General features: G+C 38.6%; 5 protein-coding genes across 10 annotated transcripts; 4 read left to right on the top strand and 1 right to left on the bottom strand.

Annotated features, from left to right (window-relative positions):
• The first annotated feature begins 3,758 nt into the window (after positions 1–3,758).
• Positions 3,759–7,127, top strand: LOC104421666. Of its 2 annotated transcripts, none has more exons than XM_018867750.2 (6): positions 3,759–3,946; positions 4,040–4,563; positions 4,649–5,011; positions 5,107–5,481; positions 5,658–5,875; positions 6,036–7,127. In XM_018867750.2, the coding sequence occupies exons 1-6, from the start codon at positions 3,801–3,803 to the stop codon at positions 6,279–6,281; spliced, it is 1,872 nt and encodes a 623-aa protein (XP_018723295.2). In that variant the 5' UTR covers positions 3,759–3,800; the 3' UTR covers positions 6,282–7,127. The 2 variants fall into 2 exon arrangements, with proteins under 2 accessions (XP_018723295.2, XP_010032004.2); XM_010033702.3 differs by having other exon boundaries at positions 3,761–3,946; positions 4,652–5,011.
• A 454-nt stretch (positions 7,128–7,581) lies between these two features.
• LOC104421653 (kinesin-like protein KIN-14P) lies at positions 7,582–12,508 on the bottom strand. Its single transcript, XM_018867749.2, has 19 exons — positions 12,447–12,508; positions 12,284–12,346; positions 12,039–12,166; positions 11,857–11,940; positions 11,679–11,756; positions 11,509–11,601; positions 11,381–11,410; positions 10,792–11,283; positions 10,627–10,708; positions 10,443–10,538; positions 10,176–10,355; positions 9,881–9,987; positions 9,616–9,794; positions 9,331–9,495; positions 8,979–9,232; positions 8,689–8,852; positions 8,196–8,539; positions 7,930–8,003; positions 7,582–7,849 (listed from the first exon to the last, which is right to left on the bottom strand). Exons 1-19 carry the CDS (start codon positions 12,463–12,465, stop codon positions 7,779–7,781), a joined length of 2,703 nt encoding a protein of 900 aa, XP_018723294.2. The 5' UTR covers positions 12,466–12,508; the 3' UTR covers positions 7,582–7,778.
• Positions 12,509–33,871: 21,363 nt separating this feature from the next.
• On the top strand, positions 33,872–37,101 carry LOC104421639 (zinc finger protein CONSTANS-LIKE 6). Of its 2 annotated transcripts, XM_039305997.1 has the most exons (3): positions 33,872–35,286; positions 35,837–36,070; positions 36,497–37,101. In XM_039305997.1, exons 1-2 carry the CDS (start codon positions 34,132–34,134, stop codon positions 36,065–36,067), a joined length of 1,386 nt encoding a protein of 461 aa, XP_039161931.1. In that variant the 5' UTR covers positions 33,872–34,131; the 3' UTR covers positions 36,068–36,070; positions 36,497–37,101. The 2 variants fall into 2 exon arrangements, with proteins under 2 accessions (XP_039161931.1, XP_010031966.2); XM_010033664.3 differs by lacking the exon at positions 36,497–37,101 and having other exon boundaries at positions 33,880–35,286; positions 35,837–36,460.
• A 16,236-nt stretch (positions 37,102–53,337) lies between these two features.
• On the top strand, positions 53,338–54,264 carry LOC104434405. The gene is made up of 2 exons (XM_010047342.2): positions 53,338–53,913; positions 53,962–54,264. The coding sequence occupies exons 1-2, from the start codon at positions 53,338–53,340 to the stop codon at positions 54,262–54,264; spliced, it is 879 nt and encodes a 292-aa protein (XP_010045644.2).
• A 4,692-nt stretch (positions 54,265–58,956) lies between these two features.
• LOC104421622 (ethylene-responsive transcription factor CRF1) lies at positions 58,957–61,624 on the top strand. 4 transcript variants are annotated; one of them, XM_010033636.3, is made up of 3 exons: positions 58,986–59,212; positions 59,449–59,678; positions 60,075–61,624. In XM_010033636.3, exon 3 carries the CDS (start codon positions 60,280–60,282, stop codon positions 61,240–61,242), a length of 963 nt encoding a protein of 320 aa, XP_010031938.2. In that variant the 5' UTR covers positions 58,986–59,212; positions 59,449–59,678; positions 60,075–60,279; the 3' UTR covers positions 61,243–61,624. The 4 variants fall into 4 exon arrangements, with proteins under 4 accessions (XP_018723293.2, XP_010031938.2, XP_018723292.2 ...); XM_018867748.2 differs by lacking the exon at positions 59,449–59,678 and having other exon boundaries at positions 58,957–59,212; positions 60,270–61,624; XM_018867747.2 differs by having other exon boundaries at positions 58,986–59,678; positions 60,236–61,624.
• Positions 61,625–71,405: the final 9,781 nt, after the last annotated feature.

The raw sequence follows: 71,405 nt of genomic DNA, 5'->3' as shown, positions 1-71,405 counted from the left end.
GGAGAGTATTCGTGCTATATAGGGCAAGGGTCACGAGCCCCTCACCTGGATTTGGGTGAGGGCCCAATGCTCTCACTTGGATCTTGGCAACGGCACAAAGGCCCTCATCTATGGCTAACGAGGGTTGGTTTACAACCTCGCCAGCTCAATGTTGTAATATATATATTTTAAAGTTCAGAAAAATATTAAAAAATTATAAAATATGTCCGTGTTAATATTAGTCGTGCTGTACAAAATGATCGACGTCTATATCAACAATTTCCTACCAATAGGTGAGAGTTGTGATCCTCTCCTAGATCTAGGCATGGGCATATCCCTTTCCTTTTTGGGGCAACTCTCAATCTTAGGCCGGGCCAGAATTATCTCCATCCTGCAATGTATTTTGACCCAGTGGGCTCAAACTTAGGTTAAATTTATGTATTGTCTTCATATTCCCATCTTTCATGTATCCACGGCCGCGACCACCAATACATTCCAGAGGGAAGAAACGGAAAACATCATCTGTGTCGTCTTGTCCCACGTCGAAGTCCCACTCCTCTTTGTGCAGCTCACAACATAGCATAATCCTAGGATTAGTCGAAATCCATGGTAAAAATCTTGACCAACATTGTCTGTTAATAGATTATATGGTCGGAAAAAATGGGGAAAAGTGTTAAAAAAAGTCCTGAATCTTTTGTATTTGTGCCGATTTAGTCCAAAAACCTTTTTTTGGTACTAATTTAATCATAAACATTTTTACTTAGTGTCGATTTGGTCTTTTCCGACCAATTTTGGCTGGATTTTGCTGATTGGATGCCAGCCAACTGACGTAGTCTAGTTGGTGGACAACTTTAATAATATTTTAATATTTTAGAATTTTTTTATTTTTATTTTTATTTTTATTTTGCTCTTTCTTTTTTACTTCCCCTCCTTCAACCGGTCGAGGCGACAGCTAGCGAGGTCACCTCATTGGACCTCACCGGCCACCTCGCTAATGGCCATAAGGGCAGCCTCGCCTCGCTGGCCACCTCGCCGGTGGCTGCGAGGGCGGCCTCGTGCTGGGTGGCGAGGCTCCCCTTGCCAAATTTGGCGAGGGTCGAGCCTCACCATGGCCGGCAAGGCTCGACCTTGCCAAATCCGGCAAGGGCGAGCCTTGCCGGCACCGCCTAGGTTGCAATTCGGTGAGGTCAAGCCTCGCCGACCATGGGCGAGGCTCGCTCTCGCCGCCCTCGCGACCACTGGCGAGGTGGCCGGCAAGGTTCGGCAAGGTTGACCTCGCCGGCCATCGCCTCTGGCCGGTCGCCGAGGTCAACCTCACTGATCGTCTCCTCTAGCCAGTCGCCAAGGTCCAACAACTAGCTAAAGGAGGGGAAGGAAAAATGAAAAGAAAAATAAAAAATATTAAAATATTATTAAAAGTTGTTCACGTCAGCCCTGATCAGGCCACGTCAGCCGGCTAGCGTCCAATTAGCAAAATCTAGCCAAAATTGGCTGGAAATGACTGAATCGACATTAAGTAAAAATGTTTAGAACTAAATTGACACAAATATAAAAGGTTTAGGACCTTTTTTAACACTTTTCCCGAAAAAACGCGTGTGATGTGAATATCACTATTCTTATTTCTTTCTCTCATGTACCTACTCATTATTTCTTGTTATTTTTTCATTTCCAAATGTTAAAGAATCTAATCGACGTCTTCATGAGACTAGACTGTTAAGGTGCACATTTAAGGGTGTCAGTGGAAAACGAGACCAGCATCGATTAAATATATAAGAGATGCGGAGTTGCTCAAAATCAATAAGATAAGCTTCTACCCCAGCTCAATAAACTGTAATGGATTAAACCCGATTATTCTATTTTCAACACATGAACTAGTACATATATCGTTCTGTGTAGTGTTTACCTTACTTTTGGCTAGAAAAGAATTCAAAGTATGCTTATAAATTAACATCATTGCAAAAGAAAACGTCCCATGTTCTCTTTTTTTCTTCTTTTTGATGACGAGGACTTTCCATATGATACACGCAGGAAAGATAGGGACAAGCCAACATTGACAACTTGATTAACCTCTAGGTCACATGATCTTATCCATAAACATCATGAAATAGACCAAGCCTCCTTTTTCCTGTCAATTGCGCTGTCTAACCCACAATTTCGAGCTTTTCCTAAGTCGTATATTGTATTTCCGAAAAGAAGATGAAAGGGGTGCTGCTTTTGTAACGTGAAATTTGATTAGGCGTCCCCAAGTTCGGCATGGAAAAAGAGAGAGAAAAAAAAGGCGCGTCTACACTAATCGAAAGAAAGCAGCCGCCTAGAAACCTTAATAAACAAGTTAATTAAGAGGGAGAAGAAAGGGCTGAATTGAAAGAGAAATCAAAATCAGATTGTATGCACCACAACGTATCCAACTTTTCCAAAAGGCCTCTTTATGCATTTTGGAGGCAAAGAATACTCCGAAGCCTCTCGACCAAGCCGATAAGAGAACAGGCCCAATACGTTCTCTCAACTCCATCTAGATTCTTTATTAAATTCGAATTTTTAAATCTTTTTTTGGGAATATTTAAATATTTAGTGATCATTCTTTTGCAAAAGTTGAAGCAAACATTTTGGATGCGTGTAACAAGGTTTTGGTCTCTTCTTTTAACTTTTGTTTTTACATACATTTCTCAAAAGATGGAAAAGAAACACAAGGGTTTTTCGTCACTTCCTTTTGTTATTTTAAGTGAAGAGTTTTTCACACTTTAATGTAAAGAGCACTACGCGGAATCTTCTTCTCAGTTCATCAAAGTTGACCAGGAAGACTATTTGGGTGGTATCTCACTACACCAATCGGCATGTCTTTTCCACTTTCATTTTGCAGCCAGACATGTATTTATTCATGTTCTCTCTCTCTCTCTCTCTCTCTCTCTCTCTCTCTCTCATTAATGGCAAAGAAAAACATATTATTTTTCTTGGGTCCATTCTAAATATACACCTAAAACCATGCATACTTATTAGATGGTTCTCTACAACAATTCCATGATTTATCTAAATGGCCAATTTCCTAAAAAAAAAAAAAATCAAACTTTAGCTTCAATCTTAACTCTGTCCTAAATATTTTTTCTCAAAAAAAAAAAAAAACTAATTTTCAGTATAATCTCAAATCTACCTTGTATCCAAATATCATTTCTAGTGTCTTTAAAATTATCAAAATTAGAAGACTTCTATTATTTAATAGGAAAGTGACAGTGTCGATGAATACATAGGTTCTGATACTGGACCTATAACTAGTACTGATGTTGATAATTTTGAGAAAAACTAGTGGCAATTTTTGGAGATTTAGATTAAAAAATAAAGTTTAAGGTAAAATTGGAATTAGACTTAAAGGTGAGGGATTTTTAGGGAACTAAGGCTCATCTAAAACTACCAAACTTCTATAAAGCACTAAGGCATAATGTATGTTGTACTTATACTTTGGGATTAACAAGAAATTATCTCTTTTTCTTTTCATGAACTATTCACTAAAGATACGGATCAGATAACGCGAGAGCCGGAACCCATATTTGTTCTTCATAGACAAAACTATTTGGGTGTAATAGACCGTTTCGGTGACGAAATCGCCGTTGCCATACAAATGAAATCACTGCCACATGACATGGGAAATGAAAGAGGGGTAAATTAGGCACGCGAAAAAGAATTTCATGGACCGTGAGCAAAGCAAAGCAAACCAAAGTTAGTACTTTTCCTTTTTCTTTATTTCTCATCTAGGAGTGCTTTGTGTCTTTTTATGTTGGACGAGACTCGCACTCATTGGAGAGATTAAGAGATCATCAAGAAAGAAAATGCCATGTTCCAAAGAAGAAGCCCTTCAGAGACTCTTCTATAACATCTCCAGCTCCTTCCAGCTCCTCTTCATCTTCTACTTTGTCTCTTCAACTTTGCTCTCCAAGCTTTCCGACTTGTTTGCAAACATACCCTTGTTTCAAAGGTATCGTGCATATATATCTACCTCGATGTTCTTGATTAAGTCGAAACTTCATGATGTTTGCTAATGCTCTTTGCTTAATTCTATGTCTTGCAGGAATCAAGCTGAGCATGAGGATTGCTTCTCTGAGGAGGATGTTGAAGAAGAAGAAGAAGATGAAGAAGAAGAAGAAGAGATTCAAGAACACTATGGGCAGAGCAGGTATTACCAAGTGGGCACCAGGGAAAATGACTTGGTGGCTGACATTATTCATGGTGGAGAGTCCCTGCTATTCTACCATAATAGTGTTGATAGCCCAAAAAGACGTCAGACTGTTCTCATGGAAGGAGGAGGAGGAGGAGGAGGCGGAGGAGAAGAAGAAGAGATTGACCACGAGGAGAAATTAGTTCATGAAGAGACTGATGATAGCAATACCACCAATGAGCTGGACTCTGCTCAAGACTTATCCTTTGGCCATCGTGATTCAGAAAGTGAAGTGGAAGAAGATGGTGTTGAAGAGGAGATTCCGAGCTCCGATTATCTTCCGGATTCCGGTACAACTGATGAGGATGGACTGATGTTACGAACAGACGCGGATCGACGCAAGAATGACCTGGCACAAGATGTTGGAAAACAGAAAGGTACAATCTTCATGTCTTTTGTATCTCGATATGCTTAATGATTCCGTGCTAGTCCTGATTATTTAACTTCATTGGTGTTGTGCACAAGGTTGCTACGACCAAGTACACTGGAAGAAGGAAGAGAGGACTGATCATTTCTCAGGAAATAATGGGAGCCTGAGTGCTTTTGTGCAACCCCAGTTGGAATTGGAGAACAGGAGATCTCAAGTCATTATCGAGAAGGACGAGGAAGAGATCTTTGGCGACTCGTACACCATCGGGTCTACTTCGAAGAGCTCCTCTGAATGGAGGAGCTCCATAAACTGCAGAGATTCGGGGACTGAAGACCCTTTCTCTTCCTCGTCGCGGCGAAGTTGTCCGAAATGGGAATCCTATACCGTCTTTCAGAAATACGACGAAGAGATGCTGTTCCTAGACAGAATCACTGCGCAAAAGCTACATGAAACTGGTAATCTCAAATTATTTAGTACTTAAAATAATATACCTTGTACAATAAGTTGATCACCTCTTTAAAAAGCTTAGTCAAATTAATTTTTTTTTCAGAGTCATTGAGATCAATCAAAGCGTGTCCTAGATCAATATCAGAGAGGATTGTCCATAAAATCGCAACCATAAACAAGAAGCCGCCGGATGTCCGTCACAACCCATATCGAGAACTGGAGGCAGCATATGTGGCTCAGATTTGCTTGACATGGGAAGCTCTAAATTGGAACTACAAGAACTTCCAGAGCAAGCGGGTCGCTCGTCGTGACTTCGATCCTGGATGTCCTGCTCATATAGCGCAACAATTTCAGCAATTCCAAGTTCTCTTGCAACGGTACATAGAGAACGAGCCTTACGAGCAGGGCCGACGACCCGAAGTCTATGCTCGGATGAGGCTTTTGGCACCAAAACTTCTTCAAGTGCCAGAATACCGAGGTAAATAGTTCAAAACAGAAGAAAAAAAGTACATGCTACTTCATTATTTTTCATATTTGTACTGTGAAGTCCTCGTATATTCAGTGAAGCATGAAAGACCATAATATATGTGTTGCTATGTTTTCGAGAAAAATTAAGCATCTCTTTTTGTTTCTTCTTGGGTTATGTTATAAAAGATTCTGAAGATGATCAAATTAAGGAGGAGGGTTTCCGGTCGAGGATTTCTTCGGCGGCGTTCCTCATGATAATGGAAGACTGTATCCAAACCTTCATGAATTTTCTCAAGGCCGACAGGGCAAGACCCTGCCAGGTATTAGCAGCCTTCTTCAAGAGGCACAAAAGAAGCTCTGTTGATCCTGCACTTCTTACTCTCATGAAGAAAGTCAATAACAAAGTAAGTCTCTAGTCTAGGTCTTTCATTGGTGATTTGGCACTAACACATATTAATAAGTTATCTTTTTCTCTTTCATATTCATATATAATTCAAGATCAAGGATCATCCATTCAACCTTTTTCTCTTTTTGCTTCTTGACCTAATGTAATGAATTGAGCAGAAAAATATGAAGCTCAAAGATGCTCGCCGGACACGGAAATGCATAAGGAAGAGGAAGCTCAACGTGGATGAGGAGATGGAGATACTGATGGGCCTGATAGACCTGAAGGTGGTGTCTAGGGTTTTGAGGATGAGTGACTTGAGTGAAGAGCAGCTTCATTGGTGTGAAGAGAAGATGAGCAAAGTTAGGGTTTCGCAAGGGAAGCTACAAAGAGATTCTTCACCACTTTTCTTCCCATCACATTGACCCCACCATCCATTTTTCTAGCACATATTGCTTTGATGACTAGGGGGTGAAGATGCATGAGTGTGCATGGAAATGAATATCCCTAGACACCCTTTTGTAAATACTTGCGAAGGAAGGAAATAAAATAGAAAAAAAGTAGATCAAAATTGTCGTGGGACCTGCAAATCAAAGTTACTACACGTGAGTGACATGGAATTCTGGAGTATTGGAATCTATGAAGGGAAGTGTGATTAAAGCTGGTTTGATGGTGGGATCTTATGAATATTGAAAGTGAAAGATCAAAGGCAAAGCAAGGAACGTGAAGATAGAGACAAGAGAGGCTTTAGCTTTTCAAATTAGGGTCTTATCAGCATGGGATTTTATCTTTGGAGGATGACTTATAAAGCAAAGAGATGTCCAAGCAAGGCTGCAAGATTTGGAGTGGGAATTAAATAAAAAGTAGGGGTTCATCACATGGGAACGTTCAAAAAGGAGTTACATCAAAGCTGTGTGGACTTCAAGAAGATCCCACTTGATTTGGGGAAATGGAAAATAAAAGGCAAATGAATAAAAAATAAAGATGGCTATAGATAGGATGACAAGTCATGATTCATGGAAAAAGTGGAAAAGAAGAAAAAAGAAAATCTTGGAGCTGGTCATCATGACATGTCTTTTTCTTTTTCTTTTTTTTGGTCGATCATCATGACATGTCTCACTAGCTAGGATTCACTGACTAATAAAAAGGAGTCATTTAGTAGGTGCTGGAGCAGTCTTACTTTATGTCAAAGATGGTAGCTACGAATCGTCGATATTTTTGTATGCTTGAAAATTTTTAGTATAAGTCTTACCAATTACCATTGATTTCAATATTTTCTTTGCCTCTCAACATCGTCCGTGCTTGCTGGGCTAGTTTGCACAAGAGCTGAGATGGACACATCATTGAAATTCATTTCCCCATGACTCTTCCAATAAGTAGTTTTCTTCATTGGGTAAAGATAATACATCTCGCAGCATCAAGACTACACAAATGATCGTGACACAATGAACTAAACCATTTTCACCATCAAAAGCCATATCCAATGTGCAAATCACTTATCAACAAAATATACATTTTCACTCTCAAATATTCATATACCAAAAGTTAAAAAAATACTAACAAAAAGATTAACCAGATATATGTCAAAATCCATATCAATAACATGAGCGATCGAGATGGTGCTTAATTTACAATTGGTATCTAGTAGCCACATCGTCAAGCAAGCAACAAAATTGATTTTTACAATCTCTTAGATAACCAAAAAAAAAAAGGAAAAAAATTAGAAAAATTAGAGAGATAGAGCCTCTAACGCCTATTTACATGATTTTATCCATCTGAACTCGAACTGGAATGAGCAGAAAAGGAAATACGAATGAATGCATTAACAGAGAAACCGTGGCCGAGAAAAGCGATCTGGCTATATATTCACAAAACAGGAGAGCAGGTCCAGAAAACAGCGGCGTTCGAACTGACTTCTTGTTTTACTGCCACCGTCGGGGTGGTTTGAGTAAAGTAGAAGAGCCGGTCGGGGTGGTCACTGTTTTCCGGGCACCTGATGTAAGGGAAAGACACATTCAGTTAAATGTTCGGTTTCAAAGGGAGCACAACACGTTTAAGCAATGGGAGTTTTACTTGTCGAAGCCTTCAATGATTCCCGAGAGGCCGACTTTCTCAAGGGCGGAGGAACTTTAAGTCTTGACCTTGGCCTGATAAAGTGAGAGCAAGTTACTGGAACGACATAACGATTCAAACTAAATCCAGAATGCTTCTACATGGAACTACTGGAATCAAAAATTTTCTGATGATGGCAAAGTTAAGATTATTGCGACATTACATTTTATGGTTTTTTTTTTTTCCTTGTGTAAAGGAAAGCAAGGGGGAGAGAGAGAGAGAGTTACTTCTCTAAGCTATCTGGCCGATCAGTCGCTTCAGATGACAAACTATTTTCAGCAGAGCAATCAGAAACATCACTTGTTCTCTCCTCACAGTCTTGTTCCCCGTACCTATCGTCCCCAGGGACAGTCGAATCAGATTCGTAGTGTTTATCGCTTTGCGCCGAAGAATTCTCAGGATCATGAGGTCCTACACCTTTGGAGGGAATTTGGCTTGGAGTGGAAGGATCATACGGCGAGGCCACGCCACGCTTATCTACCGCAGGATACACACTTTTGAGATCCTTAAGCAACTGCAACCGCTCAATCTCCTCGTCTTTTCTGCCGATAGTGTCTCGTAGAGATGCCACCTTCATACGAAGCACATAATTAAGTACAAGACCACAAAATTTACATTGTTTGCGCCTTGTTTGAAGGTTGTAATCAAAGTTCTTTGCAGACATGGAGAAGTGTGTCCATGGATTATCGCTAAGGAATTGCAATGCAAGAGAGAAATTACCTGCTGCATCAGATCCCGAACATCCCTGCCATCTTTATTGCTCCTCGCTGCCCCGAGCTCAACCCCAGAGACTCTCTCAGCGAATTTTAAGGTACTCATACTTTCCAAATATGATACCACTTCGGGATTGAGCTGCACGAACATCAATGTTTTTGCTTGACCACCTGCATCGAGAATCGGAAATCACATGTTCGAGGTTCGTGTCAATTTCCCACTCTCAAGTACTTGGACTATTCTACAATCTTATAGAGACAAGATAAGCAAATTCAAGGCATTATAAAGAGGATTACCCAAAGAACTCTGTAGCACTTGAGTGAGCTTGCTATTACGGTAAGGCACATGAGGACTCTTCTGCGAAAGAGCAAAAATGACGTCTCCAAGGGCGGAGAGTGACTTGTTTATATGCTGTGCCTCTTTCAGTCTGTCGCCAGTTACTTCTGAGCGGTCGACTCTTTCGCTTCCCGCAAGATCTACCAAGTGAAGATTACCATGTGATGCGCTTCCAGTCTTCACATCTGTCCCACGAACATGTACAGTGACGATACTGTCGCCACAAAATTTCAAATAAAATTACAGCTCGGAGCCACAGAAATGCATTAGGATCTAGAACATCAATTGAAAACAGAACGTTGGATCAAGAACCTGTGCGAGCGGCTACTTCTTTCATTCAATGCAGTGGCACCAACAGCTCTATTCTTAAGTCCTATGTCCATTAGTTCCATAACATCCGAGCTTGCTCTCACAGGATGCATGCTAGCATCTGGAACAGCTAGACCACTTGCATGAGAGATTGATGAAATCCCTAGTGTAAGCATGTTAACAAAAACAAAGTACTTCTTCCTATTTAAGTTTGGAACTTCCATAATGAGAACAAACGAATCTTATTTAATTCAACTTAAAAGTAACTATAATGCTGCAAAAGGATATTTCTTCTGAGAGCTGTCACTGGAGAGTAGATCTCGCACTTGTTCATTGTAGATCTCAACCATTTGAACCGAGATTTCATACACGATGGCTCTACTTCTGCTCTCAGACAAATTGAAAAGGTCATTAAGAGCTCGATAGTTGACACCCCAGCTCTCCTCAGTCGCTGCACCAGGACCACTCTGGCATGGCCATCTCATAACATTGAGTAAGTTTGTAAGGACAAAACATTTATTGAGGAAATTTCAAATGTAGAGAGGACTCGTACCATTGTGTAGGTTTTTCCCGAACCAGTTTGGCCGTAAGCAAATATGCATACATTATATCCATCAAGAACAGAACGAATGAAGGGTTGGATGTCAGAATATACCATCTCTGCCAACAATCAGGCAAGAAGCAAGACATTCTTAATTGGAGGATTTAAAAATTAGAAACTGAGATAAAATCAGCTTAAAAGAAAAAAAAAAAAAAAAAAATCTACAAGACATAGATGACTAATTGAACACACGTAAATACCCAGAGACTATTTTAAAAGAACATGATTAACATAGAGAGAGAGAAACCTTGAGAAGCAGCTGGACCATACACCTTGTTGAACTTGAACATGCGATGGCCATCTTTGCCTTGTTTGGAGGGATTAGTGACAACCAACTGTCCATCATCACCAATATGTTCGATGATTGACTGTTTTCCACTCTGTCCAGGAAGTAGGGGCCTAATCCTACAATACACTCTGATATTACCTGTGCAACACACAAGCTACAAAAATCAAAAGCTGCGACCCTCACGAATGCCACGTGTATTGGAAGTGCAAGTAGAAGTTCATGCACCTTTTAGATCTTGAACCTCATTAAATAGCCTCCTATTTTCTGCAAGAACAAGGTGATAGTTCTCTGCTGCGTCAGCTAATGCTTCAACCTGTAATCCTGCAGAAAAAGATTGAGTGGATTTTTGAAATCGTTCCATAAATTAAAAGATTTGCATTGATGGACAGAAAAATTCTAGTAAACCAACCAACGCTGTTGAATTCCTCTGAATAGTTTCTTTGGGTGACCAGAAGTTCATGCTTGATAGACTTGAAAGAGACCCTTAGTTCCTGGAAGTTTTAGTCATTTAGAGGCACGTGTGTATCCATAACAGCATAAAATTAATTCCAGATACAGAGAAGATGCAGCTTACACGTAGAGCCCCAAATTGAAAATCCATAAAGCTATGGAAACTGTGCTCTTTCTTGTTCCACTTCTCGTTTTTGGATTCTGAACATGCTTCGAGTTGTTTCACCTTATTTCTTGAGCCTGCCAAGTCCTGCTCGAGTTTTCTTATCCTCTCTTCAAGCATCATTTTAGCTGCATTAGCTTCTGTTTCAATTTGCACGTGACGGAGCTGGTACGTCTTGTTAGCCGCTTCCAGCTCCTGAACCTTGTTTCTGTATCCTGCCAAGTCCTGCTCCAGTTTTCTTGTCCCCTCTTCAAGTGCCAATTTAGCTGCCTTAGCTTCTGTTTCCATTTGCAGGTGACGGAGCTCATATGTCTTCTTTGCCACTTCCAGCTCTTGCTTCAGTGCTGATATTTCTAAGTTATGGCTTTCCTTATCTTTAGTCGATCTAGCTAAGTCTTCCTCTTCAAGCTTCCTCTTCTCTTCAATCTTCTCTTCCATCTTGATCTTCTCAGCCTGCATGATGAGAGCATCACAAGTGTCCTCAAAATGTCCTCATGGATTCATAATTCTGTCAGAAAATATGCCTCATGATAAAAAGTTGGCACTTCACCTGGAATCGCTGAAGCTGATCCACAGAAATCTGTGCATAATGAAAAGTACCCTATGAATTCTGTATCTGACGTAATTATAAACCTGAATATGACCTTCCATTTGCACCAAGTTAATCATTTCACTGACCTCTGTCTCCTCATAAGGTCCAGTTGCCAGGGCTTCAAGTACCTTAATCCTAGATTGATACTTCTCCTCACGAGACTTGAAGAGATTATTTTGCTGAATGAATGGCACATTTATTAACCAATCATCTAATAGAATCAATAGAGCGCCGAGAATATTTAGATGCATCTTACAGTTCTTAAATGTTCTGCCTGAGTTGATATGCGCCGCTCTATCTCCTGCACAACTTTTCTCAAGAGGCACGCGACACGCTGAGCAAGAATAGCACTAAAAATCATAAGTAACAGTTCATAGGAACTATAAAACAAGTGTATGAACATGTCCACTTTGATTGCGAATTGTTCAGCATACATGAGGTATTTCGCCATTTTGCCTTTCAATGCTTTCATCGAGAATTCCATTAACCACACTTAAAAGTGATTGGGTGGGGGCATTCTGCAGGAAGGATCAACAGCAAATTAGGTTAATAATTTTCAGAGCAAATTAAGATAAGCTAATGAAATATCTGCATAAATCAAAATGCAAAAGCTTACATCTAAACTATTCGACTTCATCATCTCTGAGATCTTTGCTGCCGGAAGGTCTGCATATCGACCTTGCTTTAGTTGAAATACCTCATGGAACTTAAGCCCAACATGATGCATTAGTGTAGCTGATGGTTCTGTAATGAAAGTAAAATAATATATCTCATGCTTCAGCGAGAGGAGTTCAAATGAAAGGCATAACTTCCTGTGGGACTCTCAGAGAGAGACAGAGACAGAGACAGAGACAGACAGACCTGACATGACAGGACTTCGCAAAGCCCGTTGGAATTTTGAATCTGTTGAAATTTTGCACCTCTCTTGTCATAACATGCGAGAAGATCATCATGTCAAATTAGCTAGGAGAATATCAACCATTTTGAAGATACAGATTAAGCCGAACAAATTTGCGGAAAGTACCTGCATTACCATATGGCATGAGCTGAGCTTTAATCGACAAAAGGCACTCTATTACGGGCTTCATAGATCCCTTCATTATTAGAACATTCAAAATGAGAACTTTATACTGGAAAGAATAAATAAACGAAGAAGCTTGTGAAAGCATCAAATAGAAGGGCGTCTGAAGATTTGACTAGTAGGCATTTGGCAGGAATTTTCTTCAAATGGCATTTATAAATCTGTGTACCCCTATAAACTACTTCCATGACAACGCCATTCGTATCTGTATTAAAAGGATCAGTCCCCTCTTTTATAAATCGACTAGCTAGATATTTCTCCTTTTTATTTGCCCTTTTGTAGACTATACAATTGAAAAGATAGAAAGAAAATTCTTATACTTGGATAGAGTATGAAAATGCATACAAAAGACAATACCTTCTCTAGGTCTGCAATGTCAAACTTGGGAATCCCCATCTCATCCATTGCTGCTAGGAACCTTTTGATCTGGTCTCTATGAGGGGCTGAAGAGTGTTCGAAATAACCTCCCTATAAATCTAAGCATGTTTAAAAAGAAAAAAAGAACTACACCCTCCAACTGTAGTATCTTCAAAATAAACAAAAGACGTCTCATTTACCTCATTGATGTTACTAGGTCGCAACCTTTTCAAGATCTGACACAGGGCGGACCCGTCAATCAAGCTTGATCTCAACTCCTCGTCCGATGCTTGTAGAGGTAAGGCTAAATCAGGACACATGCTGCTCAACCATTCAATGAGGAGCACCCTTTGTTTTGCTGGAGGGAGATAACATTACCGGCAAGTGAGAAAAGGAGATGACAGTAGACATGGATAGAGCAATTAGACTGTATTACCTTCGACCTCACCATTGTTATTCTCGGTGGGAACATTGTGATTGTTCACAGTCTGATAGGATCTGGTGGGTTTCCCATTCTCTTTCATGGACTTTGCTGCTAAAGGTTCCATTAATAAATCATCAAATTTTGTGTCTGACTGCTAATTCCTGTCGCCAATGTGAAGAAGAAGTCAAATTTAGCAGAAAAATCAAGGTAACTGCAAGGCAGTTCTCGCTGCCTAAACTAAGAGAAAAGTCAGTGTCAACCATTGCTTAATATGATCAAATGCAATGGAAGGTACTCTGGAACGTGCAATTCACTAGAGTGTAGTTCTACAGGGTGAAAAAGAAGGTAGGGCCAATTTGGTGTGAATTGCAATATTAGGACCTCGCAAAAGCATTCACAAAGAAGAGCTTGATTTCCATCCGAAAGATCTAAGCACACTCCAATCACCATTTGAGACAGGAAGCTCTAAGATCACCAACCAAGAAAGACTACTTCCTGTTCTCACCCTTTCACCTCTCACTGCATCCTAATGGACATTCCCTTGATCATCCTTCACTGTCTTTGTAATGCTTTACAAGGCAAAATGATTGCTTGAGAGAAATTGAAAGAAAGGAACAGAAGCAGAATAGTTTGGTAATTGATACAGACAAATCATCCATGTTAGTTTCATATGGTGAATAACAAACAGATCAGCAAGCCATGGCATCGTAGCTAATGCAGGCAATGCTTTAGATTAGTTGCATCATGAAGCAAGCCAGCAAAAATGGCTCACCTATCTGTCTTAAGAAATTATGGTTAAATAGCTCCAAGAACAGGAAGGTGACATGAAACAGCATGACTAAGGTTACTTGACAAAGAAGCAACAACGAACTGGGTGAATAACAATCATCATCAAGCATCCCGTGAACTCTTAACTAAAAAAACGTAGCAACAGGACTGCTGATATATTTTGCTATTCCATATGATGCTGATACGCTAAAAATCATATACACACAATTCACGAAACAAAAGCCTCAGCAAGAATATGCTTCTTGCATAGACTTCAGGATCTCTACCTGAATATCCAGTCTATTTAACTATCCGCTCTAGTCCGATATTTTTCCTCCATCAACGAAAGGCAAACTCATAAAAACAATACCATTCTTCCTTACTTAGTTCCTCATTACCTATTTTGTACCTCAGAAGGCCCAATTTGACCCGACCAAATAGTGCAATCTATAAATACTGGAAACCTACCATGTGAAGAACCGTATAAAAGAAACCTGACCTGCAGGAGACAGATGCGACAGATGCTTGAATATCCCCAGTGGATGCTCAACCTCCAAGAGAAAATGTTACGCTATATGGAGCCTTCTCCACGAAGCCCGATTCTGAAAGACTTCAAATCTGGCCGTTCAAGAAACTGCAAGAACGATCACAGGAACACGTTTTTCGCAGTCGTATCAACAGTGAAGCTGGCAAGAAGACAGAAACATCCAAAGGTCTCATCGCTGCGGCTAACAGAAAAAATACTAAACAGAACGACAGACCCTGATGGTGGAATTGGTAATGCGGTTCCACGAAGTAGATTTTTATATTTTCCAGCCCGAATTGATCCGAAAGGGAAAATTATAATTACCCAGATACTGTTCAAATCTACCCTTTTATGATCAACGTGGAAAAAGTACAAACCAATGCAGATTGCAAAACGGGGTAGGACGACTAAGGGGACGACGTTGACAATGTGAACTCGACCAGGAGAAAGAAAGAAAATTCAAGAATGTGAACAGCACCAAGGCAGGATGGAATCAGGAACCTGGGAGAGGGGCAGAGAGAGAAAGAAACCGGGGAAGACGTGAAGCTGGGAGCACGTCGAATTCAAGTTGCATGCGAGAGGCCGACCCAAGAAGACAGATTTGGAAAATTCTCTCGCTTTTTCTTTTGTTAAAGATCGAAATTTCTCATTTTTTAATATATATGATCTGGGAAGTGAGGCGGTGCTTGATCGGGTCGTTCCGTGTACTCTGCATCATCGCTCAAAGCCACCTGCTGAACAGGGGAAGGCGAGAGGGAGCGCCCGCCAGCGTGGCCGTCGGGCCTTGAAAGTCGGAGTTTTTCTGCACGCACTCTCTCTCTCTCAAAGTCGTGGGTGGTCGCCACGTGTCCGGACCATTCAATGGCGACGCCCCGTCTTCTGCGCTGACCTTCGTCCGTCGCTGAAAGGGTGGGAATTTTTGTGGACCTAATACCGTGAGAAACCTCCTATTTGAACTTCTGTTCCAATTTTTCCTTTTGCTTCATGAAAAACATTCTATTTTAAATCGAGTCCCAATTTTACCATAATTTTCTGTTTCAACTTTAGGTTATATTCCAATTCCACCATGATTTTTTTTCGTGTCCCATAAAAAGCCCCAACTTTAGATTATGTCTCAATATTACCCTAAATTTTTTTCGAATTTTTTACTTACAAATCTGCCAACATTCCAAAATGCTTCATTGACAGTTGAGAGGTGGAAAACTCCTAAGCACAAGCTGTTCAAGCATCATAAGTGTGAGCTCTCTAATTGCAAGAAATAGAACATTCCCAAGCCTGAGATATTGAAGAGTGTAAAATCACTAACGATTTTGACAAAGGGTTTAATGGAGAGTAAATTTAGGACTCAAGTAAAAATTGATGATATTTTATGAAACAAAAAGAATTAAAGTGAAATTGAAACTAAACCTGAAGTTTGGATTTTTTATGAGACAACAAATTTTAGAGTCCTTTACCAAAAAAAAAACAAATTTTAGAGTTGAATTGGCAATGGACTGAAAAAAAAATGGTTTAGTATAGAATCATAACAAGACCTAAAGTTAGAGGTTTTTTTAATGAAAATTACAGGTTTTTAGGGTATTAAGCCGAAAATTGTCAATGATCTATTGTCACTATGTTAAAATTGGAATTATTATAACTTTTAAATATCCTTATGAAAATGCAATCCAGGAAGATAAAGATCCGATTACAAGATAATGATTAATTCTCGCTTTTTGTTTCCTTTTTTTTTTTTTTTTTTTGGTGACCTAGAGGACCCGCGCACCGTACCAACATGGACAACCTGAAAGGCCCGAGGTAACGGGGGGTAAACCCTGGGGGTAACACGTGCTAGCCACCACACACGTGCCACCGGGTAAGTCACTCTACGACGGTCGGGAATCGAACTCCTCCCCTTGCGTTAGGGGGAGAAGCTCTCCACCAGCAGCGCCACTCAGGTGGGTAGTTCTTGTTTCCTCTTTTTGTCATTTGATGAGTGCGAGAAAATTTTTGAGAAGCTAACTTTAGATTTGGAAAAAATCTTTTAAAGTGATATCCAAGGAAATAGCTTTTTAAGGCTTTAGTTTTCCAAAAAAGCGAAACTGTAGAATCAAATCAAAATATTCACGTACCTTCAATTAATTTTTTTCAATCCAAGGGTTTCGATTGTTTATAGTTGTTCTTCAAAAAAAATTTCGAACGCACTAGAATATTATGGCACGTTTGTTTGGATTTAACCGAAGGCAAAAGACGGTATGTTTCCTTTTCCATTGAGAATTAAACTATTATTCAAATCTAAAAAAATTATGAAAGGATTATATGTGGATTCATTAGTCAACATTTATATGTGGAAAGTTTGAGGTGTTTCGGGTTTTAAAAAATCATAATATGTGTGCCACGAGATTCACATTAAGTGAAAAGTAAAAATCAATCCAAATGCGTCCCCACCTATCAGACAGATCGTACAAATTAAAGCTGATTTGAGGTGATCAAAATAACACGCAAACGAAAAGAACTCCAAGTGGTGAACGAGTCTGAAAATTTTAGCCTCTCTTATGTCATGATCCACCTGATGCGAACTCGGGGGGGTTTAATTGATTGCCAAGTAAGCACAAATTGTCCCTCGCAAGTGGAGCTTGTGTTTAACATGAACTCTCCAAACCCTAGCAATTGCAATATAGTTTCATGATATAATTATTTTTATAATATTAAACTTACGAGTCGTCATTAACATAATACAGGTTAATTAGGGGCCTAGTAAGAAAAAATAATCAATGTTACCCTTTCAAAGCAAAGACTCATGGGTATGGGACTTGATTATGTTCAATTTATTCAAGGAAAATGACATAAATAGTTTCTAAATTTTAGCTTAATGCAATGTGGTTTCTAAACTTTTATTTTATTCAATGTAGTCCCTAAACTTTTATTTTGTTCAATGGAGTCCCTAAACTTTTTGTACCTGTTCAGTTTAGTTCCTCAACTATATGAATATTCAATATTATTAATGATCTTGAAGTAATGAAATGACTAAATTAAATATATACCAAAATTTTATGGACCACATTAAATAAATTAAAAGTTTATGAACTATATTAAACATTAAACTAAAGTTCAAGGACCATGTGAAATAAATTAAAAGTTAAAAAATCACATTATATATTGAGCCAAAATTCAAAGATTATTTGTGTCATTATCCTATTTATCTAATGCCATTTATTGGTTAACTTTTCTTTTATATAAAACATTTTGCATGCATTTTATTGTTTAAATTTTTTTGTCAAAAAGTTTGGAACCATTAGAAAAGCAAAAAGAAACTATAAGCACCATAAACCCTCCATATTGCAAGATCCCAAAACATTAGTAGGAGTGAGCGGTTCCAAATTCCGTATAAGTTCTATCTAGAACTTAGAACTTATTTGTTGGAATAGGTTTCTTATTTTTTGGAATCTGGAACCTCTCTTGCATATCCTAAAACTTAGAACTTACCTTATCATAGGTTATAGGATACACCTAGGTTCTACCTATATTATTATTTTAACAATTATAATTAACTAATCATAACTTATATTTAGACAAACGAAAATATGAACATTAATAAAGTAAAATTTTAGTCATAAAATGAAAATTCAAACTAGTGTTTTCAAATTATACATTTATTATTGAACGGTATTGAATATCGGAGGATCGCATGTAGACATGGACTAAGAAAAACATTAAAACTTATTTCAGATTCTAGGTTCCTCCAACTAAGATTTCGGAACTTACCCATTGAAACAAGTTTTCATTTTTTGGAACCTAAAACCTACTTTACATATCTTGAAACCCAAAATCTATAGGTTCCCACTAATCTGATTCTCAAGTTTTAAGTTCTACCTTGAAACCATGCTCACCCTTAATTAGTACTAGGTAGGGGTGAGCAGCGGTCTAGGTCGACTCGGACCGACCCCCCGGACCGGCCCAACTCTGCCAGTCCTGGTTCGGTTCCCAAGGGGACTGGGTCGGTCCTTGGTCATGAAATTCCAAGACCAACATTGTGCGGATTGGTTCTCGGTCCTCAGAGTTTTAGGTCGGTCCAACCCTGGACCAACCCTGTATATTATATTATATTATTTATAATTATTTTATATATTCAAACCTAAATAAAATGTTGTTATATTATATTATATTGAGATGTTCTATCAATAGCACTAATAGTAATTTCAATTTAAAACTTTTGTTGAGTATTAATTATGTGTCGTTTGTTTTATTTTCAAGTGTTTAGAAGTTTAAGTGAATTAACAAGATGTGAAGTTATATATTCATGGTTTATATTAAGTATTTTGAATTTTTTATGGTTTAATTGTATTTTACTAATGAATTTCAGCTGCATTTTGCTTTTCAATTTGTGTCAAATGGTAGAAGTTTTTGAAGAGTAGAGTAGTACTACAGTTTGCTAGTCAAGTGGTGTGAAGATCATTTTTTAGTTGAGTGGACTCTACATGATCAAATGCAGGAAAACGCTTTTGCATATGGTGTTATGAATATTAAAGATAGATGATTACAAAAACTTTCCATCTTGCCCCATATCTCGATGAGCGGTTAATAGGTACGAAATTTCTATTATTGTGTCATCTTAAATTTGCTAAATATGTATTGGTATTTATAGTTTAGTTGCACAATACCGCATTATTGATGGATGTGTAATTTGAATTTATAAGTTTGTTTTTTTAGGGAGTATAAAAAATAAGAAGAAAAAACTTATTGATCGGTCCGGGGTTGACCACGAACCGGACCGAACCCATTGGGTCGGTCCGGTCCTTGGTCCCAGCTCAATAGGGTCGGTCCTCGGTCCTAAAAATTGAGGACCGACACCGTACGGGTTGGTCCTAGGGTTAGGGGGTGGCCCGGACTAACCCGGACCATGCTCACCCCTAGTACTAGGGGTGTGAAAAATACCAAAAAACTGCTCGAACCTCCCGGAACCTCCCGGAACCACCCAGAACCGGCAGTTCTTGAGGGAACCAGTCCGGTTCCTAGTTCCAATTTTTCGAACCGGTGGGTACCGGTCAGTTCCCGGTTCCATGGGCGGATCTCGCCGCCCACCCACCGGACGAAATCGAACCTTTTTAATATTACAAAAAATTACTAAAAGAAACTCTCGATTAAATCTCATCTCCTCACTTCCTTCATCTTCGGCTCTCTCTCTCTCTCTCTCTCTCTCTCTCTCTCTCTCTCTCTCTCTCTCTCTCTCTTCCTTGGTTCCTCCTAATCCTATCGCCATTTCGATTCCTTCCCGAGCGTTGATGTCAGCCGCTCTTTCTTTGCTCCTCCGCCGCCGCTATTCGCCCCGCGTCGCGCCCACCACCCGCCACATCCGCTTGCTCCTCCGCCTCGCTATCTCCCCCTCGTTGCTATCCACCCCCTCACTCCAAGCCCCCTTTGCCAACAATCCGCCGCTGCTGTTTGCCCCCTTGCAACCGTTCTATGTTGAAAACCCAACCATAGACCTCCTCCTCCTCCTTCCCAACTCATAGACCTGACCGTTCTATGTTGAAAACCAAAATTGTTTCATGTCAAGATCGGTTCCATGGATCCACTCGGGAACCAAACCGGACCGACGATCCGGTTCCCGGATGGATCCATGCAACAAACGGGTGGATCCTAGTTCCAATTTTTCAAAACCGGTCCTTAGCGGGCGGTTCCCGGTTCTAGGTTGGGAACCGCCCGCCCGGACCATGCACACCCCTAATTAGTACCAACTTCATAAAGGAAACAATTACATCTAAAAGTCACTCATCAACCACAACCATATGATACTTTGTCACTTTTTTAAAAAAAAAAATTGTTGGACTTTTTCATTAAAATAAACAACATAAAAATCCAAGTTATCATAAATGGATATTTAAACAACGAATAGTCAAGCCAAGCAATAATAAAGAAAATAATTTATGAGAAAAAGAATAACCCGAGCCTTTATTCAACACCACATTATTAAGGCTTGGGACAGAACTCGATGAGCTATGCATAAAAAGTAAAGGTACACTAAATTAATAAATATAAATTCCTCAAACTAAGTGACGAGATATTAATTTTATATATGACAAGATTAAAATAACAAAACTAAAGAGTTAATATTATGAAAAACCCCAAATTAATATATTTATGATAAAATTACCATAAACTAATTTCTTTGCTATAAAAAATCCAAAATTGGTATACATGTGATAAATTTATCCAAAATTAATTATTTGACCATGAAAACCCAAGTTAGTATATCTGTAATAAATTTACCCCAAACTAATTTTTTACTACTAAAAATCCCAATTGGTACTCTTGTGATTTACCATAAACTAATTTTTTTATCACGTAAAATCCCAAACAAGTAAAATTTACCCCAAACTCCCCAAACTGGATACACTTTTCGTCAAATTTTATTATTAAATTTGCTTACCTAGATGACACATGGTAATGTAGCGAGTCCACATGGATATCCACATAAAACTAATATATTTGTACGATAAATTTAACGGTATTCTTATAATAAATTTAATGGAACTCTTGTGACAAATTTAGGATTTTCATAACATTAATACTATGGATTTCCACGTGGACTTGTCACATCACTATAACACATCGCCATGTGTCATTCATGTCAGAAAATTTGATGATAAAATTTGACGAAAGTTAATAGAGGGTAAATTTATTAAGTTTTAGGTAAATTTGTTATGGGTGTATCAATTTGGGATTAATTTATGATAAATTTATTATAGATGTATTAATTTAGGGTGTTTCATAATATTAAATTCCTATTCATATAATGCAAGATACACCTAACTATAATCTAAATGTTTTCATTTTTCATCTTTTCTATTTTTATCTTTTATTATCCACTCAATAAAACATTCTAAACTATCTAAGGATATTCAGCTTGCACTCGGGCTCAAACGGTCCCAAAGTAGGCCCAGCCCTTCCTAGTGCAACCACGATTGTCACAACCTTCCGTTACCATGGGAATTTAGAGGAAAGGTGGGCTCACGGCTCTTGATTAAGCGCAGACTCTCTTAAGTCTTTATCTCACACGATATTTGACTTATTTTTAATTTCAGAATTATCCTAAAAAATTCTACATGAGACAAGTTGTCACTAACCTTTTAGAATCAATTAGAAACGTCGCTTCCTACATAACCAAATAAAATTAAGACCATAAACTTGATTATGTTAATAGTCTTTTTTTAACCGTGATTATGTTAATAGTCTAATTTAACTTGGTTCATATGTTCATCTAGGTGATCAGGCAATTTTTTTGTTGCCGATTAGTAGATCCATGCGATTGAATTAATCGAAATGTTAGGGACAAGAATTTCAGATTTTTCCACCTTGAGAACACGACCAACGCAGGATTCCTCCGTTTGCTTTTTGCTTTCTTTGTATACGGCCACGCCAGCTTTGCTTCAGCCCTCTTTAGATTTTTGGCCTTTTCCTCTTTTTGATTCCTCTTGTTCAGTTCAGTCCCCCTTTAGATTTGTATCTTTCCCTTTCGAGGATATGTGAATTTATGGTTGAATTGTTTATTCAAAAGATGAAATTATTTTTGAAATTATTATTTTTATTTTTCCCCACCTTTTTATTTTTTATTTTTTTTCCAGCCTATTTTGGTCAAGTCCACATTTCCTATCTAGTACTGGCTAAATGTTCTCATCTTGTGTTTTAATTCAACAAGAATCGCAAATGAAATCATTCCACCAAGCGAGATAAGAAGTGGGCGTGGCCGATATTGACATATAGGCCGGGCTCACGTGGGTTCGATCTTAAAAATTGAAATGAATTTGAAGCCCCTTTCGTCTGAATTCAAGCTCGTTTTGCACTTTGGGCCAATTTGGATGAAATTTACGTCCAGATCTGTGTTTAATTCTATGAGGACATGCCATTCCTTTAAAAAAAAAAAAAAAAAAAACTTATAGTATCTAGATGCAATACGAATGCGAAATTACACGATAGCGATATTCATATTTAGGAGTCAGATTCTATTGTTCTCTTAATTTTTGTAAAATGCACGAGAGACCTTAGAAAAAGTTTTAAGTGTCGGTACTTTAAAATTCCTTTTTTAAAAATTTTATTTGTCATGCGATATCAAAGTACTATTCTTTTGAGAAAATATAGTATTAAACAATGATCAAATGAATTTTGTTGATTGATCCTATGATATTCCGTGAATAAAAGGAATCAATTGCGGCCCCGTTTGGTTGGGCTTTCCCAAGGGGGTTTGAGCCCCCAAAAGCCCCATGGGGAAATTTTTTTGTGTTTGGCAAGGGTTTTTGAATGCTTATTTGGGAAATGCTGGCATTCTAAATATCAAAAACTGAATGCTGGGGAAGACCAGCTTTGAGCATTGGGCATTTCAGAGATGCAAGTTTACTGTTCATCACCATTACTGTTCATCTTCTTCCCCGCTGCCTGAGAGTTTGGCTTCTCCGGTAATCGCCACCATCGTGTGGGGGTCGAGCATCCCCGGTGTCCACCACCCGGGGTGGCGCGACCCATGACCCAGGCGGCATCGCCTGGCACGTGCGAACCAAGCAACGCCGCCTGAGGTCGCCCAAACCTTAGGCATCGTCACCTGGCTCGCGCGACCAAGCGATGTTGCCTGAGGTCATGACCTCAGTCGCCAGATTTGGTCGTCAGGAGGCCAAATCTGGTGGTCCGACGGCCAAATCTAGTCATCGGGAGGCCCGATCTTACGATCCGGCGGCCAAATTGGTCGTCCAGCAGTTGGTCAATGGTTAGCCGGCAGTTAGCCGACCGCCAAATTTTATTTTCAGACTTAAAAAAAAATAGTAAAAGCTAATTATAAATGCAAGTTTTGCCAAACGGTGTTTTTGCTAAAGTTATTTTTCAATGCTACTTGATATTATAATTTACCAAACGATGTAACATTTTGGAAAATCCCTTTACCTCGAAGGTATTTGCAATCTTTCAAGGGTAATTTCCTCAAAACTGAACCAAACGAGCCCTGCGTTTCTTGAGATGGAAAAGAAGGAAACAAATCCCCCGCCATTTGCAAAGTGCAGTTCCCAACCTTTCAATACCAAAATTTCAAGGAGCTCTACATCTCGTTGGATCCTAAGATTTTGAATCCTGGATTTACAAGGAAATTTCAATCCCAACACATGATCCAAAACAAGAAACCCTAGCTCTACTGAACTTGCTGATGAGGTGACTATGATCCGTCACCAAAACCCAAGTTTGCATTGAATCATTGTCGCAAGGCTTCATGATCTTAGAAACCCACTTGGAGATCTTTCTCATTAGGTCCTGCTTCTTTCAGTTCATCACTGCAGTCCTGAAATGTCCGCGTGTACCGAGCTTTGCTTGTGTTATGCGCCTCTTCACCATCTCTACACGGGTTGAGTTTGCACTCCGAAGCAGGCCACCGGTTTTCGCTTTCATGGGTCATCGACTGCGAGAAGCACTCTCGCTGCTGCTTCTGCGCTGCAACAGGTACTGTGCCAAAGAACAAAGGCTCGGCTGGCGTAATAAACCAACCATAATAATATCATCAGAAAAGGTATAAGAGAAAGGGAAAACATTATGCTACGGCCTCATGGGAGAGGCTGAAATCGCTCTCACTTAGGCAGGCTTGGATGATAAAGATCAAGTGTCATCTACATCGCTGTGTGCATGGTTTGGCTTGATTCGATGGCGGCCCTCACATATATTATCGGCTCCCGTTCAATATTTAAGGTGGTGGAACCTGTCATTGGGCAGCAAATCTCGTTTCCCCAGCATCGAAACGCTTCCTCTTCTCTTTGGACTTCTTTCTTGACCAATAAATCAGATGAAAAAAGAAGAGATTAGTCAAACAGGCAACATATAGGAACAGCAATATTAATATGCATATGCAAGCCAAGAACATGATAATTATATGCTGAAGCCAAAATGAGAGGTGCTATAGGAGCTCCCTTCAGTCCAATCAATGAGCGGAGCACAACGGAAGGAGTTGCTCCCACACCATGCACTTAGCTAGACTCAACCTTTGATTGATTGGTTAGCCAACCCGATTGATCCCTCCAACTAGTGGCCGAAACGATTGAGCATAGCCTGGTGCATGAGATGGCAGCTCGGTCCGAGTCTCAGCCCTCTGTATTGGACTGAAAGGAGCTCCCTACCCTTTGTATGGCCTTCCGCACACCAGAGAAACTGATTAAATTTAGTAGATAGCATTAAAATTTCCTGGAGAGGAGAGGATGAGATGATATCACAGAGATGTGCTGTTTCGCCTTCCGCCGTTGCTTCCTTTAAATACTAGCTCGTCACCACCTTGCGAAGGAGCTGAGGTAAGATGACATGACAGGTCAGAGGAAAGCATCAGCAGCAGGAAGAGACACCACGATTCATTCATGGGAATCTTCCAAATGGGTTCATAAGATATACGGCTGAGCTTTTGGTGGTTTTTGTCCTCATTCTCATGGGAGGGTAGCAATCAATGGGCATCTTATGCACTGTTGAGGCACGCCCCGTGATTGCTTTTGCTTGCACCAGCTATCCAAGACACTACTGATCTGTCACCTTTTTTGATGGAGTTTACTGTTGATATATGCATTATGATTAATCTTTATTTTCATCGGTTTTACGTTTGAAATGACATAGTTTTGATTTATTCTTCTCGTGATGCGCAAGCTTGTCAATCTGTTACACAAGGCATGTAGCTTAGTGTGAGATTTGAGCATTAGCAACATGGTGCATACTCTTTCGATTGGTGAAAAGGATGCCTGAAGGACGGGCTATGACCACCTTGTGTCATTAAAGTCTCATACTCAACGTGGAATCAACCATTTTCGCCCATATAATCCTTGATGGCAAACTCCATCTCGTTGCCGTCTCAATAATTTGTAATCCTCTTCACGTGAGATCGAGACCACGGTGCTCAAGACTCAACCCAAGCAGTCCAGAGATCCGTTAAATTATGACTCACACTTCTGACATCTGAAAGACAGCAAACGCGAGATCACTAAGCCAACCATACTCGACGGCATAAACCATCTTATCGAATTGAATGGCTTCTATGTTGTTTAGTACATCACTGTTATCTGAAGATCAAAACATGGGGTTTTGCTTCTAATTGCGCAGGGAGGCTCCTGTCCACGAAATCTATGGGAGAAGATTCAGCCGTACAAATATTCCCATAATCAAAACGTTCGTCCAAGGTTTTCGGTCAAGAGGACAGCCACGGGAAACCGACAAGGTGCACGAAACTCCGAACCCTAGTCGTCCGATGTCGTTCCAAAACAAGGTACGAGCGGACGGACGGCCATGATCCCCAGGCCCGAGAGGGACTCTCTTCTTTTGTCCCCATCTCCCCTGCGATTTCTCCGCGAGCCAGGCACGTCTTGAATGACCCTTTTGGAAGCTTGGGGAGAGACATCTGTCGTGGCTTTGGAGGTTTGCAGAATCCACGTTTTTCCCCTTCGCTGTTGCAGACGTTTGCCATTGGCTGTTTTGAGGTCACATGGCTCGTTCAGTTGGAGTGTCGGGTACGATCGTGTTTTGCGATCTTGAGCTGGATATCGATTCTCATCTTTGACGAGACGTTGCATGTTGCAATCTGAGAGCGCTCTGCTTTGTCCAAAATACTTTTAACATCTTTCGAAAATGCAAGATAGTACTATGCAGATTGCATGGATTGCGAGTAATAACCCCTAAGTGAGCTTTGAACAAAGTAGAGATATAATAAACTAGTGGACAAATCCTAGTAATCTTGTGGTGGTTTCTTCGAACAGCATCGGACCATCACTTTGAATTCAATCCACAAATAGGGACGGCGGAAAATTTGAAAGAAAGCAAGAAACCCAAGACAAGGAGAAGAGAATAATAGAATTTGTGAGGGAAATTTTTTGTACTTTTCTATTACTTATCGTTTCAATGTACATGCTCCATATTATTGTACAATGTGTATGTAGGAAAAGGTAATAATGTATTCTACAAATCAAATTCGATATTAAATTGGTCTTAATTGATTCAGTATATTGATCTCAATCCAAATTAAATCAAAAGGCTTGCGCATATTTTTCAACAAACCCCCTCAAGCCGGTGACTTGTAGATGTCCGAGACGCCTAACTTACTCAATAGATATGCATACTATCTCTGACATAGAGGTTTGGTGAAGATGCCCACAGGCTTTTCTATAGTCTCAATCCCTCTTGTCTCAATTACTTTCTCTTGAATTTCTCTAGAGTGAAATGGCAATCCACCTCTATATGCTTCATTCTTTCGTGCACCATGGGGTTAGATGCAAGTATAAGGGTTGCGTCATTGTCAAAAATAATTTGATTGGTCCTTTAATTTGTACCCTAAGATCTTGAAGCAAGCCTTGTAACTACACCATTTCATAGGTGGTTTTTGCCACAACTCGATATTCTGCTTCTGCTGAGGATAATGAAATAATTTGCTATTTCTTTGTCTTCCACGAGAGTAGAGATTTTCCTAATTTAATACAGAAACATGTGATGGATCTTTTGCTCATCAGATAGGTCGTATAATTCACATCGCAATAAGTGGTCATTTCCATTTTACACTTCTCAGAAAGAAGAATCCCAAGTTTGGTTACTGAATATATTATTGGATGTATACCATAAAACTACTATGTAATAGTTACATATTAGGGATTTTAACTGTCCTTTCATTATTATTATTTAATTAATGGCAATGACGTATTCATTCATTTGTCCAATTATTTTATATTTATGAATGATTCCATAAAATCAGTTGCAACTAGACCTATTCTTGAGACGTTAAGAATATATATGTGACGGGTTCATAGTTAGACTAAATCTTTAAATCATTCCCAGTCGATGGATTATTGAGTGGATATTAATAATCCTGTGGCTGTGGTGGCTACGCTGGATAAGAGCTCCATTGATCATTCCCCAAATGTGAGGGGTTCGAAACCCAATGGAAGCATTTGGTGTTTTAAGTGGGATGTCGGGGTGGTGGGTCCTCTGCTACGTCCCCCTAGGTTTACCTCGCCGGCTACCGGCTATACGAGGATTCCCGGGTCATAAAAAAAATATAAAAAAAAAAAAAAATCCTGTTGAGACCGGTATGTTCTTAACTTCGCCATTAAGTATTGGATATTTAAGGGAATGATGAGTCACATGGCATTGGGTATTATGATGCCTGAGTTAGAACACTGATATTTGTATTAGACAAGTTCACTAAACGTGACGCATATGAAACGATTAGCGACATGGAAGTTTTTAGCGTGGTCAATGTCTAATTGTTAATCCTTAGACCTAAGGCACAATATTAACTTGTGTGTTGAACAACTATGGTTCATGGGTACACATAATGCCGAGTCGTTGATCTGTCTTTACACCTGATGGTCATAGTTTGTTCATATATGAAGTTGCACGTGTGCGCAATATGAAATATGTCTCCTTGTTACATGCAAGGTATTATAATGATGTCCTATGCGATCTAATTATGACACTGCATTGAAATCCTCGGCCAGGGTTGTAATTGAGAATAAATTATTTATGTCTAAAATAAAATGCATGTCAATTAGATTTGTGCATATGATCAAATTAGTGACTTGACAAATATTCCATGGTCTTTATTTGATCAGGACATAGTAAGACAGAAAAATTGAATTACACTGTAGCTAAAACTGACAAGTTCATTATGTTCTTAAAGTATTCCCACTATTTGGGTAGTCATGATATATTGCTAGATGTCAATCATGGCTTGTAAAACCTAAAAGATTAATCGGGACAATTAATTCTTTTGAGAGTATTAATGTGTTAGTACAAGTCTTACTACCAGCGTAGTGATGGACCTAGGAATGTCACACACCATAAACAATTAGGATAACATGGAACAAGAAAAAAATATTGTTGCAAATGTGTTTGCAACTACTACAATCGAATTGAGTCGATTTGAAATTAAATCAAATAAGATTTAATTTAATTTGTATTATAGTCACGAGCTTATTTGCATATGATCCATATACATGCCTAATGTAAATATATGTTAATGTATTCCCAAATGTACATATAAAGATTATGTTCTTTTTATTTTTTAAAAGAGATTGATTAATTAATTATTCGTTTAATTAATTAATACCTTTTAATAACTAATAAAAAATAATATTTAAAGCTTCCCGCATGGGCACGAAGCACATGCATGAAACTTGGATGGTCAGCAAATGCACGATATCGTGCATGTATAGATACCACTATTGGGGTTTCATGAATCATGTATAAGTAAAATTAACAAAAGAATGCAGCGGAAACAAGATGATATATTTTATACATGATTCTTCGAAGCCGTTGTTCGTGCGTTTTAATAAAAAAATCTGAATATAAAAAGGGAATTAAACGAATTACTTCTTAAAGTGCGCTTTATACAAATTTGTTCGAATGTTCTACAGTTTGAGCCCCACAAACGTCGGATCTCTAGTTCAGACACACCAACAACGGATGTCGAACGGAAGAGAGAACTTTCGAATATTCACCACTATGATCGTGCTAGCAATCTCGTGGAGACAATCTACCGTATTCTTGATGTTTTAGTCATGGCCCGAATGAGAGAAAATCATTTTCTTTCTTGCTTCTCAAAGACAACACAAGAACACAATACATGATTCTGTGAAGGCATTGTTCGTGCGTTCTTTTGTTAATTTTACTTATACATGATTCATGAAACCCCAATATATTTTGTGCAAGTAGTGTAATTGATCGGTTGCACCACGTCAGCTATGTAATCGAAAAATAAGATACTCTCTCCTCGATAGGACATTCTTCCATGAGTACCAGTCGGTGTGAATATGTTAAAGAAAAAAAACAAACCTTTGGACTTGACCATGGTCCATAATAGTGTTAAACCATGGATTGGTTGTTAGATGGTACCAATTGCATCAAGATGCTGGTTTGTTATAAGGATATGCATAGTTTCAAGGTATAATTGGGAACTAGAGAACCAAATCAATTTTCACTGGTTCAATTCCAGGTTTCACTGTAAGTAGGGTATGTGCCAAGTTCTAAAAATTGGGGAACAAATTCCGACAAGAAGGTTCCAAGAGTAAGTCTTTGTGTGTTTCTTATTTTATCTCTTCACACAACCTTGTGGTATTCTATGGTGTTCGATTATGAGCATGTAATTTAGAACCACTAATATGAACTTCCATATCTAGTCATATATGATTTTTACCTTATTAATATTTCATATTTTTTATGTGTTTAAATATAAATTATGATTAGTGGACTGTAACGACAAATGGTGATAATTAGATGTGGTGGTTCACTACAATCGTTCAACTAAGAATACAATTGGAGCCTAGGTAGACTTTAAAACTAATGACTAGGTAAGTTCTACATTCCAGAATATGCATAGTGGGTTTCAGGTTTTCAGTTCCAAAAATTTGGAACCAATTCCAACAAGTAAGTTTTAAGCTTCAGGACCAAACCTAGAGGCTAGAATCGCTCACCTTGCTTTTTTTTGATGCGGCATCGGTGCACGGGGTTCTTGCTCTAAACATGAGTCACGTTTAAAATTTCTTCTTCTGGGCTCAGGCCCGATTTGTAAGTGGACCAGATAATGTTGGCAGTGTTGAGACTTGGAAGTTGAGACCGTGGGCCGGGTCAAACCTTTTCAGGCCCCTCACGAGCTCCATCGATACACTGCATCGACGGCTGACCGGTGGCCCCGGTCGTGTTGCCTCGACTAGAATCTTGGATCGAGTCGCAATACGCCCGGTTCCTGCGTTGCGGGCGGCTCACACCTATGTCAGATGCCCGGGAGACTGACTTTTTTTTTTTTGCTTTGGGACTGATGCTCATGGCATCCGCTCAGAGGCATCGCTGTATCAAAGCATAGGAAAAGCTCGACTCGCATGTCGTCGATTCAGCTTGATTTAGACAATTAAGTTACCGCCCATGAGCTATACTGTTATAATTTCCGTCTCAAAAAATCTGATCCAGTCTCTTTTGACCATGATGCGTATATATTTCAAATAATCTTGTCCATTGAAATTTGTCTTACGATGAAAAGATAAACAGACAAATTATGCCACTTACCCGGCCACTATTCAATCATTTATTCAGTGTTTGGTCACTAATACGTGCTTCTGACCCAACGCACACGATCTCATCATATGAAACCAAACCTAGTCCACCTTTCTCTCTCCCTCCTCCTTTGTCGGCCCCGGATTGCGCCGACACCCCACTGGAATCGCTGGCACCACCACCATCGTAATGATCGTCACCACCGCGCCACAACCACCGCAATCGAGCTCCTCAGCCCTTTGCTCCCGAGCTGATCATGAGCTGTCCCACAATAAAATCCGTTGTTGCGGATACCTTCTCGGTTCCTTGCTCTCCTTCTTCCATAACCCGGGGTCGGGCTGACCTTCTCTGTCTCTCTTGTTTCTTACGAATGGTTCACACTTGTCCGGCAGCGACGTGACCTTTTCCAAAGATAAACCACCACAAACGCATAGAAGGATGACCAGGTCAATTGTAATAGGGGGCTCCAATCTTCCATCGATGAATGACAACCGCATCGGATCTTGTGGTCGAAAACAATGACTTAAGAGAATCTCGTGGAATCTAATTTTGTTTCAGTCATTTCTGTGACATGACTCCTATCAAGTAAGGGTGAGCATCAATCTAGGGTTAACCCTGAATTGACCTAGACTGGCCCAACCCTGCTAGTCATTGTCTGCTTCAAGAAGACTGGGTCAATCCTTAGTCTTGGGATTACTAGATCAATACTGTATGAATTAGTTCTCGGTCCTCAAAGTTTAAGATCGATCCAACCCGAACCAACCCTAATATATATATTATTATAAAAAAAAAAATTATATAGAGAAAAAATTAAAATCAACGACGTCAACAACATTAAAATTTCTTTAGTGAGGAGTTCAAATAATTTTATATTGTTCTTTAATAAGTTATATTTTTAATATCTTTTATGGTGTCAGTAGTCATAATTTACAAATGAGGAAAATGTTTTTGTGAGGACTCCTCATGGCGTCCAAAAAGACAAAAACAACTCCTGACACCATCCTCCTCTAGTACTCGTTTTATTTTGTTTTATTTGTCCTTTTAGTCTTCAATTTGCCAAAATCGAAAAAATAACTTTTCTACTCGTCACTTGACACTCACCTCGCTCGCTTTGGCTCACTCGTGTTGCTCATTGCTCAGTGCTCGTCTGGCATTGTTCCTTGCTTGACGCTCAACGCTCACTTTGCTCGAAGCTCAATGCTCACCCCACTCAACGCTCGCCGCTTACCTCTCTTAGCTGACCTCACTCGTCACCAAACCCATTGGGTCGATCCAATCATTGGTCGCCTTTTAAAGGAGTACAAAAAATGAAATAAAAAATTATCAATTGATCCTGAGTTGACCGCGGAACTGGACCAAACTCATTGGGTCAGTCTAGTCCTCGGTCGCCTTTTTAGGGGTACAAAAAACTAAAATAAAAAAATTATCAGTTAGTCCTAGGTTGACCTTGGAACCGGACCGAACCCATTGGGACGGTCTAGTCATCGGTCCCAAAAATTGAGGATCAACACTGTGCGGGTTGATCCTAGGGTTAGGGGGTGGACCGACTCAACTCGGACCATACTCACCCCTACTATCAAGTCACTCATTATTGATTAAGTGCCTCTTTTTCTTTTTCTTTTTTTCCACTTATAATGGTATGAATAATTTGTGTTTCTTTTTTGGCAAAAAGAGAACCATAAAATATCTAGAAAATGACGGTACATATAGCAGAGACAGATCATCCTTGGCAAGTTTCTCAGCAATATTGTTAAGGTTTCTATCGACCTTAACAACTCGACACAGCTTTTGACAGAACTAATTGTTGAATATCTTGGCCGTCGTTGCATAGGAGTCATGGCTTTTGATGCTAACCTCTTAGCGTGTGCATCCATTATTCTGTGAAAGAAGTCGGATATGGACTTTACCCGCATCTAACTAGATGATGCATGTGAATCGACAATGATTACAGGATCGGGAGACAAAAATCAACAAGAGATCTGTGAAGAACTATATGCATAGCCGATCATGTGGTATTCTAGGCTGCTGATTTTTGTACACTGGACTCGGTTTACATTACAGGTATGGTCAAAGACATGTCACGTATGTTGAGACTAAGGAATTCAAAAGGAACTACTTCCACATAACCCAACTCTAATTGGTTGCATTAGATATAGGAATCGAACTCTGGACCTCACGCTTCTTGAGGCACAAAATCTTAATCATCACTCGCCTTAAAGAACTTCGATCAATGCTAAGAACTAAGCTTTTCTATCCAAACATTCAATTTCTCAAACTTTTTCTATCATACTGTTCATTGCCATTGCAAAAAGCAAGTCATCTCAACAACCAAGAAACCCTAACGACAGGTCGAGTCACGGACTTTCACGAGAGGGTTTGTGGTCTCCCCTCCTGTTAATGAGAATGAAAGGTTTTCAGCCTCAACAGGGGATGACCATGGCCAATTCGAGATTGTGGTAACAAGCAAGCACCGGACTTTGGACCTCGACCAGCCAAAACAGGAAAGAAACGACACATTGAATCCTTGGAATTTCTTTTGCTCCTCAATATGTATGCTCATGTACGTGGCCCAGATTCATCGGCGAGCCAACGAAATTAACGACCTCTAAAGCTGAACTCTCTCCCCTCTGAACATGAGGCCATGATCGACGATCCTTCAAAGTACAGCCTTGCATCCGATGGACCCAAATGCATCTCGCAGAGAGAGAGAGAGACAGAGAGAGAGGGAGAGGGGGGCGGGGGGGGTTGAGAGCAACCTTTTGGACTTAGGAACAAGGGTAATAAAGATATTACAGGAATAATTGATACGTAGAGACAAAAACAACAGTAGGGTCGTGGCTAGCTACAGAGAAAGGGAGAGAGAGAGAGAGAGAGAGGTGGGGTCGTCATTTTGCATGGGAACGAGAAACCGAAAGAAAATCCAAGGCGCTGGGCCCCCACAAGGAATCCTCCTCGGCGACATCCAGCCAATAGGAAGGCGGGGATTCGGATGAACTTCAAACCTCCAGCCAATCACCACTGAGATAAGACCTGCGAGTGGGCCCCCGAGAGCGCCCCCCACAAGCACCACGAAAATAACAGGGACAGACACTGCGCAAGAAACCGCCAAAAAGTGTATGGGGCAAAGGTGCACTGACGCGCTAATACCAGATCGACCCATGACAAGGAGCAAAAACATTTCTCTCTGTAGGTAGATTTTCTCTTTCAGAAGAGCCATGAGAAAATCCATACCATAATCTCTCTTCCATATTCAAAAAGAAAATCTGAATAAAGGTATAAAGAGAATCAATAATTGCACCCGTTGGGGCCTGCACATAAATACTTGAAACCGACTTGATATTCTCTCTGCTCTCTCTTCTGAACTCTAGCACTCTAGCACTCTCACTCCCCCTCAGCTCTCTCTCTCTCTCTCTCTCTCTCTCTTCAGTTTCTTGAAACCCTTTGGCGCTCACCACGATTCCAATTCTTTTCCCAGCTGTGTAGATATATACTGTGAAAGATATTCGGTGCTGTGCCGGTCGGCTTTGTGGCGATCTGTCATGATTACTGAAAGGAAGGCCGCCAAGGCCTTCGGGGCGAAGACGGCTCGCGCCTGCGACAGCTGCTTGCGGCGGCGAGCCCGATGGTACTGCACCGCAGACGATGCCTTCCTCTGCCAGGGCTGCGACTCCTCCGTACACTCTGCGAACCAGCTGGCACGGCGGCACGAGAGGGTCCGCCTTGGGACGGCCTCGTCGTTGTCTTCCAGGATCGGCTGTGGCGGCGGTGCCAAGTTGCCGTCGTCAGCCCCACCCCAATTTGTCGACAATTCAGCAGCTCCGGCGTGGCACGGCGGGTTCACCCGCAAGGCCCGGACGCCCCGGATCAGCAAGAAGATCCTGCTCCGGTCGCAGGCGAGGAATAACCATTGTGAGGACGACAAGGTCTCGAAACTGAACCTCACTCGTGACGACAATTTCATCGATCACAACCTAGTTCCCGAGCTCGGCAACGACTTAGGAGGGTCACCAAACGAGAATTACAATGAAGAAGACGAAGAACAGTTCCTTTATCGGGTGCCAGTTTTCAACCCTCTCGCGTCTGAAATGATTGGGGATGAGATGGCAGATTTGTTGCGCGTGGGCGATGATGTTCTCCGAGATGGGTCGTTCGACCTACCCTCCGACATGGACCTTGCAGAGTTTGCGGCCGACGTGGAGAACTTGCTGAGCAACGACAACGAAGGAGGGACCGAGGAAGATTTCGCATGTGATGTGAAAGACCTGGGAGTGTTGTTGGAGTGCAAAGAGGAAGGACATCATGAAGAAGGTGTGATTGGGGTTTGCTTTGACAGGAGAGATCAAGGAGTGGTTAAAGTGGAGGGATTGGTGGGAGGAGGAGCCCTGGACTGCCACATGGAGATAGGGTTCGATGCGACGGGCGCCGGTGATGATGTGGACTGGGACTTCGATTTCTATAACGACGACCACGTTCAGTCACTGGGGATTGAAGAAAAGGAAGACGAAGAGAAGAAGATGAGGATGGTGATAAGTGGTGATGCAGAAGAACAGGCGACGATGAAGAAGAAAAGGAAGATGTTGTTGAGGCTGAATTATGAGGGTGTGATGGCCGCTTGGGCCAGTCAAGGCTCTCCGTGGACAACTGGAGATCGACCCGATTTTGAACTTGACGAGGGATGGCCTAACTCCAATATGGTATTGCGCTCTCTCTCTCTCTCTTCTCTCTCTCTCTCTATATATCTATACACACACACACAATCTTTCCAGAATTGGAATAAGGAGCAGATCTTATATCCTATCTCTTTGGTAATAATTCCTCAATATGGGAGTCATACACAGGTATATGAAATCAGACAAGGTTTGAGCAGCTAATTGTAGTTAGAGTGATGAAAAGTGAAAATGGTAACCGAAAACTCAACAAGAATTGGAAGTGTCTTAAAGTTCTAGCTTCTTCTTGTTCGGTTACACGGGAAAATTCAATAAGTTTTCCTGTTAAATCTCTTCAGCATAATGGTTTAATGAATGAATTGGCGATGCCTGGATTGTCATGACTTGCTGATTTTATCTTTTGATTGTTTGCTTACATAAGATCATAGTCCACACATTGAGTATAATGGTGTACGCATGCCCATCTTCAGTCATGCTCTTATAGATCACCATCAGATTTCCATGGTACCCTCTTCCTGATTTTTTGGAAATGGCTTAACGATGACATTTATCCATTCGGTGTTGCTTTTGGATTTAGGGTACCGCGAGCCATTCCTTGAAGTATCATCTTCCCTTCGCAGAAGCGATGGGGCTTAGGGCACATGTTGGGGCCGAAGATGGAGGGAGAGAAGCAAGAGTGTCGAGGTATAGAGAGAAGAGAAGGACCCGGATGTTCTCCAAGAAAATAAGGTACCAAGTGAGGAAGCTCAATGCCGAGAAGAGACCTCGGATGAAAGGCCGCTTCGTCAAGCGGATGTCCTTCATCTAATTGGGAATGAATAAATAACATCGCCGTAGAGAATTCCTTCGAATTCCTGCACGTAGACGGCGCGATGGGAATGATTGGAAGGGAAAATATGCAACCTAGGAAATGTAAGCTGCCAAGTTCGATTTTTTGCTTGGTTTAGGCAAAATAATCGGCGAGCAGCGTTCTTCAGGCTTTGTACTATGGCCTATGGTGTCACGTTAACGGAATAAAAGCGCTTAGGTTTGCGTAGCTCAGTGGCCTCTTGCTCCCCTCGCTCTGCTTGCCGCTCGAGGCGAGCTTAACATGCACTAATTATTAGGGTTGCTGCAATAAGAAAACCTAGCTGAGTTTGTCGATTTGTACATGCCCGAAGACTACTGGGTATGTATTCTAATCACTTGGTCTGATTACTCTAATCGCTTCATTCTCTTTCTTATGTGAAATATGAAGGCAATCCTGTACGTGCTCAGTGCGGCTTTCTACACCGAACTGGAGAGTATTCTGGTCTTCTTTAATCAGGTTCTCAAACCAATCAGGGAACTTCCAAAGACCAAGCCATGTCCGTGGATGGGCACTTTAGTGAGAGCCACACATCTGGACTAAGCTTTTAGAGCAATTCCCTGGTGAGTAGAGTTCTCGTAATACAGTCGGTGGCCTTTTCTTGCTGGGCTTGAAAGAATCGGTCAACCAGTAGTGAGGAGTTCCCTCCTGAAAGGGGAATTACCTGGTGGGGCGCGACTCTCTTTTTCACGAGTATCGCCACGTGGATTAGGGATCCTTCCTCGAATGAACTCGTCCTGGGCTACTTTAGGAACGAGCAAGACTGGGTTATAACAGCACGACAGAGATTAAACAGCTCTTACCGGCTAATTTGTATACCGATCACGAGTCTTTGTGAACAGTATCTCAAACTTGGAGTTAACTTGCATGTGAATCTTAGTATTTCTTGTATTCTTCTAGATTAAATAAATGCACATTGGGAATAAATGTACCTCCTTCGAATTCCTACATTTTGGAGAGTTCAAGATGGTATAAGCACCTGTGGTTATGTTTGATCGCCTGAATTTGTAGTCAAGATAAGATTGGATAAAATTGGACATGAAATTTAGGAATTTTACTATATCATATTCACTATTGGGTGAATCACCTTAAAAAATTCAGATATTTTCATATTTTAGTTTATTCATTGTTTGATATGAACAACTTATCAATATATATGAATTTGACAATGTACAAAAGGACATCGTAAGAGGCTCTCATGATTCACTATTAAAGAAACTGCAAATGAATAATGGAGGTAACCTCCATCTATCAACTTATGACTATTGTAATATCTAGATTTTAAATAGCAAAAGAGCTTATTGAAACATTCTAGAGCCACAAGTTTGACTATGACAAGCAATGTACGTGGGTTACAACAATATCAACGAGTTATATTAGCCAACAAATACCAAATTTAGTAAGAGAGAGAAAACGTGATTATTTTTTTCGGTAAATGATAGAAAATGTGATTTTTTTTTTTTTTTTTTTTTTTTTTTGAGGAACCGGCTTGCAGTGATCGGCCGCGCCGAAACCCCCCCCTGGTGAACACTTAGCAGGAGGACCCATCACCCACGAAATACAATTAATACACCTACGCTCCCCCGAGTTTTGAACCCTTCACCTTTGGTGAGAATCGCAGGGCCTTATCCAAATGGCCACCACCGTAGCCGATGGTGAGAAAATGTGATTATTCATCCTTGCAATTTTGAAAAAATGTAGTTTTTTTGACTTTCTCACCACTTTCATGAAACTTCAACATGAACCGCATAATTGTAGAGGAAGTTTCGACTTTCTTACTACTTATATTGACTTTCAACGGGAAATAGAGAGTTACAAAAGAGATTGAGCTTCGAGTCTCTTGTCTCTTTCGTGAAGCTTTGATGTGAATAAAAGAAAGGTGGAGGAGTCATGAATATTCAACATAAACCAAACATACAGAGAAGAAGCAGACAAAGAGGGTAGGTTTTTTTTTTTAGAAACCCATCACCTCTCATTTTTCGAGAAATAGAAAGATGGTTTTAAAGTTTGAATTTGTTCATTTAAAATTTGAATTCTTCTACTTAATTAATACTTGTTTTTTTTCCATTTTCTTTCTTTTTATTCCCTTTCATCATTCCTAAATAAGAATTTTTAAATAATAAACTATACTAATATACATCAAAATAATAATAAATATAGATAATATATACAGGTATATATGTACATAATATATATTATATAGTAGAAAGAAATTCAAATATTTAAATAAAAATAGGAATAATTATAAATGAAAATTATATTTTAATTTTTGATCTTATATTAGAATTCAAATATTATTTGTATATAATTATTATTTTAGTTATACTAATTGAGAAATTTGTTATTCGAGAAAAATAATTTTTATACCATGAATATAAGAAATCTTATCTACCTTTATCTTACGTACTTTATAAAATAATTTTATTTAGCTTATATACTTCTTATATTCAACTTTACCCTCTTTCGGATAGAAACCAAATACTGAATATGATAAAATTATCTTATTATGACTTTTGTCCCGACTACCAACGGTGAGTCTATGAGTTTAGTTCCTTCCGTGCATTTGCTTTCGATTTCCCGTAGTTGGTGCTAAAGTTGTCTCTACTCAAATCCCCTCCCTCCTGTTCAAAAAAAAAAAAAAATCCCCTCCCTCGAATCTCAAGATCTTCCTGTTAAGTACCACTCTGACTAGATGGGTCGAGAGGTCCAGTGACAAGGGGGATCAGGATAGTACTATGAACAAAATCAGGTTTAATTTAAAAACAATAAAAGATCTAGCCGAACGAACAAAAGGAAGATCCACTCTTTTATCGGAGTGAAGCTTACCCTGATTAATCCACAAGGATCCGATTCTCGCAAGAGCAAAAGATGCCAAACTCGGACCGCATCACGGCGAGGATCCTTAAGTTGATTAACAAGAAGTCTATAAACAAGTTGAATCAAGAGATGATCTGCAAAGAAGTTGCACTCATGCCCTTGCTCATTTATTACTCTTTGCTCGGATGTTCCTGTCTCGCTGAAATTGAATCGATGATGAAATATCATTTGATATATCCAAAAAGATATTTCACAAAAATTGAATTCATGATGAAATATCTTTAAAATATATATGGATTGATGTATGAATTGACAAAGGTTATAAAGGGTCCTTTGATGATATTGACACATAAATTTTGGCGACCCAATTAGTTATTATTGCATAGAAAAAACAGAAATCAACTCCAACCCCTAAACAAAAAAAAAATTATTAAATTGCATGCAAATATTAGTAGTTTTCTTTTTATAGTAATAGACTCATATAGTTGCATTTAAATTGGACCGATGAGGGTTGGATTGAACTTAATTTAACTAGGCCCACATTGAAAAGAAATTCGGCCAAGCTCATTGAGAATTACAGTGCATTTGATAACATTTTTAATTCCATGAACAATTTCAGTTCATAAATAGGTTTTTCTATTTCCATTCTCAGAAACAATGAAATACTTTTTTTGTACTTCTTATGTATGTTCTAAATCTATTTTTTGACAACTTTTCTACTTCAGGAAATATAAAAATTCACTGACGTTACCAAATGAATTTTTTTTTTCTTTTCTGTTATAGGAAAAAAAACAGAAAAATAGAATAATTACCAAATAGATCCTCAATAGCTGAAAATTGCAAATGCCAAGTTGGAAACTGTTGAGGGAGAGAATGATTAATTTGGATATTATCATAAATAGATTTGATATCATCCCAGACTATATAAGATATAGAATATCGTTTTTTGAATCCAAATAGGAAAGAAGGGTTTTTGGGGATTCTTGCAAGACAACCCTAAACCCAACGTTACAAAAGGGTCTCTCCCCCTTTGGGGCCTCGCTCTCGGCCGACCTCACTACAGGGGAAATACAAACTCAGATGGCTATAATAAAGAGAGAGAGGTACCTTTGGGAGAGCTTCACAATAGACAAAACTACAAAGGAGAGAGGGAGCACGTAAAAGAGGATGCACGCCTCCAACCATGAACGTGAAATTTGGAGGTACCTGGCGAGAGGCATCCAGAAAAGACAACAGGAAGGTTGTCCCCTCTTCTTCGTCGCGATAGAATTTTCCGACGGGCACGTGTTGTCGCTCTAGTTGTTCCCTATCTCCAGCATTGCTGCAACTCCGTCCACAAGCGCTCCACTAGTCCCTGGCGACATTGGGACGTCCTGCCTGTTGCAGTCCAATAACGTCACCATCTCTTTCAGCAACAGCGGCGCTCCGCCTCCGTTAACTCAGTCCCTCACCACCATCTTCGTTGCCGTGCGGCGAGCCTCTTTGTCAACCGCCACCAATCCGTGAATGTCTTCAATTGTGATCAACAACTTGAGAGATCGACGTCCTTCACCACTCAGTCGCACTTCTTGGAACACGACCAATCCAAGTCGAGAAGCCAGCACCGGCGTCCTTAGCTAAGACCAGCACTGAGCCACCACTATCCACAAGCCGAGTACACACAGCCAGTCGAGGTTCCACGGCCACCTGCCAGCTGTCGGTCCAAGTTTGGAAACTCAATATTTGAATAGGTAGTTATCCTTCCAATATTCGAATATTCGATTTTGTTATCTATTTTGAATTATTGTGATCTAACTTTGCATCTTTTGAGATTATACTCATATCCAAATTTGAATGGATTGAATTATTCTACATCTGTCTTTTGCGATCAAATGTTTATCTCTTGCTATTGATGGTTACTTTGTTTGATTTATTTCCTATTTTAAAATACCCAAAAGATGGTATGGTAGTTTATGATAGATTTTATAGATAACTTGCATAATTAGATAGCGTGGAATGTTATGATAGAATTTCAAATAAATTTGAGTTTATCTCAGATAAGATAAGGATTTATTCTCGATAATATTTCATGTTACCATAGATTCTAGAATAAGTTAGAATAGATTTAAATAAGATTTCCTTTTTAAAGTAGGGTAGTTTTGGGTTGAGTGCATCTTTAGATAGATTCTAGAAGATTAGGCTAAGTTTTCTATTTTATTTAGGATTTGACTTAATTTATTATCTAATTTGAATTAGATAATATCTTAATCTTGATTATTGATCTTTAGTGATTTTTTATTACGGATTTAATTAAAAAAATACCATAAGCCTCATCATATAATAGATTAGATTCCTCTCCTAGATAAAATTGTGTGTCTAAATATTGGCATTTATTCATTCCGAATTTTCAAAAAAATACAAAATGCGATATTCATGTCATATAGTTTACATGTTCATTTAGTTAGCTTGCATAACATATTGCTTATTTTTCATATAGAAAAAAGAAAACAAAAATAATTGATTGAAATTGCGTGATAATTAGATTTCATGTTTAGATTAAATATATAATTAGATTTCATATCCTTCTAATTTATTTATTGCTTTGATTATTGAGTATTATATTAATAGTTGTGCACCCACTATACATCTCAGATGTTAGTGGCAAAGTTAAAATTGATTCAAGTTGTATGCAAAACATTTTTTCATAAAAAAACAAAAAAAAATTCGAGAATGTTAGAGTAATTTAGCATAATCACATATCAGATAATCTCTTGTTCGAAGTAAGTAAATTTTTTTCCTATCCCTCTAATTATTTATTGCTTTGATTATTGAGTGTTACATTAATGATTGCGCACTCGCATGTACATCTTACATGTTAGTGGTAAAGTTAAAATTGATTCCAGCTGTATGCAAAACATTATTTCATAAAAGGAAAAAAAGCAATTGGAAGAATATTAAGTAATTTAGCATAATCAAGTATTGGATAATCTCTGGTTTGTAAAAATAAAGTAAATATTCAACACTTGGTTTTCTTAACCACCCACAAAAAATAGATTAGTGATAACTCATAAGTGAAAAATAAATTGAACCAAGCTCCGACTTGGATTGGATATGTACTTACTTACCATTCTAATTGCAAAATATATGTCGAGTCTTATACACATCATGGCATGCATTAAGCTTCTAACAACATTTACAATAAGGAGCACGTTTCATTTGTTCCTACTTTTGTAGAATCTTATGACACAATCTATGGCTCAGTCATTCACCTTTGGCAATAGAAATATCTATGGATTTATAGCCTTACTTATGGAACCGTTCAAGTATTTTGTTTATATACATCTCTTGCAAAAGAAATACGAAAAAGCCAAGATGAAATGTTGGATAAGAGTATGGTAAAGGACATCACTCTCAACGGAAGGTTGAGATAGAAGCGTCATCAGGAGGCAATAAAAATAGTGGACATTTGCATATAAGATCTGTGATATGTTTATCTTTAGAAGCGTCAAGCTTTAAATTTGCCTTATCTCACATCAAGATTTAAATTTGATTTTGCTTACCGATTTTTAGAGTTATTTGATTTGTTATTGTTCTTTATCCCCAAACTCCTATAAATATAGGACATTAGAAGCTTTGCCTCTCCGTCAATCTCCCTGGTCGAAGAATCTGCAGATGATTACTCTTCTCTTTTCTCTCGTTTGAAACTAAGAGCTGTCTATCTGTCTTTCTCGCTGATCTTGTCTCAAATGATGCAACTACAATCTTTCTTCAGATTCTTTGCTTTTCGTGAGGGCGAAGATTTGTAACATCTCAGCTTTGTGGATTTATCAAATTAGGTAAATTCTCCGACCGGGGAGGTTGATGGAGAGGCAAAGCTTCTAATGTCCTATATTTATAGGAGTTTGGGGATAATGAACAATAACAAATCAAATAACTCTAAAAATCAGTAAACAAAATCAAATTTAAATTTTGACATGAGATAAGGCAAATTTAAAGCTTGACACTTCTGGAGATAAACATATTACAGATCTGATATGCAAACGTCCACTCCTTTTATTACCTCCCGATGCCTCTTTCTCAATCTTCCGTTGAGAGTGATTTACCATACTCGTATCCAACACTTCATCTCAACTTTTATTCGTATCTCTTTTGCAAGAGATGTAAATAAGCAAAATACTTGAACGATTCCATATGTAAAGCTGTAAATCCATAGATACTCTTATTGCAAAAGGTGAACAACTAAACCATAGATTGTGTTCTAAGATTCTATGAAAATAGAAACAAATGAAAAGTGCTCCTTATTATAAACGTTGTTAGAAGCTTAATGTATGTCATGATGTGTATAAAACTTGACATTTATTTTACAGTTGAAATGGTAAGTAAGTACATATTCAATCCAATCAAGCACATTGGATAGCATCAGAAGACTCTTGAGGTATATGAAGAGTACTGCTGATTATACGTTGAGTTATCAAGGAAATGATTTGCAGCTTGAAGGCTTTTCGAATGCTGATTGAGGAGGAGATTTATATGAAATGAAATCTATTTCTAAATTTGTATTATTATTGAATAATGGTGTTATATCTTGGAGCAGTAAGAAACAAATATATATAGTCTTATCCATGCTAAAAGCCGAATTTGTGGCATTATCAATAGTGGTACAATATTGTTAACACCTAATTTAAACTCATCTTTTAGAAATAGAAGATAATCTTTGATTATAGAGGGAAATTTTGAAAACAATTTGAATTCAAAAAAATCAACAGTTGTGTGATTTTAGAGCCACTTTTTTTTATGGAAAAGTTGAGTGAATATTGGGAAATCTTCACTTGTTTGTTGAATTTTCCCTCTATAAATAGAGAGTGCGAAGCCTTAAATGGGGGAGGGCTTCTCTTTGTCTTTCGTCGAAGGAAAAAATAGAAAAGTGAAAAGAGAGAAAAATGAAGGAAAGCTTCGGTTCTTTGGGGAGAGGGAAAGTGTGCAGAGAAGCAGAGGGAAAGGGACGTGAGAGAGAGAGAGAGAGAGAAAAAAAAAAAAAAAAAAAGGGAGCTAATGTTCGTCTTCCCCGCGGAGCCTCCAGCGATCACTGCTGCCCATGTCGCCTGCACCACAGCAATCGGCCGTTGTCCCTCTGCCGGAACATCACGCTCGAATCAGCCACCGAGCCCCGACACCAGCCCGAAGCTCCACAAGCCACCGTCGCACTTGCCGTGCTCAACTCCAGATGCCACTCTTGCTGCGACCTAATGCCGAAGCAGCACCAACCTGCATCTGCTCCCCTTTGCCCGAGACCCGTGACCCACGAAGCCCGTGCCGCGACCTAATTCCCCGCTTGTCGAACCGCATCACCAATCCGCCTCGCCGCACCTCCATGAGCACTTACGCGCCTGCCGATTCGCCTCTGCAGCGTCTCCATGATCCACCACCGCGCACCTCTACCCCCTCTAACGCTGCAACAGCCACGAGTTTCCCTTGTTGCACTTCCACCCTTCGATCGATCGCACCAGCCTCGCCCGAAGCTCGACGCCGCCTCTGCTGGCCCCGCCTCTGCACACGCTAATTCAACCTATGAGATAATAGGTTTTTTTTTTAATTATTTTAATTCTTTATTTGTTGAATATCTTGATTGTGTAGATGTAAGGTTTATTTAATAATTACTTGTTTTGGAAAAACACTAAAAAAAATATAAAAAAATCAAAAAATCAAAATCTTGCATTAGAGCATGTAAGTTTATTTAATTAGAATTTGTTTATTAGTAAAATTATATCATATCTAGAACTTAGGTACTTAGGTCCATGCACATTTCATATTTAAGGTAATGCATTTTGATTTTTAAGATTCATATAGAATTAGGATAATTTTCTTTTAATAAAACCAAAACTAAAAAAGGAACAAAAAATGTTATTTAGGTTATATAGATTTCATAATGTGCACGCCGCATGTTGCACTTTAGTTAATGGGTCATAGGTTGTGACTCAGCATGGTAGAAGGGGGCAGAACTTTAATATTTTAATATTCCCATCGCATAGTTTTTTTTTAATAAAAAAAGCCAAAGGTTAGTATTGCATCATTATGTTGTTTTTCTTAATAAGAATTATTAAGTCATTAAAAAAAACACAAAAGTCATTTATTTGGTTAGTTAATAGGTTAGTTCATAATTAATCCCATTTCATGTCATCATTGTTAGTGTAGGTTGCATATGTGTAATAAAAAAATCATTAAAAAATCATAAAGAGAACATGCATATAGAATTACCACGTCATACATCACATATCATATAGCACATACATATTTAGGATTATGTGAATTAGATTGTACATATATGGTGATGGTTTAAGTTATGCCATATGAATTGCATCTCACGTGTCATTAAAGTAAAATTCATGCATATTAAGTTTAAATTAAGATTACATAAAATAAAAATTAGGTGTCGTCATTTAAAAAATCATGTTTAGGGTATACATTTTTATTAGCATTTTTGTAAGTTTTTTTTTTTTTTTTAGAGAATAGACCTTAATAAGATTGTAGTTTATAATTTCTTACAATCTATCACTTCAGTTTATTGAACATTATTTCATTGATTGTGCACCCGCGTGACCACCCTTTGCATGTTAGTAGTTTAGGTTAAAATTAATCAAGACTACATGCAAAATATTTTTGAAATTAAAATGACAAGGTACGGAAATGGCGTTAGACTTTTCTAGCGTAACCATATCCATGGACCTATTGAATCGCTGGTTCGCAAAAGTAAAGTATTCTCCATACTTTATTTGGGTTTCTAATCAACCCTAATTGGTTAGTGGCGGCTCCAAATCAAGTATAATTGCATGTTTAAATGAGTTAATTTCTTAGTACCAAGTCGCAATTGGTAGGACTTGGGAGGGTCCGTGCCAAATCTTCGAACTTAGTAATCCAATAGCCTTCTTTGAGTAATCCATCATTGGGAAGGTTGCGACAGCTTAGCGACTCTACTGGAGACAGAGTTAAAACTCATAGTGGACATAGACCTATTTCTTTTTTTCTTTTTTAAATATTTTGTTTGGCAGTGAGGATACCAGATACGTCCTTAATTTAAGTGTTAAATGTTCTTGTAAATAGGAGATATAAGAGAAGTAGTCTTTACTAACCCTTGTCTTGCAGGTTGGAGTTAACGATGAATTGAATTTAAAGTATAGAAGTGTTGTTTGCATTTAAACTGTTGTGTATGTTTTATTGTTTTAGCACTACATTATTGCAAACACAACCTACTGCCAGACCTGAGTTGTGATAGGATTCTTAGGATGGTGTTGATAATGATACTTCCTCCAAAGCGAGACTGCTGTAGAGGTTGACCTTCTTTTCCCCAAAAGTTTTTCATGGTGTCGAATGTGTTTGTCCATATCTGCAAGACTGCGTGATTATAGTACATTCCATTCGACCAAGCCGGAGTTAGGGGGACATGACACATTACGCGAGACTGCAGCGGTCAAATCATCTTCTTAACTCCACTTTGTTAAGCCGTTTAGGTAGAAATCGAGCTTCACATTTCATGCGTGTGTCTATGTGATTGTCCTCCCTTCCCAGTGAAAATAAGTTGTTTAAATTCTCACTTCCGCAATTTACTTACGTATAATTTCGTTGGTCCATGACAATAGGTTTCATCGTCAGTCTTATTTTATATAGGATAGAGAAAACTGATTTGCAATTCATTTCCACTCTTAAAAAAGAGCTTAGAATGTGGTTGGACCAGTTAGATCAAGAATGTCATAGATATGTGAAAGCCAGGATCACTCGACTTCTCTCGTTGTTAGAGATCAACACCCACGCTGGTATTATATAGGCATTGCTTCACTTCTGGTGTCCACAAACTTCCACCTTCGTGTTTGGTGAGTTCAAACTAACTCCAACACTAGAAGAGTATAGTGTTGCCATTGGAATGCCCTTGGAAAAGGAACTTATTAGGCCGCCTATCGGTGTTGATTCTATTTATGAATTATCACAATTTTTAAAAATTGAGGCCGAAACGGTAAGAAAGGTTGTTAAAGCCAATTGCTATGCATGCCCATTTTCATTCTTTGAAGAGTGTTTTGCAAACCAACAAATGATTTCAAAAGTTAGGATTTTCATGTTAGCATTTTTTGAACTAATCGTTTTTCCTTATTAAAAAAAATGACATTAATCCTTCAATTTCATGGGTGGTTAATCGGGTTTGTGACGGGTTGAATTATGTCAATATGGTTTTAGCTAAAACATTTTTGTCATTAACCTGTTTCAAACAAAATGAGGAAGGGACAATGCGTGCCCTCCTTGAACTTTTACAAATATGGTTTTTCTCCCACATAAAAGGGTTTGGGCACCTTATGAAACAATTTATGATAGACGATTTTCGACACCCTATACAAAAATTTGCGGTCCTAAAACGTTTTTCCCCAAATAAACAGTACGCCCGTTGGATTAATTTCTTGAAAAATCCTAGTCCTAAGGCATTCCTATGGTATACTAAATGGTTTCGTATTGAGGAGACTCGTTTCTCTCACAAGCATGACGGACCAATCCCGTTGCTAAGCCTTTTCGGTGTTACTTCCTATTACCCACATAGGGTGGCCTGTCAGTACAAAACTCTTCGGGAGGTTCCACCATCTCTCAAGACAGATTTGTTCCAAGTTCGTTTCATTCGTAAGGATTATAACTACTTCAATGAGATCTTGATGGTCATTGCTGCTTGGAATGAATGCCACCCAGAGAAGATTTTGGTGCCCAAGAGACTGCAAGGCGAGGAGGAGATTTACCATGCATTGATGTTCTACATCCAGCAACACCGAATTCCTGTCGCCTGGCGTCCAGTGGTCCCTGATGTGACCGAGAAGCCTATTCAACGAGCACAAATTGAGCATCTTAAGCGGAAAGTGGAAATAATTGAAACTGAAAATAAGAAACTCCGCAAGGTGTTGGGTTCCCAAAAGCATATAAAATGAGATGTTTTGGTTTCTTAGTTCAAATTTAGAGATTTGAATTTCAATTCTTAGTTCATTGTTATAAAGTTTAGTTCAATATTTAAAATAAATTTTAAATAAAATCGGGCGATTAGGCCGTTGTCATGGGCCATTTTCCTATATTGTCATTAGTTCTTACATTATCTTTTTTACCCTTAGGTAACAACATGGCTCACCCAAGATCGCCAATCCGTACTCGTTTTAGGGCAACAATGGCTGATAACACCAAACAAATGCGTGTTGCTAAACAAGCTCGCGTCGCTGCCCTCGAATCAGAGATAAAGCAAGTCCTAAATGTTCTTGAGCAGCTCTTTAAATAAATCGATTCTCTCCAAGCAAACACTGCCCCACCAGCTCCGCAAGTTGAAGTGGTGTTACCACAACATGCTCCCATGGCCGATCCAAGAGATAAAGACAAAAATACATCCGTAGTTGGGCCATCTACCTTTGATGATCCCTCCGGGGTTAAAATTACTAACGCGCCTCAAATTGTTGTTGATGATGAGGTACAAGTGATACCTTCGGCTATACCGAAAACTGAGTAAGAAAAACACATGGCAAAAATCGAGGAGAAACTCAAGCAACTACATGGTTCATTTAACCAAGGCCCAACTTATCTCTCTCATTATGCAAAGATCAAGATACCAAAAAAGTTCAAAACCAGACTTTGAAAAATATGATGGCACTTCTTGCCCGAAGATCCATCTGCAGACTTATGTGGTCAGGATGACCCAATATGTTGATAACATCCCCTTGATGATTCAACAATTTCAAGCAAGCCTAACAAGACTAGCGCTTCAATGGTACATTATGAAGAAAATTAATCTGCTAAAGACTTAGGAGGATTTGACTAATGCCTTCTTCAAGCAATATAAGTATAATATTGATGTCACTCCATCTCGAGAGGATTTACTTCGCACTAAGAAGAAGATGACAGAATCTTTCAAAGCTTATGTCACGAGATGGAGGACCGTAACTGCTCAAATTACTCCGGAGCCGACAGAAAAAGAGCTAATGGATTTGTTCATGAAGACACTTCTGCCCAAATATCGAAATCGAATGTTGGGTTCGACTACTGAATCATTCAATCAGCTAATCCCTGTCGGCGAGCGAATTGAAGTAGCCTTGTGTGATGGATGGGCGTCTAATCAAACCAGCTCGTATAAGAGAGTCTCAACCAAGAAAGATAAAGAGCCTGTAGTGGAGGTTAATGCAGCTTATGTTCAACCACCTCGCCCTGTCTCAAACACTCAATAGAGAGGAGGACAATCATTCTTTGGCCAGCAGAAGAACTCTTCCAGGCATCAATTTACACCTCTTCCTAAGCCTTTGTCCAAGATCTTGCTAACCCTTTAAAAGAAAGGATTACTCGCTAAGGAGCCTAAGCGACCTAATTCCGAGTGTTTCCCCAACTATGACCCTTCCAAGACATGTGCTTACCATATGGGGGAGGTAAGGTATTCTGTTGATGATTGCTATACGTTGCGACACAAAATCCAAAATCTTTTGGATGCCAAGATAGTCTCATTCCGCAATGCACAACTGAACATTTAGAATAACCCACTTCCTGACCACTCAGAAGCTGTGAATGTCATTTTTAGTTTTGAGGCTGGTAGAAAGAAGAACTTGAAAGTGCATGTAGATGATGTTTATAATGGCTTAGTTCGAGTTAAATATTATTCAAATGCAGAAGAGCCCACCATGTTTCAGAAGATGCAAAGAGTTAAAACAATGTCCAAGAAGGGGATGATTGTTTACGCAGATCATACCAGCATAGTTTCGACTATCACTCCAATCGTTATTGATTTGGAGGGTGAGTTTTCTGATTTTGAATGAGTTTACTAGCTTGAATATTAAGGCTAACGATTCCCTAGCTCTTGACATGCCACCGTTGGAAGATGTGTCAGATGAAGCTGGATTAATCATTAACGATATGCCACCATCAAATGATTAAGAATTGATTCTCGATGTCATGCAACCCTATGCATATACGAATGATAAGGCAGTACCATGGTGTTATGATGCGGAGATAGATGTGGTCACTCGATCAAGACGCGCTTATGCTCAGACCAACTCACAACCTGTCAAGTCAGTCACTAATGAGGAGGCTAAAAAATTCTTAGCCGTAATTAAGGCAAGTGAGTATAACGTAGTGGACTAACTTCGTAAAATGTCGGCACAAGTCTCCATATTATAGTTGCTTTTGACATCGGAAAAACATCAAAAGTCCTTGATGAAAGTCCTTAACGAAGTACATGTCCCAGAGTCCATTGAACTTGAGAAGTTGGAGGAATTTGTGGGGGTCATTTTGTTAAACGATCAGATTGCTTTCTCAGATGATGAAATCCCATATGAAGGAAGAGGACACGGCAAAGCCCTTTATATCTCAGCCGAGTGTCGAAATACCTTAGTGTCCCACGTACTCGTTGATAATGGATCGGCTTTAAACATATGACATCTAGTAACTCTAAAGCGTCTTGGGTATGATTTGGGGAAATTTTGCACGGCTAAGACCTCTGTTCGAGCATTTGGCGGGACCAAAAAAGAAGCAATTGGGGAAGTTGATTTAGATTTGCAAATAGGGCCAAGCTATTTAATGCAGTTTTTCAGGTCCTTGACATACCTACAACATTCAACTTTTTGTTAGGTCGTCCATGGATTCATGCAGCAGGAGTAGTCCCTTCAAGTCTTCATCAGAAAGTGAAGTTTGTGACGAAATGGAAGCTTATTATAGTCCGAGGAGAGGATGAGTTCAAGATTTATCACGAGACGGTTATTCCTTATGTTGAAACAGATTGTAAAGAAGAATCCAGTTTTCAAGCATTTTAGTTGGTTTCGACCATTCACGTTTCTCAAGGCACTACCCTACCCACTCCAAAATTATCAAGGTCATCAATCATGGTAGGCAAGATCATGGTGGGGAGTGGCTTTACTCCAGGTAATGGTTTAGATCGACATGGTTATGGCACTCACCAACCAATTGAGGCTGAGCGGAATTCATATACGACTGGATTGGGCTATCATGGTAGAGGTGGACGATCTTGTAGAGGAAGAGGACGATGACGAATTGGTTTCACTATACCCCATATTAGGTCCACATTCCCGGGGCCTGCGAAGATGATGCATGAGGAAGAAGGGGCAATCGATACATGTGTTCAATACTCCAAGCCTCCAGATGCTGATATTGATATCGGATGGGTAGAGGTAGACAAGCCGGTTGCAGACACCATTCAATCCATTGGAAAATATGACGCACTCGAATGAATGACTGAATTGTTTGAAGAGAATTTAGTGTTTGCCATCGACGAAACTCGAGAGTAGGAGAATTTTAATTATTTACACAATTCTCTGCGCAGAAGTCTTTATTGCTTTCCCTATTTGCATGTTAGGATTTTCATTTCTAGGATTTCTCTCATTTTAATAATGTAATTTGCTTTTCATCCAATAAAATACATGAAGATTTTCATATTTTAAGGGCATGTTGAAGTACACCAAACTAACCCTGTGATGAAATCCTAACAAAAGAAAACGACAATGAGCTAATTTTGAAGGCCGAGCTTCTTCATGTTCTCTTTAAAAAAATTTCGAAATAAAATAATTTTTCAACATGCATCTAATTTATCATGTTTGTTTTTTTTAAGGGTTAATACCCTGAAAAACCCCAAACTGGTACACTTGCGACAAATTTACCCCAAACTATTTTTTTTACCATGAAAAACCCCAAACCGGTATACCTGTGACAAATTTACCCTGACTGACTATAAAAAAAAAAACCATAAACTGGTACATTTATGACAAATTTAACCCAAAATAATTTATTTGACTGCAAAAAAAAAAAAAAAACCCCCAAAATAGTAAATTTGTAACAAATATACCCTATGCTAAATTGGATTAATACCACAAAAAAAAATCACAAAAATTGTAAACGGTGACAAACGAAGTGTAAAATCCTAAATTGGTATACCGGTCAACTGTCACGTGTCATTTAACTTAATAATTTGAGCATAAAATTTAATGAAAACTAACAGAGGGTAAATTTGTCACAAGTGTACCAGTTTGGGGTAAATTTGTCAAAGATATACCAGTTTTGGGTTTTTGGTGGTCAAAAAAATAGTTTTTGGTAAATTTGTCACAAGTGTGCCAGCTTTGGGTTTTTCAAGATATTAACCCTTTTTTTAATTATCTACTTTATGTTTCAAGTGCAACCCTGGGCATATTTGCTTTAATGAAGATGAAGTGATAAATCCAAGTTATGAGGAGCAAGATGATTCAACGGATATTCAACGTAGTTGGGAGCAACAAGAAAGTTTGAAGCCAATCACTGCTGGGTAAACTGTCACCATAAATCTTAGTGACATAGAAGACACCACGAAGGTTAAAATTGGGGCAGACTTGACCAAATCCGAAGCTCAACGCTTGACCCAGTTGCTGAAGGAATACTAGGATATCTTTGCCTGGTCTTATGCTAACATGCCAGGTCTAGATTCATCCATTATTGAACATTGTCTCCTAGCTAATCCCGATATACCTCCCAAGAAGCAAAAATTAGGAAGAATTAAGCCAGAACTTTCCAAGAAAATAGAGGAGGAAGTCATGAAACTCCTTGATGTGAAATTCATCGAGGTATCACAGTATCCAGAGTGGATAGTAAACATAGTGCCAGTACTGAAAAAAGATGGTCGCATTAGAGTTTGCATCGACTATAGAGATTTGAACAAAGCCAACCCCAAAGATGATTTCCCGCTGCCTCACATTGATGTTCTCGTGGATAGTACTGCTAGCTTTGAGCTCTTTTCTTTTATGGATGGATTTTCAGGATATAACCAAATCAGGATGAATGAAAAGGACAAAGAGAAAATGGCATTCATCACCCCATGGGGAACTTTTTGCTATAGGGTCATGCCTTTTGGCCTTAAGAATGCTGGGGCAACATATTAACGGGCTATGGTAACACTTTTTCCATGATACGATGCACAAATAGATGGAAACTTATGAGGATGATATGATTGCCAAAACCCAACCAGGAGAAGATCATGTTAAGACTTTACATAAGTTATTTAAACGACTTCGTGAGTTTAAGTTACGTCTTAATCCATCAAAGTGTGTGTTTGGAGCAACTTCTGGCAAACTATTGGGTTTCATAGTCAGTAGTATAGGTATTGAGATTGATCCCTCAAAAGTCAAAGCAATTTGTGATTTCCGCCCTCCAACCATGGTGAAAAAAGTCCGAAGCCTTTTAGGGAGGTTAAACTATATAGCTCGATTCATCTGCCAACTCTCTGAAACTGCTAAGCCTTTCTTCAAGCTTCTTAAGAAGAATGCCAAGTTAAATGGGATGATAAATGCCAGTAAGCATTTGAAGAGTTAAAGCAATACTTGATAAATCCGCCAATACTCGTTCCTCCTACACCAGGGCAACCTTTAATTCTCTATCTCACAATTAATAGAGAGTCATTGGGAGCAATGTTGGCTCAAAAAAGATCGGCAGATGGAAAGGAATGTGCCATTTACTACTTAAGCAAGAAGTTCTCAACAACAGAAATGAACTACTCTAATGTTGAGAAGACGTGTGCTGCTTTAGTATGGGTTTTACACAAACTGTGGCAATACACCTTGCATTACCATACATTTCTAGTCTGTGAGAATGACCCCATCACGTACTTGTTAGAACAACCAACTTTGGTGAGGAAATTAACAAAATGGCAAATCCTGATTTCCAAGTTTGACGTGCAAAGTGTACCACAAAAATTAGTTAAAGGTCAAGTAATTGTGGACATGTTAGCAAACAGCACTATGAGGATGCAGGATGAAGACAAATATGATTCCCTGGATGATCGCATTTTGACAATGGAAAAGGAGTTGTGGACTATGTTCTTCAACGGCGCAACTAACCTATCTGGGTGTGGTACCGGAGCAATTCTAATTTCTCTCAATGGTCAACACTATCCTATAGCTGCAAAGTTAGTATTTACTTGCACCAACAACATAACTGAATATGAAGCGTGCATTCTCGGCCTACGGGCGGCCATTGAAATGGAGGTTAGCAAGTTAAAGATGTTTAGTGATTCCGCACTTATTATCCTTTAGACTGTTGGAAAATGGAGGACTAGAGATGCCAAACTAGTCCCTTACAGTGATTATCTAGAAGACCTTGTAAAGGAGTTTGACAAAATATCATTTGAATACTTGTCAAGGTCCCATAATCAGTTTGCAGATGCACTTGCAACTTTGTCATCTATGCTCAAAGTTACAGAAGGATTAGAAATTGAACCTTTAAAAATGGAAGTGCTTGCAAAGCCAGCTTATTGCATGGTAGTAACAGAAGAACCGGACGAAAAACCATGGTACTACGACATCATGACCTATATTCAAAAGCAAGAGTTCTCATAAGGTAGCAACCCAGTTGACCGGAAACATCTTATGAAACTCGCCTCCAAGTTCTTTATTAGTGGGGATACTTTATACAAACGATCCTTCGACTCCGTCCTACTTAGATGTGTCAATGCTAAGGAAGCCACTCAGTTGATGGAATAAATACATGAAAGAGTGTGTGGTCCTCACATGAGCGGCCACATGTTAGCAAAGAAGACTATAAGACTAGATTACTTCTGGTTGACCTTGGAGACTGATTGCATTCAACATGTCTGGAGTTGTCACCGTTGTCAAATTTATGGAGACAAGATAAATGTTCCTCAAAATGAGCTGCATCAACTGTCGGAATCATGGCCTTTTTCAATGTGAGGCATCGATATAATCGGCCCAATTAATTAGAGGTGATCGGTTCCCGGTTCGGTCCGGTTCCCACTTCTCTAGACCGTGGACCGGACCAACCGGTCCGGTCCAGTCCGGTCCGGTTCCAATGAACCATCACATGTTTTCATTTCATTTAACAAAAAAATAAATAGTAATTACTAGTAAAGTAATGCACGAGATTATGATCCGGTCAAATTTTTTTACTCACTTTGTGACCAACAAAGCGACACCCTATTAAATTAAAAACGTCAACTTTGTGGAAACAAAAATTAAAATCCTGCATCATACCCTATGTCCTTGCATTGTTATGAAACAAAAAAATAAGCTAAAGATCCACACAATTTGAAATATCATAGAAGTTTTTCTTTCCAAACATATTTCACACACTCACTTTCATTCTCATGAACATAAATATTATTAGAGAGGCAAAAAACAAAAGAAAAACATAATCCGAACTCAACAAAAATTCAACACATAGTTTGGCCATTGTTCAATACCATTTATTAGTGGTCATAACTAATCTAGAACAAACCCTCCATGGAATAAAAAACAAAATCAAATTTCAAAATTAGCACAATAGATTCAACATTAAACTACCAAACTCCATACATCTTGCCGAATCACTCAATATTGCCGAATCACTCAATGTCGCATGGCTTGAGGGGAATAGATTCTTTGTCCAAGCAAGCAAAATATGATCAAATCCGAGAGCCCATAATTTGAAATATCAAAGAAGTTTTTCTTTCCAAACATATTTCACACACTCACCTTCATTCTTATGAAGTTTTTGGTACTTTTCCCCATAATTTTGTTCATCTAATTTCCAAGTTACAGCACCTCTACCAAGGATGAACACATATCAACTAATAGATTTTGTCTTATCTGAATCTGAGATCTAGTTGGTATTATTGTATCCTTCTAATATAGTTGGGAATTCACTATAAAACCCTGGAACAACACAATAGGAGCCATAGTACTTAAAAAGCTCTCTTCCCCCCCCTCCTTCCCCCTTTTCATCATGTAAATATTTTTCACTTGGATATGTGAAAATCAATGAGAATAAATGTGCCACGGGTTCATAAACAGAAGTAATTCATAGTGCTTATGTTATCACTACATCTAGATACCATCCAAAACCGATGATTAGGAATTGCTTAGATGAAAGAAAATTTATTATTCAATTCGCCTGGCACAACAATCCAAAGACATCAAGATTTTTCTGTAATTGTCCCCAAAGATTATTTTTCTTCAATCACATAGAAAATCATAGAGATGTCTTTCTTTTTCACTCTTATTAGAAGCATGTGAAAATAAATTCCAGATGCACCAAAACGATTGCAACGCTTCAATTCTAATAAATAGAACTCTAAAATTAATCACCTCAGCTATAACATTATGCTATTCTTAAATCATATAAGAAAAAAAAATTCACCAAAATCAAATAACAAAGAAAAGTACCAAAATAGTCATAAACCTTTTGTATCAGTACCAATTCAATTCTAAACTTTTTAATTCGACCAATTTAATCCTAAACATTTTCACATTGGTACCAATTCAGTCCATCCAGCTAATTTAAGCCGAAAATTGCTGATGTGGCCGCCGGCGATCTTATGTGGCACCACGTGGACAAATTTTATAATATTTTATATTTTTTTCAAATGTTTTAAATTTCTTTTTTTTTTTTTCTTTTTTTTTCTTTTTTTCTTTTCTCCTTAACCCTTGGCCGGCGAGGTTGCCGACAGGCCAACCATCGCCGGCCATAGGCCGATCGAGGCAAGGGGCCCCACGCCCTTGCTGGCCACCGGCGAGGGCCACCGAGCCCTTGCCGGCCACAAGCGAGGGCTTCGACCCCCGCCCAAATCCAAGAGAGGGCCGAAACCCTCGCCCGTTGGCTAGCGAGGGTGCAACAGCCCTCACTTGTGGTCAACGAAGGTGTCAGGCCCTCACCTAGATCCTGGTGAGGGCGAGGGCGCGGGGCCCCTTGCCCCAACCAGCCTGTGGCCGGCGATGGTTGGCCGGCCGGCGACCTCGTTGGCCAAGGGTTAAGAAGAAAAGAAATAAAATAATTTAAAAAATCTGAAAAGAAATATTAAAAATTATTAAATTTATCCACGTGGTGCCACATAAGACCGCCGGTGGCCACGTCAACAATTTCCAACTTAAATTAGCTGGATGGACTGAATTGGTACAAATGTAAAAATGTTTATGACTAAATTGGTCTAATTAAAAAGTTTAAAACTGAATCGGTACTGATACAAAATGTTTAGGATTATTTTGGTACTTTTTCCTCAAATAACATCATCAGAGGGGGGAAAATAAGCGAAAAGGAAAAAATTGTTAAGATCGGTGGCCATAGCACAACTCAGTCTACCCGCGAAAGACCACGAGCAAGGACCGACTAGTGATAATCGAAAGAATGAAATGTTGCACTTAGCTTATTCGTCTAAGGCAAAATCCTCTAAACAAGATGGACGCACTCCTGCAATCCTCATTGAGCATCATCGAAATTCACGAGACAACATCACTAGTTCTTTTCTCAGACAAATCATCGAACATCTGTCGCCCACACGCCGTTGCTCAGCCTCACCTTCACCTCACACAGATGCACGCCCAGGGTCGACGCATCACTTCTTGAGTTGCAACGTCACGGAATCATGTCGGGGTTGTAATAACGCTAGAAAATTATCCTTAAGGTTGTCGAAAATTCTGTTGGAGGAGATAAAAATAAGATCAATTGTCTAAGACATGCATGCGTGGTCATTAAGGATAATTTCAACCTTCGGCGCAATGGACTCTAGCAACTAATTTTATCAGGATACAACAAACCTTCATCTTTACCTTGCATTGAATAATAGAGGGAACATAAATAACAAATTTGTATGTAAAGCTTAACAGAAAAAGGAAAGAAAATGGATTTTCTTGTTTTGGTATATATTATTGGATTATGTTCGGAGTAACAATCTGGAGATGATTCTTTACCAAAAAAAAAAATAATCTGGAGATAAATAAAAGAGAGCTGTTTTTTTCCCCTTTATCAATTCTCGCATCAGATGGAAAACCGTTAAAAAACCGTTCCAATTTGATGGCAATCATAATCATTACAAATATCGTTACAGTTTGATTGCGACTGATTGAAACTATTACAAAAATTATTACAAAATAGCAATTCTCATGCTGTCATTTTATCAAAGACGTTACGAAAGCTGTCGAGAAATCCAACAGCATCTCTCTCGTTCACACCCATGCACTGGATCTCCATCTTTCCTTTTCGAAAGATCTATGGTAATGGACATAGATAATTTCTATTCAGAAGAAACGACATCGATGATGCCTCATGTAAGATATTTCTAGTTTCGACAAGCCTTCGACCTCGACTAAGTTTGACTCCTGCGAAATATGGACATCAGCTCCATTGAGTCTCCCTTTTTATTAAATTGAGATGGCTACTTTCAGTAATGAATCGGTACCTTTGATCCTCTCGTTCCCTCCATAAGTGGCGCCTCAAGTTGGCCACTTTCGTATTAACCATTGCATTAAATATTAGCCTTGTGATAAGTGACATCGATTAGATAGAAATTGGCAAAAGGGAAGAAGAGATGGAAAGGCAAAAGGGAGATCCCACCAACCCAACCCCAGTCACGCATGCGTCTAAATGAAAACCCTTTAATTGGTTTTTTTCTATAAACAACGGGAGACAGATGGGGGGCATTAGATTCCTTTTTATCATGATAAATATCTACCATTTGCAAGGACAAAAATGGAAAAAGAAAAAAAGAGCCAATGCAATGTCCAAGCAAAAGAGATCAAAATTTAAGATTGAGCAACGAAACATAACCGGTTCAAGCCACTTTAGATGAGAACCAGTTGAGTGCCCAAGTAAAAAAGTTTAGTAACCGGCCTTGACCAGTTCAGTTTCCTATTCTGAGCACTGAAACAATTTTAAACGGACCTTTAACTGGTCTCTTAATTGAAAATTTTGCAAAAATCAATAAAATTGAGCATTTCTTCATGATGTCCTCGTGAAGAATGTTTGTTAAAAAAAATTGCATATGATAGGCCGTTTTCAGGTCAATGCTGAGTTGATCGGTTCGATTTCAAATTTCAAAAATTAAGAACAAATTCTGGGAAGAATGGTTCGAAGTTCCCTATCTAAAACAAATCGGAACTGATATCTCTGTAGTCAGAAATGGTCAAATCGCCGGCATGGAGTAACCATAGAGAACTAGAGAAGGGACTGGGCGGACAGCTGGTCCTTTTTTTGTGCATGCTTGGCTTAAATGACCAATCCCCCTTTAAAAAGTGAAAAAAAAAAAAAAAAGACAAGGAAAATTTCGTGCATTTTTCAACCAGGTGGAACTGAAAGGGAAACGCACGCTCGCAATTACTCCTGGTCTCAGCCTCGTTTTTTTGCCTTGGGGAAGTGGCAAGAAACAGAGTCTTGCGCGAGGACCCAGTTCCAGTCCAGAGGAGGAGAGGCCAGAAAGGAGCAGAGCGTCGCGGGGGAACGCTCGGGAGCTCGAATCTTGGCTGTCCGAATCGCGGGTTTCGGCAATTGGGGAAGCTTCGAGGGGTTCTTCTTTTTCGAGTAAGGAGCGAAAGCTTTTTCTTTTTTTCCCATTTTCGGCGCGACCATTCTCCTCGATTCCGATATAAATAAGATCCGGTCCCCTGGCGTCTGTTGGTCTCTGTTGTGCTGTGGAAAATGAATCTTGGGAGAGGAAAATTCGAGTCTTGTGGGGTGACGGGTCGGGTTTGCGTTTCTTGATTCGCGAGCGGGCGTGGTTTTTTTTATCGTGTTCCGGTATGTTTTCGCCTCGCAAGGTGTCGGATTTCTCGAGCCGAGGGAGGAAGGAGCCGGGCCGAGATCAAGAAACGTGGGATTTATGTCGTCTGGGTTTGATCTGGTTGCTGGAGCTCTGACGCGGCTCTGTTTCTGTACTCTGCTTCTCCGGTCGGTCACGTGCTCCGCCCGGTGCATGCAACATCGGTCGCTTGATCGGAGCGTCGGACCGTGTAATTCCGCCTCGTTCCATGTGATTGAAGTCGAAAAGGTTGGTGGGCTCTCTGTTTCTCCCGTCTTTATCGGTTAAATTCGGCGTTTTTGTCTGCTGATTTTCAGCGGGGTTTTAAATGGGTTTTAGGTTTTCTTGATAGACGAACTGTTGTTCTTTCACAGAATGAGTAGTTCCATGATTCTGTCTGCTCATTTCTTTCTTGTTGGTTCCACTTTTTGTTTGCCTTGTGATCTGTACTGAGGTTCTTGATGGGTTTTAAGTTTTCTTGGCAGATGAACTGGTTTTTCACAGAATGATTAGTTCCATGATTCTATCTGCTCATTTCTTTCTTGTTGGTTCAACTTTGTGTTTGCCTTGTGATCTGTACTGAGGTTTTTGATGGGTTTTAGGTTTTCTTGATTATTTGTTGTTTCTACTACATAATTTGTGCAGGCTTGCCTTGGATCACAGTGTTCAGGGGCTCATTATCAAACGGGCAGAAGTTTGATTTTAAATTCTGGGAACTTGGTGTGACTGGATTTGGAGTTGAAACTTAGGATAGCCCGAGGAACTCAAGAATTCATTTATTTCTGATCTTCTTTTTTGTACTCTAGGTAAACTTGATTCATAGCCCATTGAATCTTTCAGGCAAGTGAAGATGCCTCGTATTGATAGGAGATTGTGGCACCCGATCACGAGTTGCAAGAAAGTTAAGGGGAAGCGACCGGGCGATGAGAAAAATCTCGAACATGTGAGGAGAATCCGTGTAATGTATAACGACCCTGATGCGACTGATTCTTCCAGCAGCGATGATGAGGGCATGTACATTGCTGAGGGGGGCATGTTTAAGCAGAATAAGCAGGTCATCAAGGAGATAGTCATTCCTGTCAACTCACATAAATCATCGGGTGAGGGATGTTCCCGCGCAAATAACGGTAGCCAGAAGTATATTAGCATAAGCAAGAAGTTTGGTTGCGCTGCTTCTGCACGTCAAGAAAAGAACAACGTGCCGCCAACTCCTTCCGAATATAGAGGAGTGAGGCGGAGGCCGTGGGGGAAATATGCAGCCGAGATTCGAGACCCTATCAGGAAAGTCCGCGTGTGGCTTGGGACTTTTAATACTGCAGAAGAGGCTGCGCTAGCTTACCAAAGAAAGAAGCTTGAATTCGACGCCCTCTCTGTACCGGGGAAGAACAACACTACTTGCCAACACTTGACTGGTCCTGCTTTCTTGGTTCCATCCCCTTCATCCGTGCTCGATGTTCCTAGTTCTTCTTCATCAGGTAATCGCCATGAAGTATCAGCCCTAGAACAACGTGGCAAAGACAAGGTGCAGATATTTGGCAATGCGAGATCAGAGCCACACTTAGATGATGATTCATGCATCCAGGAGTTTTTACTAGAACCAGTACCATCAATGTCAATCACTGAGGAGTTTTATTGCGCCGAGGAGTTTTATTGTGGCGGCTTGGACAAGAATTTGCTGCTCCAGGATGAATCTGACGATGTTCTTCAGGATGGAATTGCAGGAACCGACGAGAATCTTGGCGAGGGCGAGTTTGGCGAGGCGAGTTTGGCGAGGACAAGATGCATGATCTTGCGAACATCGAGATCAATCTAGACAAGGAGGAGCTTGCTTGGATTGACGAGGCTCTGAATTTCCCGTCCTTGTAAGTTGTTGCAGATCAGAACCTCTGCTGCTTTCCTTTATGGCGATTTTGTAGAGCATATACCAAAGGAGATCTCGAGTCGGGGCAAGCTGTCGAACCCGATTCACCAATTCTACAAGACTTTCAGGTAGTGAAAATTTTGACAATCTAACTATAGATGGTATGTTATTTTTAAATGCATATGGATCTGGGAGAATAAATTTTCTGGAGTTACTGGTTTTGCCTGTTCTTGTTGCTGTGCCCTTAGGCATATTCATTTGCTAGTGCAATAAGCTTCTTGTGATGACAATTTCACAAGACAATATCTAAGTGAAAAATACATTTCTTTTATCATTGCAGTGTATGAAATTTACTTCTAGCCATCAAATGCATAGTGAAAAATGCACCGTTAGGTCAATCGACAGTATTTGTCGAATCGGAGATTCATTACGAAGTAGTGGATACATTCATTTGCGATTTAGGAGATTCTTGATTCATACTAATTGACATATGTCGCTAAGGTTCGAGTCGAATCGTACAATTCAATGACTATGATTTTGTGACTGTGTTTACTTACGGCGGAGATGACCGCTGGGCTGGGCTTCATCGGGCTGGGCTAAGGTTGGGCCGAACTTGTTGTCGAGCCTCATGCCGAGCTTGATGTGGATCCGGACCAAGCCAAGCGAGGCTTCAGAATCAATGATTCAGTCACAAGCCCACAATTAGTTTCGGGCCCATTGGGCTTGGACGGAATGGTAAGCCCATAATCAGATCTCTGTCTCCGGATGGTGATTAACCCATATTACCTTGCAAAACTCATATATTTTGTCAAGGCCGTTTGAGTCGACTGCCACTTTTAAACTTCATTTATTTCACAAATAATTGATTTGGAAGCTACTTTTCTTAAGAACGGTCGCTTTATCACTTACTAAATTGAACGAGCGATCAATGTTTTCATCGTCCACAAAAAATTTTAGATATAAACTATTGTCAATAATAAAAATTAATAAAAATAAATTTTTATTGAGTAATTATGTCAAATAGTATAATTGATCTTTATTAAGAAAATATTTTAGTGGAGCCAACTTCTTAGCTTTCCATTCTGTTTGAAACCGACTTCTACTTTTGACGAATTCTCTACTTTGCGCTTTCATACTTGGACTTTTATTCTACAAGAAACTCACGAAACCTAACTGATAGGTACAATCATATGCATTTTTTCTCCGGTCTTCATAATTTAAGGTCGAGTTTGTTTTACTGAAAATGAATAATGTGAAAAATATTTTCTTAAAAATGATTATTTTTATCGGCTAACAAAAATAAATGAACAAAAGTACTTTCATCATTCACGAAAATATTTAGATAAATAATTGTTGTCATTAACATGAATACTCTTCATTGGCTAATCATATCAAATGATTACGTTAAAAAAATCATATTAAATGATATAAACGATTATTTTTAGGAAAATATTTTCTAAATTGTTCTTTTTTCTAAATTAACGCAGTGTAGAATCACTTTTATTTTTATATTTTAAAAAGATAGCAGGCCATTGCAGGACCTATACCAAACCCTGAACATTACGTCGAACGATGAACGAATATGAACGGGCAGAGCCGCAAATGATGACTTCTTCACTGTTTTTTTCTTTAATTTGGTATTTTATATTTTAAAATATTCTCGGGAGGAAAATGGTAGGCATTGGGCCTTCAAATCTCGTACATCGCGTCAAGTCTATTTGAGTTTACATCTACTTTTATACTCCAATTATTTCGTGAAAGGTAATCAATTCAAAAAATCTTACCAAAAAAAAAAAATCAAAAATCTTTAAATATAAACTATTATCGATAATGACAATAATTTTGTATTAATTAATTATTTCAAACGGCATCATTAATCTTTATTAGGAAAATATTTTACTAGAGCCAACTTTTTAGCTTTCCGTTTGATACCGACTTCAATTTTGACCGATTACCAAATTTGTGCTTTCATACTTGGACTTCTATCTTACAATAAAGTCGTGAAACCTAATTGATATGTCCAATCACATACATTTTTTCCCTTAGTCTTCATAATTTAAGGGTGAATTTATTTCATAAAAAATAAATAATTTGAAAAATATTTTTCTAAAAATGATTGTTTGTATCATTTAATGAAAATGAATGAATGAAAAGTATATTTATTCGAATATGTTTAGATATAAATCGTTTTCTATAATGATAACATTTTATATTAACTAATTATGTCAGGCAACATAAGTGATTATTTTCAAAAAAATATTAACTAAATTATTCATTTTTTTTAACGAATGGAGTGCAAAAACGCTTTTATTTTTAAATTCTAAAAAGAGAATCATGAGCTAGAGCAAGCCATTGTGGCACCCGCTAGAGGTGTGCAAAAGAACCGGGACCCGCCCAGATCGCTCGGAATAAGACCGGAACCTCCTGAAATCGGTGGTTCTTGAGGGAACCAATCCGGTTCCCGGTTTCATGGGCAGATTCGCCCACCCGGACCGAACAGATTATATTATAACAATATATCGATTTTTAATATTAAAATAAATTTCAAAATTACGAATTAGCAAAGTTAAATTTTAGGACTCCATCTCCTCTCATGATTTCCATGATTTAATAAGAATTTAGTAAAGTGTGTAAGCTACTTTTCAACAACTCAACAAATGGCTCATTCAAATAATACTTTTGGGACTCACATATGACACTATGTTTAAGAATATGTGGAGTACCGATGGAATTGTTTTTACAAAAAAAAAAAAATTACAAAAAAAAAAAAAAAATAGTAAAGTAAATGTTGTAAGAGATTAAGCATTATTAGAGGATAAATAAAAGATTATCTACATATGACAATCATCTAAAATTTTGAACTTAAAGAATATTTTAGATTTCAACTAAAATGATTCAAAAATAGGAAAAAAAAACTTATTTCTCTTCTTTGATAGTGTTTTCCAATAAAATAAAGAAAAATAGTACCCTTAATTAAGCCGGTTTGATTTAAAGAAAATATTTCTCAATATGAAAAGTACTCACAAGTGAAATTTGGAAAACAATATTATTATTTGGTGAGACGGTTCCATGGATCCACTTGAGAACCTGGACTGCACGGCGGTCCGATTCTCGAGTGGATTCATGCAACAACGGTTGGTTCCCAGTTCCAATTTTTTGGAACCAGGGCCCCAGCGAACGATTCTCGATTCTAGGCCGAGAATCGTCCACCTGACCATGCACACCCCTAGCACCCGCACATCAATTCCTTGTCCTAAACCCAAACATCCCCCCAGACGATGAGCAAATATGAACGGTCGGAACCGCTCGTGATGACTTCTTCACCAATTTTTTTATATTTAATTTTATGATATTTTCTATTTTTTAATATTTTTTAGTGGAAAATGGTAGGCAACGTCCTTCACACTTGACACATGGCATTTAACAAGGGCCGCGAAAGTCAAACTTTGCTTTATCATGGTGGGCCCACGTGGGCCCGAAATCTGACACGGTGGGTTTCCAGTGGGCCCACGAAAACCGCGTCCTGGGCTCAATGACTACGAGCCCACCACGGCTCCAATCAAGGGGCTAAGTGAAGCCTTTTTTTTTTTTTTTTCGATTGCCAAAAAAAATGGGGAGAGGGCCGACCGGAAAAAATTTCCTCCACATCATCGCGTTCCGCCGCCCCAAGGCCCACGGTCGGCAAGCCGCCGGCCCATCATCTTAGCCTCGTGAGGATGTTGACAGTAGGGGATATCTCTCTCCATGAAGTATGCCACATGACCCTCAAACTATTCGGAATCTCAATCATGACATGACTTGAAAACTTTCCGAAAAGCCCCGAAGCTATAGCACTTTTGTCAATTCGGTCTTAAGCTTTCTAATTTTGCTAATCAATTTCTAAACTTTGTTACGTATTATCAACTGAATCTATCAAATCAATTTTTTGTTGAAATTGTTGATGTGGATGTCGCCGTGTTGACATAGATAATTTTGAAATAATAAATTAAATTTTTTTCATTTTTTTTAAATTTTCTTTTATTTTCTATAATTATATTTTTCCTTCTTTATTTTTGTTTTTGTTTTTGTTTTTGTTTTTTCTTTTATAGTTAAGGGCACCGGCCGAGGCCTGACGATCCTTGTTGGCCACTGGGCGAGGGCCTCAAAGCTCGTACCGACTTGAATCCATGATATCATGAAAGATGAGCGACTCCTTTCACTGCCGACCACTTCGTATGGGGATCAGAATAATATTCCCATGGATCCGATCTCGTTCGATGCATAGATCGTGCGCCACTTGACTTCCACTTTTAAACTTTGTTTATTTCACATATAATTGATTTGGAAGCTATTTTTCTTAAGAACGGTCGCTTTATCGCTCACTAAATTGCACAAGCGATAAATGTTTTAAATGTAAACTATTGTCAATAATAAAAATAATTTTTTATTGACTAATTATGTCAAATAGTACAATTAATCTTTATTAAGAAAATATTTTAGTGGAGCCAACTTCTTAGCTTTCCATTCTGTTTGAAACCGACTTCTACTTTTGACAAATTATCTATTTTGCGCTTTCATACTTGGACTTTTATTCTACAAGAAACTCACGAAACCTAATCGATAGGTACAATCATATGTATTTTTTCCCCGGTCTTCATAATTTAAGGGCTAGTTTGTTTTATTGAAAATAAATAATTTGGAAAATATTTTTTTAAAAGGGAAAAAATCACCAAAAATCTCAAACTTTGCCCAAAGTGATAAATTTACCCCAAATTTTTTTTTTTGATATGAAAAACCCCGAAATTTGCTAACTATGACACATTTTTCCCAAACTTTTTTTTGTGACGCAAAAAACCTTGAACTTTCATTTGTGTGATACATTTACCTTAAATCATAGGGGTATTTTGGTCTTTTTACTTTTTATTTTGTTTTATTTTTTTCCTTTTTTTCTTCTTCTTCTTTCTTCCCTCCGTCAGCCATGGTGGAGCCAGCGAAGGGAAGTTGGCGTCCGGTGAGAGCCGCCCTCGCCCTCGCCAAACACCGGCTTCCCTCCGCCGGAGGGAAGAGAGAAGAAGAAAACAATTAAAAAAACAAAAAGAATAAGATGAAAATGCTCTTAATGGGGTAGATGTGTCATAGTTTTTAAAGTTTAGAATTTTTCGTATCACAAAAAAAAAAAAATTTGTGGTAAATTTGTCGCTTTTGGCAAAATTTAAGGTTTTTGGTGGTTTTTTTCCTTATTAAAAATGATTATTTTTATCGACCAACAAAAATAAATGAACAAAAATTACTTTAATCATTTATGAAAATATTTAGATAAATAATTGTTGTCATTAATGTGAACATTCTTTGTTGATTAATCATATCAAATGATATAAAAGAATATTTTTAGAAAAATATTATTCAAATTATTCTTCTTTTCTAAACGGACAAGTGTAAAATCAATTTTTTTATATATATTTTGAGAAAGATAGCAGGCCATTGCAGGACCCGCACATCACTTCCGTATACCAAACCCTGAACACCGCGTCGAACAATGAACGAATGTGAACGGGCAGAGCCGCAAATGACGACTTCTTCGCTGATTTTTTTTTAATTTGGTATTTTATATTTTTAAATATTCTTGGGAGGAAAATGGTAGGCATCGGGCCTTCAAACCTCGTACATCGCGTCAAGTCTATTTGAGTTGATTTCTACTTTTAAACTCCAACTATTTCGTGAAACATAATCAATTCAAAAATCTTTAGCCATAAAGTATTATCAATAATGAAAATAATTTATTATTAATTAATTATTTCAAACGACATCATTAATCTTTATCAGGAAAATGTTTTACTGGAGCCAACTTCTTAGCTTTCCATTTGATACTGATTTCTACTTTTGACCAATTACTAATTTGGTGCTTTCATACTTGGACTTCTATCTTGCGATAAAGTCATGAAACCTAATCGATATGTCCAATCACATGCATTTTTTTCCTTAGTCCTCATAATTTAAGGGTGAATTTATTTAGTGGAAAATAAATAATTTAAAAAATATTTTTCTAAAAATGATCGTTTATATCATTTAATGAAAATGAATGAATGAAAAATATTTTCATTGTTTACGAATATGTTTAAATATAAATCGTTGTCTATAATGAAAATATTTTCTATAAACTAATCCTGTCAGGCAATATAAGTGATTATTTTCAAAAAAAAAATGTTAATTAAATTATTCATTTTTTTAACGAATGGAGTGTGAGAACACTTTTATTTTTAAATTCGAGAAAGAGAACCATGAGCTAGAGCAGGCCATTGCGGCACCCGCACGTCGACTCCTTGTCCTAAACCCGAAACATCCCCCCGGACGATGAGCAAATATGAACGGTCGGAACCCCTCATGATGACTTCTTCACCGATTTTTATTTATTTAATTTTATGATATTTTCTATTTTTTAATATTTTAAATATTTTTTAGTGGAAAAATGGTAGGCATCGGCCTCCACACTTGACACGTGGCATTTAACAAGGGCCGCGAAAGTCAAACTTTGCTTTATCATGGTGGGCCCGAAATCTGAAACGGTGGGTTTCGAGTGGGCCCACGAAAACCGCGTCCTGGGCTCAATGATTAGGAGCCCACCACGGCTCCAATCAAGGGGCTAAGCTGACGCTTTTTTTTTTTTTTTTCCGATTGCCAAAAAAAAAAAAAAAACGGGGAGAGGGCCGACCGGAAAAATTTCCTCCCCGTCATCGCATTCCGCCGCCCCAAGGCCCAGGGTCGGCAAGTCGCCGGTCCATCGTCTCAACCTCGTGAGGATGTTGACAGTAGGGGATATCTCTCTCCACGAAATATGCCACGCGACCCTCGAACCATTCAAAATCTCAATCATGACGTGACTTAAACTGATGACTTCATAAAATGAAAACTTTCCAAAAGTCCCGAAACTATAGCACTTTTGCCCATTCGGTCTTAAATTTTCTAGTTTTGCTAATTAATTTCTAAACATTTTTACGTGTTGTCAATTCAGTCTATCCAATCAATTTTTTGTCAAAATCATTGATGTGGATATCAGCTATCTTACGTGACATGACCGATGTTGACAATGACCGAGACCCAACTACAATACTTGTGGGTTATTGGACAAGGGCCTTGAAGCCCGTACCAACTTGAATCCATGATATCATGAAAGATGAGCGGCTCTTTTCACCGTCGAGCGGACCATTTCGTATGGGGATCGGAATAATATCGCCATCGTGGGGGGATTCGATCTCGTCGGATGCGTGGATCGTGCGCCACTCGTTTCGTCGGGCGCCGCTCGATTCCTCCTACAGTCCTACTCCTAATAGCAAGAATCTCCCACAGCTTTAATGTCCTTCGTCGCCTACCAAACCGAAAAGAACGACACGACAATGGGATAGAAACTTGATATTTATCGCCGCTTGCCTAAAAGCAAAATAGTATATTTAATAATAAATGCACTTAATTGTTATATTTTAATTAATAAAAAAAGCAGTGTATTTACAAGTGGGGTCATTTAAAGAAAATAATTGACCCCATCTGCAGCATTGTCAAGGAAAAGGAATACAACCTACAAATAGAGGGACGCGTTTGTTTCACGAAAAGCAAATCATTTGCAAAGCATTCTTTTGTAAAAAATGATCGCTTTATTTTTCTAACAAAAAATGAAGAAAAAAAAAATTCATTATCCATAAAATATTTTTCATTGAATAGATTTTGAAGTAATACGGACGATCTTTTTTAAGGAAATGTTTTTAGATAATTTATTTTCAATAAAATAAACATTTCACTAGCGTTGATATCACAAAAAGTTTTCAATCTGATATATAAGTGTCACATATACCTCAAATTAATTTTCATGTCATGGAAAATCTCAAACTATTATTTCATTTCCACATTTATTTCGAACTAATTTTCCTTTCACAAAAAAATCCCCAATCGATATTGTGTTAAATTTACCCCCAAATTAATTCGGGTCACAAAAAATTCCAAATGAGTACACCCATGAAAAATCTACCAGAATCCTAAGCAAAATTTGGGTAGAATTAGTAGGGTTCTTAGCTCAATTTCCTTCATATCTGGCTTCCCCAGAATGACTTCGTTTATGCACCCCGTTCATGTTGAATTTTCATGTCACGCGCTAATTATTTGACTTATCTGCGACATGTATTTCCATGTTAGCATAACTAGTATATTAGGCGGAAGCTAATGAATAATAGATATGTCGTAAGTGTTTCGGTTTTAAAATATTTTCGTCGCATGAAAATTGGTTTGGAGAGGCGCAGATGCACCGTCTTGGAATTTGCCCTGGCACAAAAATTAATTTAAAGTAAAGGTGGTACGAACTCACTCAATTGGAGAATTTCCCAGCAACTAACCCATATACCGAATCCCTCAGTTGCTGGCACCCATCCATTTAACTCCTGATTACAAACCGCCAAAAAAAGAAAAAAAAGCATTGTGAAAACATCGACGAAAGGTTCCTTGCTTCCATAATTTCAGGAAATCGACCAAGAAGACCAAACCAAAAGGCATCGACTAAAGTCAATTTCGGTTTCAATTTCCACGGTCCAATAGGAGCAAAAGTGCCATAATGTATACATAAATGAGCGTGTTCACGCAAGCGCACTAGGTAATGCGCGAACGAAATGGATTGCCGGTGACGTGTTGTCTCTGTCGGAACCATCGCAGCGCTCGTCTTTCCCTGCAAGATCGCAATGGATTTCGGAGTAAACAACGCGAAGGAATCGGATCTGTTCCTAGTTTAAACCTTGCGGGGTTGTCCTTGGTATCTGCTGTCGTGAGACGCACTTTGCAACGTATTTAACTCTTTTCTTTTTATATAATTGATCCTCGGCCTTTGTTTTTTTGTTTTTTGTTTTTTTTGGCTTTTGCGCCCCTCATCTTTTCTTTCTGGTTAGGATGAAAACCATAAGAAAAACAAAAAGAAACTCAAATTATACCTATTACCAAACTTACTGTGACACACTTAATCTTTTTTCGTATTACCAAAAACTTTACTCTCGAAGTGATTATAACTTATATCTAGACACATGAAAATAATATAACATTAACAAAGTAAAGTTTCAATTATAAAATGGAAGTTTAGATTAGTGATTCCAAATTATAAATTCATTATTGAATGCCATGAAATGACGTAAGATTGTGTGACACTATAGATATAGAAAAACACACAAAAAAAAAATTCCAAATTCTACGTTAAAAATTCCAGATTTCACTAATTTAGAATTTGAAACTTACTTATTGAAACGGATTTTCTAACTTTTTGAACCCGAACAAGATAGGTTCATCCCTTATTTGTGTTATGATGTGCATTTTAAAGATTTTTAGTGGTACAAAAAAAGTTAGGGGTATTCGTGTTATAATATAATATGAATTTTTTTGTGGAATCAACAATTTGGTTAATACTAACAAAAATCCTAAAACTATACCAACTGTGATAGTGTGACCAAAATCTTCTATTGTCTCATAAAAAATCATAAATTATATCTATTATAATATCAAAACCTCAAATTTTTTTTTTTTTGTAGAAATAACATTTAGGATTTTTTTGGTAGACAGATTGTATTTTCACCACAGCGAAAATAAATTTGGAGGTTTCCGCAACAATTTTTTCTTTTTGAGATATCGGTGTCTTAATGGAATAGTTTGAAATCTTTTTATAATATCTTTCATATTTTTTTTTTTAAAAGAGGAGTTTATTTCCTTTTTGCTTGTCGTACTCTTTATTCTTGTTCCCCAAAAAGGAGATCGCCCCCTTATCTCTCATTCTTTTTCTTTTTTTTTTCCTTTTTTCTTACTTTTCGTGAATTGATTATGTTGACCCACCACCGAGTCTATGTCACTGTGGGTCTTTGTCGTTTCTTAAATTCAAAGGAAACCTCTAAAGTCCCCTCCGTCACTGTGCACAATAGCGACCCCACGCGCGGTTGAGTCCATTTTCATCCATAGCCCTTGAAGATGAGGTTTAAAATAAAAAGACAATTTGATTAGCTTGAGGTTATCTTGTCTCACAAAAAAATGAATAATCTGAAAACCTTTAGAAAAAAATGATTACTTGCATGGTTTCAATAGTTAATTAATAAATTAATTTTCATTTATTTATGTTTTTAAGT

Source organism: Eucalyptus grandis, chromosome 2 (genome assembly GCF_016545825.1).
Source record: "Eucalyptus grandis isolate ANBG69807.140 chromosome 2, ASM1654582v1, whole genome shotgun sequence".
Taxonomy (NCBI): domain Eukaryota; kingdom Viridiplantae; phylum Streptophyta; class Magnoliopsida; order Myrtales; family Myrtaceae; genus Eucalyptus; species Eucalyptus grandis.
Note: the sequence above shows the minus strand (reverse complement) of the source record. Positions and strands in the feature narration are given on the sequence as shown.

Bases quoted from the DNA above. Each gene is read 5' to 3' on its own strand.
- LOC104421666 (XM_018867750.2), top strand. From the start codon at position 3,801: ATGCCATGTTCCAAAGAAGAAGCCCTTCAGAGACTCTTCTATAACATC. The intron at 3,947-4,039 runs GTATCGTGCATA...TATGTCTTGCAG, and splicing joins AACATACCCTTGTTTCAAAG to GAATCAAGCTGAGCATGAGG. The intron at 5,012-5,106 runs GTAATCTCAAAT...TTTTTTTTTCAG, and splicing joins GCAAAAGCTACATGAAACTG to AGTCATTGAGATCAATCAAA.
- LOC104421653 (XM_018867749.2), bottom strand. The intron at 12,167-12,283 runs GTCTGTCTGTCT...CTTTCATTACAG, and splicing joins GCGAAGTCCTGTCATGTCAG to AACCATCAGCTACACTAATG. The intron at 10,709-10,791 runs GTAAGCTGCATC...TAAAACTTCCAG, and splicing joins TTCAATTTGGGGCTCTACGT to GAACTAAGGGTCTCTTTCAA.
- LOC104421639 (XM_039305997.1), top strand. From the start codon at position 34,132: ATGATTACTGAAAGGAAGGCCGCCAAGGCCTTCGGGGCGAAGACGGCT. The intron at 35,287-35,836 runs GTATTGCGCTCT...TTTTGGATTTAG, and splicing joins GATGGCCTAACTCCAATATG to GGTACCGCGAGCCATTCCTT.
- LOC104434405 (XM_010047342.2), top strand. From the start codon at position 53,338: ATGTTGGCTCAAAAAAGATCGGCAGATGGAAAGGAATGTGCCATTTAC. The intron at 53,914-53,961 runs GTTAGCAAGTTA...ATTATCCTTTAG, and splicing joins GGGCGGCCATTGAAATGGAG to ACTGTTGGAAAATGGAGGAC.
- LOC104421622 (XM_018867748.2), top strand. From the start codon at position 60,280: ATGCCTCGTATTGATAGGAGATTGTGGCACCCGATCACGAGTTGCAAG.